The sequence below is a fragment of the Neolamprologus multifasciatus genome, chromosome 14, assembly GCF_963576455.1.
Source record: "Neolamprologus multifasciatus chromosome 14, fNeoMul1.2, whole genome shotgun sequence".
NCBI lineage: Eukaryota > Metazoa > Chordata > Actinopteri > Cichliformes > Cichlidae > Neolamprologus > Neolamprologus multifasciatus.
The window spans coordinates 15,650,616-15,705,684 of NC_140452.1; the positions used below are offsets into that span (position 1 = coordinate 15,650,616).

General features: G+C 40.5%; 4 protein-coding genes and 1 pseudogene across 9 annotated transcripts; 4 read left to right on the forward strand and 1 right to left on the reverse strand.

Annotated features, from left to right (window-relative positions):
* The first annotated feature begins 1,788 nt into the window (after positions 1–1,788).
* On the forward strand, positions 1,789–8,019 carry LOC146503766 (uncharacterized). Its single transcript, XM_085184381.1, has 2 exons — positions 1,789–3,221; positions 3,353–8,019. The coding sequence occupies exon 2, from the start codon at positions 6,625–6,627 to the stop codon at positions 8,017–8,019; it is 1,395 nt and encodes a 464-aa protein (XP_085040507.1). The 5' UTR covers positions 1,789–3,221; positions 3,353–6,624.
* A 5,632-nt stretch (positions 8,020–13,651) lies between these two features.
* On the forward strand, positions 13,652–22,733 carry LOC146503767 (cytochrome P450 2G1-like). Its single transcript, XM_085130897.1, has 9 exons — positions 13,652–13,853; positions 14,023–14,185; positions 14,327–14,476; positions 18,834–18,994; positions 19,832–20,008; positions 20,209–20,350; positions 20,495–20,682; positions 20,806–20,947; positions 21,120–22,733. The coding sequence occupies exons 1-9, from the start codon at positions 13,686–13,688 to the stop codon at positions 21,299–21,301; spliced, it is 1,473 nt and encodes a 490-aa protein (XP_084987023.1). The 5' UTR covers positions 13,652–13,685; the 3' UTR covers positions 21,302–22,733.
* Positions 22,734–22,856: 123 nt separating this feature from the next.
* Positions 22,857–29,428, forward strand: LOC146503768 (cytochrome P450 2F3-like; annotated as a pseudogene). The gene is made up of 9 exons (XR_014877883.1): positions 22,857–25,140; positions 25,489–25,651; positions 25,793–25,942; positions 26,380–26,387; positions 26,819–27,052; positions 27,274–27,407; positions 27,610–27,794; positions 27,885–28,026; positions 28,249–29,428. The product of XR_014877883.1 is annotated as a cytochrome P450 2F3-like (transcript).
* Positions 29,429–29,530: 102 nt separating this feature from the next.
* On the reverse strand, positions 29,531–34,189 carry LOC146503769 (cyclin-dependent kinase-like 1). 5 transcript variants are annotated; one of them, XM_085130902.1, is made up of 12 exons: positions 34,061–34,188; positions 33,873–33,925; positions 33,700–33,788; positions 33,347–33,536; positions 33,010–33,131; positions 32,211–32,283; positions 31,203–31,293; positions 30,684–30,884; positions 30,315–30,397; positions 30,172–30,228; positions 29,757–29,993; positions 29,531–29,667 (listed from the first exon to the last, which is right to left on the reverse strand). In XM_085130902.1, exons 4-12 carry the CDS (start codon positions 33,512–33,514, stop codon positions 29,572–29,574), a joined length of 1,128 nt encoding a protein of 375 aa, XP_084987028.1. In that variant the 5' UTR covers positions 33,515–33,536; positions 33,700–33,788; positions 33,873–33,925; positions 34,061–34,188; the 3' UTR covers positions 29,531–29,571. The 5 variants fall into 5 exon arrangements, with proteins under 5 accessions (XP_084987028.1, XP_084987029.1, XP_084987027.1 ...); XM_085130903.1 differs by lacking the exon at positions 33,700–33,788 and having other exon boundaries at positions 34,061–34,189; XM_085130901.1 differs by having other exon boundaries at positions 33,711–33,788; positions 33,873–34,189.
* A 3,594-nt stretch (positions 34,190–37,783) lies between these two features.
* Positions 37,784–48,434, forward strand: tgfb1a (transforming growth factor, beta 1a). Its single transcript, XM_085130900.1, has 6 exons — positions 37,784–39,811; positions 45,047–45,325; positions 45,460–45,685; positions 46,098–46,248; positions 46,987–47,097; positions 47,199–48,434. The coding sequence occupies exons 1-6, from the start codon at positions 39,487–39,489 to the stop codon at positions 47,244–47,246; spliced, it is 1,140 nt and encodes a 379-aa protein (XP_084987026.1). The 5' UTR covers positions 37,784–39,486; the 3' UTR covers positions 47,247–48,434.
* Positions 48,435–55,069: the final 6,635 nt, after the last annotated feature.

A 55,069-nucleotide genomic window follows, 5' to 3' on the forward strand; every position in this document is an offset into this window, starting at 1 on the left:
AAGGAGATATGACGATTTGAAAATGCCTCTCATTACAGAAATCCAGCGGTGATTTTGAACAAACTCCCCATTGACTTTCTATGGAGAGTTTTCAGACTTTGGGTTGGTCTGAGGAGATTTGCCAAAATTCTGTCAATACCACAACAATGATAGTGACATTTTCTGAAAGCCAGCAAAAATACCTACGTTTTGATGTAGTAGTTTGATGAAGTAGTTAAACAGCAAAAATGTACGGAAGCAACTTGAAGAATAATAATAATAATAATAAAGAATAAAGAGAAACAGGAACTCTATAGTGTGAATGCCTACAGCATTCACACAATAAAGAATAAAGAGAAACAGGAACTCAATAGTGTGGATGCCTTAAAGCATCCACACAATAATAAAGAATAAAGAGAAACAGGAAAACAATAGTGTGGATGCCTTAAAGCATCCACACAATAAAGAGAAACAGGAACTCTATAGTGTGAATGCCTACAGCATTCACACAATAATAATAATAAAGAATTAAGAGAAACAGGAACTCTATAGTGTGAATGCCTACAGCATTCACACAATAAATCCGACGAATAGTAATAAGTGTGCCTCTTGACATAGGCACACTTAATAATAAATCCGACGAATAGTAATAAGTGTGCCTCTTGGCATAGGCACACTTAATTAATGTTAAATAATTAATTTATTATTTATGTTTTTATTGTATGTCTTAAACTTGCTTTTTAAACAATAATTGTATTTCTTTTGGCAGTTATCAAAATGACTGTCTCCTGCTTTTTTATATTTAGATTTTTTTTTAGATTTTTTTTGTTTTTGTTTTAAATTTATTGGACTTAAATCTTTTACAGATGGCATATAACAATAATTCCTAACAGTCCAGACACCCAAACTGTTTGCAGTGCATGGCTAACAGGCAGAAGAGTTAGCAGGACCCCATGAAAAAAATATAACTTTACTTTAATATTGCAAACCATGCCAACCTTGGAAATATAACACTGCACAGCCGTGGATCAGTATTCTGCTTAGATAATATATTTTTCAATTTCATGCAAGATTTATGAGATATGTGGAAGCAATTACATTACATTTTAATATTTTTATGATAACTTTTATTTTATTTTAATTTATTTACATTGATCGGTATCTTACACCAAATACAAATAAAATATATGTTACCTTTGTGAATTTAAATTCTCATCTAGTAAGTATTGGCAAATGTAACTTAAATAATCCTCTGGATATGTTAACAGTGTGTAGAATAAAAATAAATTTCCCAAGGAGCTTCTTGCAATTCCACACATTTTTTGACAAAACAACTCACCTGTGTCATTATATATAAGAAAGGCAGGTTCAGGTTGAGTGGAGTCGGGTATGGGTAGTAGGACCCCTAAGCCTTAGCCAGAGGTTTGATCTTCTTGGTCAGGCACCAGGTTGTCAGATATGTCTATATACAGTGGCTTGCAAAAGTATTCAGCCCCCTTGAACTTTTCCACATTTTGTCGCATTACAGCCATAAACATGAATGAATTTTATTGGAATTCCATGTGCAAGACCAATACAAAGTGGTGTAAACGTGAGAAGTGGAATGAAAATCATACATGATTCCAAACATTTTTTACAAATAAATAACTGAAAAGTGGGGTGTGCGCAATTATTCAGCCCCCTGAGTCAATACTTTGTAGAACCACCTTTTGCTGCAATTACAGCTGCCAGTCTTTTAGGGTATGTCTCTACCAGCTTTGCGCATCTACAGACTGAAATCCTTGCCCATTCTTCTTTGCCAGCTCCAGCTCAGTCAGATTAGATGGACAGCGTTTGTGAAAAGCAGTTTTCAGATCTTGCCACAGACTCTTGATTGGATTTAGATCTGGACTTTGACTGGGCCATTCTAACACATGGATATGTTTTGTTTTAAACCATCCCATTGTTGCCCTGGCTTTATGTTTAGGGTCGTTGTCCTGCTGGAAAGGGAACCTCCGCCCCAGTCTCAAGTCTTTTGCAGACTCCAAGAGGTTTTCTTCCAAGATTGCCCTGTATTTGGCTCCATCCATCTATCCATCAACTCTGACCAGCTTCCCTGTCCCTGCTGAAGAGAATCACCCCCAGAGCATGATGCTGCCACCACCATATTTGACAGTGGGGATGGTGTGTTCAGAGTGATGTGCAGTGTTAGTTTTCCGCCACACATAGAGTTTTGCATTTTGGCCAAAAAGTTCCATTTTGGTCTCATCTGACCAGAGCACCTTCTTCCACATGTTTGCTGTGTCCCCCACATGGCTTGAGGCAAACTGCAAACGGGACTTCTTATGGTTTTCTGTTAACAATGGCTTTCTTCTTGCCACTCTTCCATAAAGGCCAACTTTGTGCAGTGCACGACTAATAGTTGTCCTATGGACAGATTCCCCCACGTGAGCTCGTCCAGAGCCACCATGGGCCTCTTGGCTGCATTTCTGATCAGCGTTCTCCTTGTTCGGCCTGTGAGTTTTGGTGGACGGCCTTGTCTTGGTAGGTTTACAGCTGTGCCATACTCCTTCCATTTCTGAATGATCGCTTGAACAGTGCTCCGTGGGATGTTCAAGTCTTGGGAAATCTTTTTGTAGCCTAAGCCTGCTTTAAATTTCTCAATAACTTTATCTAGTGATGTGACGTTCTGTATCGAGGCTTCGAAGCTTGTGTCGAGTAATTGAGGGGGCGTTTCCGCGATCCGTGTATCGAGGCTTGCTTCATTTATGGGAGGAGCTGAAAATGATGACGTCTGAAGCCTCGCTGCCCGGCTGTACCACGTGACTGGTTCATGAAGTGGTTCAAACTTTGCCGCAAGCTATGACAGCGATATAAACCCCTCAGACTTCATTCAAAAATGTAGGTATTTGATGGAGAGTTGCGGTTAGTGAGAGTTTGGAGACAGTTTGGAGGTTTATGAGAGTGAGGAGAGAAAGTCAGGAGAGAATGGAGCCAGCTAAGAAGAGGAGGATGTCCTCCCCTGTGTAGGAACATTTTGATTTTATTCCTCCTAACAAGGTATGTAAATTTCTACAGAAGATGTATTTTCATAATACTGATGGTGCAATACAATTTATGTTAAGTGGCTTTACTTTTGTACAAGGTGAAGTGTTTGCTATGTGCCAGGGAGCTTGGATATAACAACAACACCTCATCCATGCTTAGGCACTACAGAGCTTTGCATGAGAATAAGGGGAACACTGATTGTGGAGCAAGACCAGGTGAGCCATCAAATGCCATGATAATATAGCATGCAGTAATGTTACTAAATGATATAACAATATTATACAGCTGTAATAAGTTACGTGTGTGATATTTATATTTGTGCTTTGTCTTTATTGTCTTTCCTCAGGAGAACAATCTCAAATAGATGAAGACCTGGTTAGCATGGTGATTGAGGACTCCCAGCCATTTAGCATTGTGGAGGACAAAGGATTTAAAAGATTTGTTAAATCATTAAATCCTAGCTATGTATAAAAAGATCATAAAAGCAGTGAAAATTTAGTTTTTACAGAATAAAATGTGAACAGGCAGGACTGAGGCTCAAAGCCTCAGTGTGTAGCTGTCCATACCTCAACGTTACAAAAGCACAACCACTGTCCACACCCCAACCACACCTCACCTCACAGTAAATGATCATTTCCATTTTAAGCATTTCCAAATAATCATTTTCCATACTGCCAGTATAAATATACACAGTATACAGCCATCACTACAATATACATGTTTTACACACTCCTTTTGTTGTTGACATTTACAGGCTGTGTGCAAAAGGCCACACTCTTCAAATTCATGCCAACTAATATTTTTACGTCCAGTAGGTGTCCTACTAGAGCAAATGAAGCTTCAAGACACTTTGCGCTGGGGTGAACCAATTGGATGAAAAGCTTCAGGGCTTCATGAAGCTTCATCTGCCCATCACTAACTTTATCCGTGACCTGTCTGGTGTGTTCTTTGGACTTCATGTTGTTGTTGCTCCCAATATTCTCTTAGACAACCTCTGAGGCCGTCACAGAGCAGCTGTATTTGTACTGACTTTAGATTACACACAGGTGCACTCTATTTAGTCATTAGCACTCATCAGGCAATGTCTATGGGCAACTGACTGCACTCAGACCAAAGGGGGCTGAGTAATTATGCACACCCCACTTTGCAGTTATTTATCTGTAAAAAATGTTTGGTATCATGTATGATTTTCGTTCCACATCTCACGTGTACACCACTTTGTATTCTATCTATCTATCTATCTATGTATGTATATTTGTTTGTGTTTTGGAGTTTGTAATTGCTTTGTCTCTAGGTGCCACCTTAAATATCCTTTATTTATTCACTCCACATAAAATTTAATAAATAAATTATAAAATTCAAAAAACAATTACTTACATTACTTACATTTTAACTATTTAAATTTTCAGCTTTTTCCTTTTAAACAAATGTAAAGTGAAACAACATAAAACACTGCAAACCACAACACAATCAAATATAAATTAAAATATGCAAAACAAAATGAAGATGCACATTCTCTGTCATTTAGGTTTGGGATGATTTTTTGGGAGTGTTTTCCTGCTTGGAATTGCATAGGATTCACTGCATGAATAAACTTTCTGACTCCTTTATCATCCGCAACTGAAAATAGTTGTGGATGATTACTATACCTTTCTAATGTGATCATGTTGTCTCTTGTTGTCCCTGGCTCTCTTTCTCTCTCTTTCACTCTGTTCCTGTGCTACTGCGAGTGTAACTACCACCCCTCCCCCCTCTGCCCAGCACAAGCACAAGGCTCACGTGTGGAGCAAAGTGAAAAAAAGTGCGAGAAAGCGGGTGAGAGAAAAAAAAAAAAAACACGGCTCCCAATAAGGAGCCAGCTGGCGTCGTTCACTTCAAAGAGCCAGCTCTAAGAGCCATTTCGTTCGCGACCGACACATCACTACTGGCTTCCTCTTTCTGGCACGGAGTGGGCGATAAACAAACAATAGAGAAAAGCCGATCATCAGTTTCATGATTGAAGTACCAACAGGAGAGGGAGGGTCGATCATGACCAATTGGCCAATCCACCACCTTTCATTGTTTATACCGCCACAAAAAGAAACATAAAAACAAAAAATCTTTCCTGCTTGGGTCTGCGTCTTTCTCTAGTCTCGTCTAATTCTGGGCGATGCGATGGGCAAGGTCATGAGTACTCGGACTGTGCTTATTGAACACAATATGGATAAGATCTTGGAGAAGCTCAAGACTCTGTAACAGGGAATCGATAGGTCTGGGGACCAGTGATGGACATTAGATCAGCTGCGAAATTGGATGCAGTTTGTTTGCACTAAACCTAACCCAAAGAACCATTGTCTTCATGTGGCTGCCCGGGGCCAGCCAGAAGGCTCCAAGGGCGAATGGCTCCAAGGCCAAATGGCTGCTGGCACAACAATTTCTCCCAGGTTACAAGACTGTGTTTTGACTCTCTCACCCTATCCTTCAAGGCCTCAAGGCCACCTGCATCGGCTGGAGGACTGTTGACTTTTTGCTTAACCAGGTGAAAGGACGGTCTCTCTCAGTTGAACACGGGACACACACACACATGCATACATATGCATGTGCACTGAAACAGACACACACTCACCCCCCTCCCTGCTTCCAAACACTTGCGATGCTTACTTCCACCCGATGAAGACGATGGGTCTGCGTCCTGCTCTGGAGAATAGCTGCAAGATAGGCTGTTGTATATACAGATTCACGCCATGAAATTAAATTCCTTGCCAGTGCTAGTACATCAACCTTCAGAAAACCGAGAAGCCTATTACATATTACTTGTGAACAAGAGCCCAAGATATTTCAACTCTTCCACTTGGCTGTAATGCATCCCTGACTTGGAGGGATTCCTTCTGAAAGCAATAGTGTTATGGCCCTGTCCATAATCTGTTTTGGTGGCTGTTTTTGTCTGTGTCTTTAAGCCTTTGCAGGCCCCGGATTGGATGAGCTGACGGCTGCCGATTGGTCCGCTGATCATGTGGTCGCCTTCAAAATCCCTCACCAGCAGTTGTCCCGGGGCAGCCACTGACAGCAGCAGCAGACCTGACCCTGGCCTCCAAAACCTGTGACATTTGTGCCTGTGACTTCTGTGACCTTCTCAGTTCTGTATATAGTGTGTACATTAGTTTTCATTGTAAATAGCACATTGTAAATAGCACTGGAACAGAAGGGGTGAGCTGCCTTATTGTTTTCCCTTGCACTGTTTTCTCCTGTTTATTTCAGTTAGGGAGTTAGGTGTAGCGCTTGTCTTTTGTTTGATGTTTGATTTCACATAGGGTTTTAGATAGCACCTCCTCCTGACTTAGCTTGTTTTGTTTGTTATTTTGGCCTTTGTTCACCCCGGAGCTTCATTTTGCAGTGCAGAGTAATAAACCACCGTTCACTAAGAAATTGGTTCTCCCTCTGTGTATGGTTTTGGGGACCAGGGCGGGGCAATCTTTTCAAACTTATGTTGCGTTCCTGTACCCCTAGACTGGGGCGTAACATAAAGTGGGGGCTCGTCCGGGATCTTCTTTTGCCATTCTTTTTGCTCATTGTGTTTTGTGGGTTGTCTGCAGTTTTTGGTTGGCAGTTTCTTGTAGTGTTGGGGGTGATCTAGTCACAATGACTTTTGACGTGGATGATTTTGCACTGCAACCCACCATAGATAAGTTGGATCGATGCACAAAGGCAGATTTGTTGTTGGTGGCAGATTTGTTTAATGTTAGTGTGCCTTTACATGCTAAAAAGGTAGAAATTAAGCAGTGCCTGACAGCACAGCTGGTGGATAAGGGGGTATTTGCAAAGTCGAAACCTCGGCCGGTTGAGGCGACTGGAGGTTTGGTGGTGGATGCGGGAACAGAAGCTGCTGCAACCATCCCACAAGCTGCCAGTGGACGGATGACGCCAGGGGCGGAGGCTCCTGCTGCCATTCAGATCCCAAACGTTAGCCCAGCCGGACAATTAACAGGATTGGTTACAGAGGATCTTAGGCTCGCCCTTCGCCTGAAAGAGGTGGAGCTTGAGGCCAAAGCCAAAGAAGTTGAGCTAATGCATCTCCACATAAGGGCTATGGAGCTGGATCCTTCCCGACAACGCAATGCTACCTCTACCCCAGTGAGTAAAATTGTGAGTAAACCTACTGATTCATTTTCCTCTGACCATTTTAATGCAAGCAAGCAAATTGCTTTAGTGCCACCTTTCAGAGAAAGTAAGGTTGACTCTTACTTTAATGCCTTTGAACGCATCGCAACCACTTTGAAATGGCCCAAGGATGTGTGGAGTTTGTTGCTGCAGTGTAAATTGGTGGGGAAAGCACAGGAAGTGTGTGCGAGCTTATCCATTGATGACAGCCTGGATTATGAAATTGTGAAATCCACTATTTTAAGGGCTTATGAGCTAGTTCTGGAGGCATATCGCCAGAAGTTTCGGTCATGTGAAAAATCTGCCAACCAAACACATGCCAACCAAACACATGTAGAGTTTGCCAGGGAGAAGACGCTCTTGTTTGATAAGTGGTTAGCTGCAAGTAAAGTGAAGGACTTTGCTCAGCTAAGAGAATTGGTCCTGCTGGAAGAATTCAAAACGTGTCTTCCAGAGAATGTTGTTGTATATCTCAATGAGCAAAAGGTGGATTCGTTGTCTAAAGCTGCTGTTCTCGCAGATGAGTTTGTGTTGACCCATCGAGTTACGTTTTCAGCTGTGCGCCGTGAATGTGCCCCATTGTCTAAACCTGCGAGGAGTTTGAGGGTTTCTCCTAAGCGTCAAACGCGCCCTGATCAGGTTCCCATGACTGTCCGAGAATGCTTTTATTGCCATGATACTGGCCATCTCATTGCCAATTGTCCGTCGCTCCGTCGCAAAGAGCAAACTCACACATGGAAAAAGCCAAAAAGTGTTGGTTTTGTTCAGTCCGTTTCTACGCCTAATCCCATCAGTGATGAACCAGGAAATGACAGCCTTGACAGCAGTTACCGACCTTTCATTTCAATTCAATTCAATTCAATTTTATTTATATAGCGCCAAATCACAACAAATGTCGCCTCAAGGCGCTTCATAGATACAGAGAAAAGCCCAACAATCATATGACCCCCTATGAGCAAGCACTTTGGCGACAGTGGGAAGGAAAAACTCCCTTTTAACAGGAAGAAACCTCCGGCAGAACCAGGCTCAGGGAGGGGCGGCCATCTGCTGCGACCGGTTGGGGTGAGAGAAGGAAGACAGGATAAAAGACATGCTGTGGAAGAGAGACAGAGATTAATAACAGGTATGATTCAATACAGAGAGGTCTATTAACACATAGTGAGTGAGAAAGGTGACTGGAAAGGAAAAACTCAATGCATCATGGGTATCCCCCGGCAGCCTACATCTACAAGGGTTTCACATTTCACAAGGGTTCACCTCACTGACTGGAATAGAGGAGGATCGCGTGGTGATTGTAATTTTGCGCGACACTGGGGCTGCCCAGTCTCTCATTTTGGAAAGCGCGTTGCCTTTTTCAAGTAACTCGTTTTGTGGTGCTGATGCTCTCGTGTGGGGAGTGAAAATGAGTATGTTACGAGCTCCGCTGCACAGAGTCTTCCTACAGTCACCTCTCGTTTCGGGCCCAGTAACAGTTGGAGTGCGCGCTCGCTTGCCCGTGCAGGGGGTTACTATGATTCTGGGGAATGATCTAGCCAACGGAAAAGTTTTCCCAATCCCTGAAGTAATTGAAAACTCCGTCGATGATTTTGTTTTTGTTTCTGAGCCTGCTGCTGACAGTCTGCCCTCTGTTTTTCCTGCCTGTATTGTCACACGCGCCCACAGGCGCAAATATGGTGATGTTGAGTTGTCTGACTTTTTTCTATGTTCTGAAGCTGTTCCTGAGACTGCTGAACTGCCTGTGGAGAAAGCTGAAAAATGTGTGTCTGATAAAATGCTACCCGCTACACCTGACCTGTCTTTTGAGGTAAACAAAACAGATTTTATTCATGCGCAACAGAATGACCCGACTTTGGCCAAATGTTTACTCGCCGCAGATTCAAGCAATCAGAATCCCCGTGTCTACAGCATTGAGAATGACGTGTTAATGCGCAAATGGCATCCTCCCTCATCTAGTGATCTTGGCTGGAATGTATTTCAACAAGTGCTTGTACTGCAAAAATTCCGACCCCAAGTACTCAGCCTCGCGCATGACAGTTTCTCTGGACATTTAGGAATTAGGAAAACTTACCATCGTATTCTGCGTCACTTTTTCTGGCCAGGTTTGAAGTCTGATGTGACCAAGTATTGCCGTTCTTGCCACGTTTGCCAGGTCAGTGGAAAACCCAACCAGGTTATTCCTCCCGCTCCATTGCATCCAATCCCAGCTTTAGGCGAACCATTTGAGCACATAATCATTGATTGTGTAGGTCCGCTTCCAAAAACAAAGTCAGGACATCAGTACATCTTGACTTTGATGTGCGCCGCCACACGCTTCCCGAGGCTATTCCGTTATGCACTATCAAAGTCATCGTCAGAGCATTAGTAAACTTTTTCTCCACTTTCGGTTAAATCAGTTCAAACAGACCAAGGGTCTAACTTCATGTCCAAGATTTTCGCTCAGGTCTTAAAATCGCTATCCATCAAGTATCAAAAATCCAGTGCGTATCACCCCGAATCACAGGGTGCGCTTGAGCGTTTCCACCAAACTTTAAAAGCCATGATGAGAAAGTTCTGCTTTGAGTCAGGAAGAGAGTGGGACGAAGGTCTGCCACTTCTCCTTCTAGCGGTGAGAGAGAGAGTGTGCAGGAGTCCACGGGGTTCAGTCCCACAGAGCTGGTGTTTGGACACAGTGCGTGGTCCCCTGCAGCTGCTTAACCTCTTAAGCCCCAACGCCCCCTGATATGGGGGCAAAAAGCAGGAGATCAGGTAGGCTTGGGGCTTAAGAGGTTAAAGAGAAATATCTGTCCGACACAGCTACCCCCGAGCAGAACGTATTAGACTACGTAAGTTGTTTTAGGGAGCGTCTGCATAAAGCATGAGAAATTGCACGCGAGGCTCTTTCCGCATCTCAGGAAAAAAGGAAAAGAAAATTTGATAAAAAGTCCATGCAGAGAAAATTTGAAGTGGGTGACAAAGTGTTGACTCTCCTACCCGTTCCTGGATCCTCTCTCCAGGCAAAGTTCTGTGGGCCCTATACTGTTCAAGAGAAACTGAGTGACACAGATTATGTTATAGGTACCCCAGACCGTAGGAGAAAGCGTAGTGTGTGTCATGTTAATCTGATGAAGCCTTTTTTTGTTCGTGATGCAGGTGTAAACTCCTCCTCATCCCCCGCTAATCTGTTTTGGTGGCTGTTTTTGTCTGTGTCTTTAAGTCTTTGCAGGCCCCGGATTGGATGAGCTGACAGCTGCCGATTGGTCCGCTGATCATGTGGTCGCATTCAAAATCCCTCACCAGCAGTTGTCCCGGGGCAGCCACTGACAGCAGCAGCAGACCTGACCCTGGCTTCCAAAACCTGTGACTTCTGTGACCTTCTCAGTTCTGTATATAGTGTGTACATTAGTGATGGTGAGATGAAGCCTCATGATGAACTGAAGCTTTCCACCCAGTTGGTCGACTCATGATTCGAAGCATTGTGATTATTCATTTGCTCTACTGCGCCATCAAGTGGACAATTCAAGTGAAGCGGGCTCTGTGATTATAATGATGTGTAAACCTCTAAACTGAATAAATAAATTGTTTTCTTGGTTATTTATCCCGAATATTGTCTCAGTATGTCTGATACAAAAGAGAAAGTGGAAACTATCAGGACAGAGTTTTGGTATGATTGTGTAACTGTTAGCCTCAGACAGTCAGTCAATAGTATAATTCAGATCATAGATCAGTACATTTGCATATTTTTATAACTATAAAAAGAAAGCTGACACTTTCGAGACTTTATCTAATGTGTAAGCATCACATCAGATGCCTTAGATTAGAATCAGTGAGCTGTCGGCTTTCAGCCCCGACCGTGTCCATGCTGTCTGGTGAGAAAGGCGACATCTCACTGATTCTGACGCGTCAGCGCTTTGTGTTTACGTCTTTGTGCAGAATCGGTGTACCTGCTCTCATTTACTGTTTTAGCTGTTTGGTGGTGGTTGAAATGTAGTAATATTTATACTAAAAATCGATTCAGGATTTTAATGAATCGATATCACGTTATCCAAGCTAGAATCGATTTTAATCGATAATCAAAACCCGCTAGTACCTGTGTAATCATGCTTATGTACATCTGGATAATGACACAAACTAGTATTTGGCGCTTCACTTTTTAATAAACTAAAAGACAGAAATCAGATTATAGGATCTGTAGTGTTGTTTATTTATATTATGGTGCTTATCATTTGTGATATTTATTACTGTGTGCATACTTCATTAGGAGAGATAAAATGAAATAAAAAATCTCTTCCTTCCTGGTTCCATCGAAGAAGAAATGCTCAAGTAACTATGTAACACGTACGTAATCCAATTCCACAACACAGTGTGATGGGAAATCAGCTGTGTTTTTCTGCCCATTTTATTTCGAATCTGGCGCGAACCGGTGAACCAGTCCCTGAATCAGTCACGTGGTACGGACTGCCCGCGAGGCCTCGAACGTCACTGCATACGTAATCAAAGCAAGCCTCGATACGCGCTTCACAGAAACGCCCCCGAGATTACCCGACACACGATTCGACGCTTCGACACACAGGACACATCACTAGTGTACATTAGTTTTCATTGTAAATAGCACATTGTAAATAGCACTGGAACAGAAGGGGTGAGCTGCCTTATTGTTTTCCCTTGCACTGTTTTCTCCTGTTTATTTCAGTTAGGGAGTTAGGTGTAGCGCTTGTCTTTTGTTTGATGTTTGATTTCACATAGGGTTTTAGATAGCACCTCCTCCTGACTTAGCTTGTTTTGTTTGTTATTTTGGCCTTTGTTCACCCCGGAGCTTCATTTTGCAGTGCAGAGTAATAAATCACCGTTCACTAAGAAATTGGTTCTCCCTCTGTGTATGGTTTTGGGGACCAGGGCGGGGCAATCTTTTCAAACTTATGTTGCGTTCCTGTACCCCTAGACTGGGGCGTAACAAATAGTTTCAAACTTGAAGGTGTTTATTCTCAGGAATTTATAAGGAGTAGAACAAAGACACAAGCTATATATACACAGGGGCCTGGGGAATAGGGAAAAGATGGGAACATGTGGAACTAGTCACTGATAATGACAAAAGGAGGTAAAACAGCCACAAGACACAAAGAACAAAAGACTACCAAAATAAAACAGGAAGTAACATAATGAGGAAAAATAAGAGACAGAGAAAAAGTCTTGACATAATTCAAGAGAACACAGGAGAGGCACAAAACACTGAAAAACAAAGAATTAAATATGAATCGCAGGCAGAAAGTAGATTCCAAAGGGTAACAAAACTATAAGACAAACTGAGAACATAATCATAAAGAAACCAACCAGACGTTTTCTGCTGACTGCAAAGAATACAATACTGTAAATGTGGGCACAGAACACAGTGTCCATGACATAGAATGGTTAAGTTTGCAGAAATCAAGTTCTTTCTAAATATTATTCACTGTTAATAATTATAAATTGCAGTTGCAAGGATTTTATTTAATGATAATTCAGTTATACCTGTCTTTAACAGTCATAATGATTATATAACTTTATATGAATGTTTAAGAATGTTATAATCATTTCCACTTTAAAAAACATATTAAATCATTAATCAGTGTTATCCTTTCATATAAAATAGAACATCAGATTGTGTCATAATTCATATAAATACATTCTCTCTGCTCTCTGAAATTAATGGATCATTAATTAATTATCCATTTACTAAATTCAGGTAACTTGTTACTGGTTTCTAAATGGATACATAGTTCAACATTTAGTATAGACACATTATGAGGGAATATTTTTGACTCGGGTCAAAATTGAAACAAACCAGTAAGCACAAGCATGAAATATAAACAGTATGTGTTCCAGGTATAAGTTAACTAATAGCTAGTACAAATTACTTTAGACGTGTCAACAAAGCATAAAGGTTTTTTGAACATCAAATTGTAATTGCTGTTTAAACTTAACAAAACTACGTTTCTCCTTAGTGCTGAGCAGGTAACCCCAGTTTCATATGAAATGGAAAATAAACAATCCAAATAAAGGCTGAAAAAGACTTGATATTGAATAATTTTGTGAAATGCTGCTTTTAGATCATGAGTATTTGCTACTTTAACAGCATTCACTATTAGTTTATATTTGCCTATGCTGTTACAGACAGCATATAACTGTTCAAACAGGTGTCAGGGCAGTTTGTGGGTCAAATCTTGATTCCAGTAGAGGGCAGTGTAGACTGTCAAATAACTGTCGTTCATGTGAGATTTTATTATAAGTTGTTCTTATCAACAAGGTGTGGTTATATTTTGTGTTAGTTGACATCATTATCAAGTTTGTTGTGTAGTGCAGCAAAGTTTTTATCTTTATTATTCAAATCAAGTATTGCAAAGGATTTTGTCAATGAGAATCATAAATGAGGTAAAAGTGTGCTAAGGTGCACAAGATTACAGCATCATATTGGTCATGTGTGTCCAACCAGCCAAACCCCTGTTAAATATAAACTAGCTACAGGAGCCAATCACAGAGAGAAAGTAGGTATATAAGGAAGGACAAAAATACAAAAATGATACAACATTATGGAGTTTTCTGCCACAGTGATCTTGGCAGGGCTAATCTTAGCTCTGCTGTGGCTGTTTAGTGTAAAAGGAAGGAAGTATCGCCTGCCTCCAGGACCTGCTCCACTTCCTCTTCTAGGAAACCTGCCACAAATAGACAAAAATGTACCTTTTAAAAGCATTCTTAAGGTAAGTTTGGAATTTTTATTTATTTATTTATTAATTTTTAGCATTTTTCATATTGTTAAATTGTTCAATAAGAATAAACAAGAGCACCCTCCATTACTGTTTTGGATTTTTATTTTAGCTGCATGCTGACGTTGCATAAATACAAACAAGGTTTTTTACTTTGTCTTAGTTCAGTGAAACCTATGGTCCTGTGATGACACTGTACATGGGCTGGCAGCGGACAGTGGTTCTGGTGGGGTATGATGCTGTGAAAGAAGCCTTGGTGGATCAGGCAGATGACTTCACAGGCAGAATGCCCGTACCATTTCTGTTCAAAGCTACCAAGGGCTATGGTAACAAGACACCATATATCAGTTTTCAAGACCAGTGATTTCTTTGGCATGACTCTAAGTCAACTTTACATGAAAATAAAGAAATTTCAAATAACAGTTTGTGTAAAAGTTTTTCCAAATCTTGACATTTCATCTTCTCAGGTTTAGCAATCAGTAATGGGGAGCGCTGGCGCCAACTGCGACGCTTCACACTCACAACCCTGAGAGACTTTGGGATGGGACGCAAGGGGATGGAAGAATGGATCCAAGAAGTCAGCGAACACTTGAGGGCTCACATACGTACATTTAAAGGTGCGTTCTCAGCTATTGTGTGAGCACGTATTACATACAGGGTGGATTTGAAAAATCATTCATTGCTCAATCATTGCTTAAGTTTCTCACTCTTTTTTTCCAGTACAGTAACTTGACTATGACAAAAAAGATTTCAATTCAATATTTACCTCAGAATTGACTGACAGTTTAAGAAATAAAACATAATAACAAGAACATTTCTTGCAAAAATTGCAAAACTCTTAATTTTGCCTGCACAAGAAATAGGCTGTAGTAAGACGAAAAAATAAATGTGTAACAAAATAAACCAAATACACATAAAAATGTTGATAAAATGTGTCAAATAGTTCAGTAACATTTGAAGTCTATCAGATTTTGCAATTAACATACAAATCCTGCTTTGTCTGAACTCTTTAACGTTTGAGCAGAAGACATGGAATATTGCATAACATGCTAAAACACTAAAGTATCATTTATAGCGTCTGCTTGCTGTGACATGAGTGATGCACTTGGAAAGGATAAACTTATCCATGCCAATTTACAGTTATATGTTTTAATGTCTGTGAAGGTTCTCAGTCATCCAGGTCATTGTAGTCAAAGGAGCTTGCAAAGAAAAGCGTCTGGACTTCTTTAAGTTGCTTGAAGACGTTTCACCTCTCATCCGAGAAGATTCTTCAGTTCTAAGGTCAAATGGTGGAGAGTCCCAGATATAAACCTAGTGGGAGTATCCCCCCCACAGAGGGATAAAAGGACCCCCTGATGATTCTCTAAACGCCTGAGCCAAGGTGTGAAACTGGGTGTGGGTCCCAATCAGCCAGAGTTTCGGGTGAGTTCATTGTGAAACCTGGCCCCACCATATCATGCGAATTCCTGAGGTCAGATGGCCCAGGATGTGAGTGGGCGTTAAGGCGTCTGGGGAGGGAACTCAAAACTGGATTATAGATGGCAGAGAGTTGGTGTCGTAAACAACCGCCTCTGTTCAAAGATGGTCGCTCACAGTGGACATAGATGGCTTCTTTCACTCCTCTTTCAAACCATCTGTCCTCTCTGTCCAAAATGTGAACATTGGCATCCTCGAAAGAGTGTCCTTTATCCTTAAGATGCGTGTTGCTGGGTCTGAAATGCACCGGGATGTCATGCTTGGAGAAAACCCTCCTGAGTTTCTCTGATACACCGGCTACATAGGGGATGACAATGTTGTTGGGATGTTGACGCAACAACATTGTCATCCCCTATGTAGCCGGTGTATCAGAGAAACTCAAGAGGGTTTTCTCCAAGCATGACATCCCGGTGCATTTCAGACCTAGCAACACGCTCAGACAAAAACTGGTTCACCCGAAAGACAAAACTCCAAAACACAGACATACAGTAACAATGTGGTGTATGCTGTACAGTGCAGCGAGGAATGCCCAGACCTCTACATCGGAGAGACCAAACAGCCACTTCACAAGCGCATGGCACAACACAGAAGAGCCACCTCCACAGGACAAGACTCAGCTGTCCATCTGCATCTTAAGGATAAAGGATACTCTTTCGAGGATGCCAATGTTCACATTTTGGACAGAGAGAACAGATGGTTTGAAAGAGGAGTGAAAGAAGCCATCTATGTCCACTGTGAGCGACCATCTTTGAACAGAGGCGGTGGTTTACGACACCAACTCTCTGCCATCTATAATCCAGTTTTGAGTTCCCTCCCCAGACGCCTTAACGCCCACTCACATCCTGGGCCATCTGACCTCAGGAATTCGCATGATAAGGTGGGGCCAGGTTTCACAATGAACTCACCCGAAACTCTGGCTGATTGGGACCCACACCCAGTTTCACACCTTGGCTCAGGTGATTAGAGGATCATCAGGGGGTCCTTTTGTCCCTCTGTGGGGGGATACTCCCACTAGGTTTATATCTGGGACTCCCCACCATTTGACCTTAGAACTGAAGAATCTTCTCGGATGAGAGGTGAAACGTCTTCAAGCAACTTATAGAAGTCCAGACGCTTTTCTTTGCAAGCTCCTTTGACTATATGTTTTAAGAAAATTATGTACTTTAAATTTTCATATCCACCTGAAAACTGAGGAAAAATGGATCTTTCAGTCAAACTTTTTTTGTAATTTGTGTGTCAGCTGCAGAGGAGCTAACTGAATAGGCTAGGTCTCAGGAGAATATTATCAATAAAAGTTAATGATCTAACCACAAGTTTGGAGCAAAAGCAGTTTATACAGAGTTGCCTATATAACAGAGAGTAAGTAGGCGTGAACACACAGATAACTTTGTGCCATGCCTAGGAATTATGCTGCTGTTAATGCTTAAAGTGTAATTGCACTATAATGGAGTAATGCTGCTCTCTGGTCAGTCTGGGCCTTTATGTGAAGAGTTTTCAGCCTCAGAGTCCTCTCACAGTACAAACAAATGGGTTTCAGTGTATTTGTTAATCCTAAACTGGCTGTAGGTGTGTGTTTGTCTTCCTCTTTGTGTTAGCTTTGTATTAACCTTGTGACTACTGGGGTACATGCTAGAAACAAATAATCCAAAAAAATACTTAAGTATTTACTCCATAGCAGACAGTGAAGTACAACAAAGTATTTGGCAAGTAGATTCCAAAGAAGCAACATAGAAGGGTGGAAATTCAGCAATGGCAGGAAATAGTACAATACATATGGGCCTAGATGCTGGTGGTAATAATAACACAACTGGAGACTTGGATGAGCAACAATGATAAAATGGACATGGCTGAGGGAGATTTTGAAAGGTAGAATGACAGAAAAACACTGAGATTTAAAGCACACAGAGCAGAGATTTTTTTGTTATGAAAATCAAATCAAATTAGAGAATCAGCGTGATGATGAAAGAATTCGATTTAAAAAGAGGAAAGCAGAAGTGAGAAAAAGAAAAGAATTGCAATCCAAAAGCCCAAAAATCCAGACAGATGATTTCATTATTGAACTTCATGTTATCATCATATGATAATTAACCTCAGTGGACTTCAGTTGATTAATGTGAGGAACTTTTTTTGTTTATCATAATGCTCTCTTTTGTTGGTTGTTGTGAAAGTGTAAACAGCCGAATGGCCAGTATATTTGTGGAGCAGACAAAGAAGCAGAATAACAAGAAACAAGACTGGAGTACAACAAAAAGCGAGTTGTTTATTCTGGCTGATGAAAACACAAAAGCAAAAGGCAAAGGCAAAAACTAAACTATAACCTAAACTGGACAAGAAAAACATTAACATGAAAAGGAGCATGCAAAAACTGAGACTAAAGACAACATTAAATCCATGGATCATAAGGCGAGGAAAATAGACGACCTGACAGTGAACAAAGGGAGACTGAGGAGTTAAATACACAGAAGGGTAATGTGGGAAGTGGAAACATATGGGGAACACAGCTGACACAAATCAACATGACACCAAAGGGCAAGCAAAACTAATACTGAACATGGAACACAAGACTGTCAAAATAAAGCAGGAAACGTGGAGAGATGTAAACTGGGAAGCACAAGCTTGACACAAGGTTCAAGAGAAAGCAAACATGAGAGACAGACAGAGGGATTGAGGGAGAAGAAGAGTGAGGGAGCACTAGAGAGAGAGGGAGACTTAAACAAGGGGCACTTGAGAAAGAGGAAACGAGACATGACAGAAAGGACAAACATGGGACAGGAAGGGGAGACGAGACACCTGGACCAGACAACATGGAAGCAAATGTAACTAAGCATACTGCCAATGCTAAGAATAAGTTAATACTAAATAATAGAAAACTACATCCATGTAGTATTTAGTGCCAACCACCCATCCATGGTGCAGCACAGTTGCACGGTGGTCAGCTGTTGCCACACAGCAGGAAGGTCAATTCCATCATCAGGCCGGGATCTTTCTGTGTGCAGTTTGCATGTTCTTGCATGTGTTTGTGTGGGTTCCCTCCGGGTACTCCGGCTTCCTCTCACCGTCCAAAGACATGCAGTTTGTGGGGATAGGTTAATTGATTAATCCAAATTGCCCATAGGTGTGAATGCTGGAGTGAATGTGAGCGCGAATGGTTGCCTGTCTCTGTGTGTTAGCCCTGCGACAGACTGGTGACCTGTCCAGGGTGTACCCTGCCTCTCGCCCTATGACAGCTGGGATAGGCTCCTGCGACCCTGAAAAGGATAAGCGGAAGCGAATGGATGGATGCATCATTCCAAACAAAAAATTCACAAATAGACCATAAACTCAAAAATGCTGGGCCACAGACCCAGCCCACTGACAGAAAGTTTCTTACAGTCAAATATTTCTTCAAAAGAAACTAAACTAAATGAGATGATTTATTTAAATAAAAACCTAACATTTGCATTTTTAATTTGGAACTTTGATAGCCATTTTCAGCTGTCTTTTTCCTTTTTTCTTCAGGTAAACCATTTGACCCCCAATTTTTGTTAAGCAGCACTGTTTCTAATGTGATCTGCTGCCTGGTTTTTGGGGAACGCTTCAGTTTTGAAGACAAGCAGTTCCTGCACCTTCTGAACATCATATCTAAGGTCTTAAGATTCCTCAGTACTCCTCTTGGTCAGGTCAGTGGACATGATTACAAAAAAATTAACATATAAAACAAATACAACAAACATACTGATCAGATAGTTCTGCATTTTTTACCTCCAAACCAACAAAGCTGAAGTGTCACAGTTAGCACTGGCCAACCGTGGGGATGTGAGGAAGGAGAACCCAAATGCTAGACTCTTTATGATAAACAGTGCCTTTATTTACAGTGGTGTAAATAATACACAGAACAATAAATCCCAGTGTGTTCCCTTGACTCCCATGTCGTGTCTTCCACCCACAAGTCCGTGCTCTTCTGCTCCTGTGTGTCCGAGCACCCAGTGCTCGCTGCTCTTGTCTTCCATGCTCCTTCCTGCAGAAAATAACAAAGAAGCAACCGTCAGGACACTCAACCACTGCAGGCATGCACTCACTTAACTCGGCTCACAAAGCCCACTAACGTGGAGTCTCACACAACAATCCCACACCAAAACGCGCTCAGCCACACTCTTAAGTAGCTCCCCGACTAGGCTTCATTAGCTGCAGGTGTGTGTGATCATCTGCTTTAGGTGTGGCCAGTCTCCAGACAGGACACACCCAACCGGGCCTGCCTGAAACCCAGTGCTCACTCACAGACACATCCACTTGCCTATACATACAAGCATGGAGAACACAAGAACAACAGCACAGTGCAGCCAACATACATAATATATTATATCAGTCCATAGCTGCTCATGGACCGGTCTGGGTCGCTCAGATCCAGGTCCCTGACATGAAGTGTGTTGTCTAAAGAATTAATACTCAGTAATACTGATTGCATATTTTCATATGTCTTTAGAGAAATAAAGCTGCTGTGTTTTTCCCTCCTGAAGATGTACAACATCTTTCCCTGGCTCATGGAGCATCTTCCTGGCTACCACCAAACTGTTTTTGGGTATGCAGAGGAGGCCAGAGATTTTATCGAGAGGAAAATCCAAGAGCACAAACAGACACTGGACCCCAGCTCCTCCAGAGACTACATTGACTGCTTCCTCATCAGAATTAATCAGGTTGGAAAGAACTGAAGGATCAGTTGCTTTGTTTAGGGCACTTTGCATTGTGTCATTCTTTTTTCCGTATTTGCATTAAACAGGTTGGAATTATTTAAACTATATTTCGAGCTGGTCTGTTATGTGCTGCTAAAAAGGCATTTGAGTATTTTAAATTTGGTTTCTGTTGAGACAACAACATTCCTAATTTGTCTCCTTAGGAAAAGGACAATCCCTCAAGTGAGTTCAATTATGACAACTTGGTTTCTACTGTACTGAATCTGTTTATTGCTGGAACAGAGACCACCAGCTCCACCCTGAGATATGCTCTCACTGTGCTGATTAAATACCCCAAAATACAGGGTAGGTGTACAGAAAAAAGTATTACCAACTTGCTTTTAGCCCTAAATATATTATAGTTAGAGATAAGTCTGTTTGTGAATCTAAAACTTAGCAGTCATTACAAACAGATTATAGTGGTTATAGTTTTTGTTTTGCTTTGTCCAGAGAAAATGCAGCAAGAGATTGACACTGTAATTGGAAAAGATCGTTGTCCCAGGATGGACGACAGGAAGTCCCTCCCATTTTCAGATGCTGTCATCCATGAGGTCCAACGTTTTCTTGACATTGTGCCCTTCAGCGTACCTCACTACGCACTGAATGACATATCCTTCAGGGGTTATACAATCCCAAAGGTATTCTTAATTCCAAGACATTATACGTATTACAGTCAGTATTCAGTCCATTGTGCATCATGTCAGGGGTTAATGTCAAAAGTATTAAAAGCATCAATAGACTAACAACATTGTTCTGAACAGGACACTGTAATTATTCCTTTCTTGCACTCTGTGCTGAAAGAGGAAAAGCAATGGGCCACTCCCAGGTTCTTCAATCCCCAGCACTTCCTGGACCATAACGGCAACTTCAAGAAAAATCCTGCATTCATGCCATTCTCTGCAGGTACATAAAGTCCTGACACAGTTGATAAATTATACAATTTTCAGCTGTAGCTCTATATAAATCAGCTAACCTGGCCTCAAGGCACTTATTATTGTAAGGTAGAAACCCTAAAATAATAAGAACAAGCAATTTGGTTTACCATAGAGTGATTTGTGATTGTGTGTCTTTACAGGGAAGAGAGCGTGTGTTGGCGAGTCTCTTGCTCGTATGGAGCTTTTTATCTTCTTAGTCTCACTGCTGCAGGATTTCACCTTTTCCTGTGAAGGAGGCCCTGACAGTGTAGACCTCGATCCAGAGTACAGCAGCTTTGCCAATTTACCTCGAAGTCATCAAATCATAGCTACAGCATGTTAAAATGAGAGCCACTCAGTCTGTCATCATTTGCAGCACTATGATTGACATGGATCTCTACAACATGCTGCATTGTGCTAATGTGGTGCTATCACTTGGTATAGCTACATCTATCTTTACAGTTGTCATATTTCTGCCTGTCCACCACTACTATGACTGATTGGTTGATTGGCACCACCAGTTTGTCCATCTTTATCTAGAATTATCTGAGTTTGGTCATTCTCAACCACCCTAGTGAACGTATCCTATTGTGACCTCTGGACTTTCAGGCCAGACCCTCTAGTGGGTAAACAATAAGTGAGATGTGGGGTTTTAGCTGGGAAGGCATCATTTCAAATAATGTGCTGAATCTTTATGATTAAAAAAAATAATTCTAAATTTTAAAAAAATAAGAGTATCTTTCAAGAGTGAGAGTATCTTTTCATATGTGAAGTAATAAGACCTACAGAGCTTGGAAAGAAAAGTTCTTAAATTTGCTTGAAGGCGTTTCACCTGAGAAGCTTCTTCAGTTCTTCGAGCCAAGGTGTTAAAACAGATGTAGGTCACCCAGTGTATTGTGACCTACAGCCGTTTTCACACCTTGGCTTGTGTGATTAGGTAGAGGATCATTAGGGGGTCCTTCGTCCCTCTGGGGGGATAGTCCCATAGGGCTTAAATCTGGGACTCTCCACCATTTGACCTTAGAACTGAAGAAGCTTGTTGGATGAGAGGTGAAATATCGTGAGGCAACTTAAAGAAGTCCAGACGCTTTTCTTTCCAAGCTCCTTAGACTACGATGACCTGGATGACTGAGAACATTTACAGACATAAAAATTCCTACAATTTATCACATACTGGAATGTAATGCATTCAGGTTCTAAGAGTTTTTGTAGTGTTTTAAACGAAATAGTGAATTTACTGACAAATTGTTGTTGTTGTTTTTTGTTTTTTTTGTTTCTTTCTTTTTTTTTTGTCAAACACAAACACAGAAACACAATAAAGTTAATCACAGGTTTTATATAATAATTTCAACAAGTCTTCCAGAGTTGATGATAAAGAATATCCCCGCCCTTAGTCATTCCTGTGAATCATTAACCTGCAATCTTGGTGAAGAGGACGGAGCTGTTTTACATGTTTTGATTATAGAAATCAGGTCAAATGTTGTAATAGCTGTTTGGCAATGAAATGAGAAATAGGTGTACTAAGGTGAACAGGAAGATCACATGGCTCACCTGTGCTCTAATGCGGTGCTCCTGCCAACTCTCTGTCAAACATAAACTAACTAGCAACGAGTATAAACAAGTAACAGAATAGAAAGGTTATCTAATAGATAGCAGTTGGAATTTTGCTGTATTGCATAGCTCATGTATGCAACCTGCTTTGCCTGTACTCTTTATTCCTTATGTATATCTGGATGCAGTGGATTCAAAATAAAGATACTACATAACCTGCAAAAGCATTACAGCTTCATGCATACCCTTGCTTTTCTAAGAAATCAAAAAAGATCTTTAAAACAAAATTTTAACTGTAACAAATAGCAGTTAATTGTTGCACCAGGGTGGATCAATATATTCATTGTAACCACACTATTACAACACCAACAGTCACAATATCAATAAATGTTAATGATTGAGGAGCTTTAAAAAGGTTACACTGAGTGACCTTTGTGCCAGACAGCCAGTGGATGTCCAAGTAAACACATAGGCAACATTATGTCATGTCAGACAAAGCTAAAGACTATACTGTAAATACTGACAGCATTTACAAGTACTGACATGGTAGACCTAAAGTTAATAATTTGAAAACCCAATATGATTTTTGGGTTTTTCCATGTATATATTATTGCTGGGTCTGCCTTAAAATATAAAGCGTCTTGAGGTGATTGTTGTTGTGATTTGGGGCTGTATAAATAAAATTGAATTGAAAATTGAATTGAATTGAAAATGGTCAAAGCACACCATCAGAGCAGCCTGTTATTACTACTTGTAGCGTGCTCCGATAGAATCCCCATTAACTTAAGAAAAACTAGTCATCCTCTAGTATAGAATTGAAGGATATCCGTCTTCTTCCAGAAGCACATTGCTTTATTCTTTGAAGTCAACCTTCATGTCTTCATGTGGGACGATCGTGGCTCAAGAGTTGGGAGTTCGCCTTGTCGATCGGAAGGTTGCCGGTTCAAGCCCCAGCTTGGACAGTCTCGGTCGTTGTGTCCTTGGGCAAGACACTTCACCCGTTGCCTATTGGTGGTGGTCAGAGGGCCCGGTGGCGCCAGTGTTCGGCAGCCTCGCCTGTCTGTCAGTGCGCCCCAGCGTGGCTGTGGCTACAATGTATCTTGCCATCACCAGTGTGTGTGAATGGGTGGATGACTGGATGTGTAAAGTGCTTTGGGGTCCTTAGGGGCTAGTAAAAGCGCTATACAAATACAGGCCATTTACCATGTCTGCTTGTTTTTGCATTGTCATCATGATGCTGAAGCACCATGTCTTTATCTAAGGGCTTTCTGTTAATATACAACCGTTTTCTATCAATAATTACAAATGCCATGCTCATTGTTTGCAGTATGACATGACTAGTGGGTTTAATTTTTGTCAAAATAAATGATGTAAATTCTAAAAAATATATTATCTCTGTTTATGGTGTTGAAATTAATAAAAAAATATGAATAGTGTTTTTACTAATTTCAGGTAACTTGTTGCTGCTTTCTAAATTGATACATAGTTCAAAATTTGGTATAGATACATTATGAGAGATTTCTTGACTCGGTTCAAAATGGAACCAAACCAAATGCAAAAGCAATATAAACAGTATGTGTTGCACTTATAAGTTAACTAATAGCTAGTACAAATTACTTTAGGCCTGTCAACAAAGCATAGGTTTTTATGTAAACACCTAGTCTTGAACATTAAATTGTAATCACTGTTTCTCCTTAGTGCTGAGCAGGTAAACCCAGTTTCATATGAAAAAGAAAATAAACAATCCAAATAAAGTCTGACAAAGATTTGATAATGAATAACTTTGTGAAATGTTCCTTTCAAATTTAGATCATAAGTATTTGCTACTTTAACAGCATTCACTGTAAACATATTTTATGTTTCTACAAGTGAAGCACAGTATTGGATTGCTTGGATTCATTTCACAGAGTTGATTGGTTTGGTAGGAGAGCAGATTTGTATTAGAAACTGAACCTATTTTATAATAGTTACATATGCTGTTGCAGACAGCATGTAAATGTTCAAACTGGTGCCAGAGCAGTGTGTGGGTCAAATCTTGATTCCAGTAGAGGGCAGTGTAGACTGTCAAATGAGGATATCTTTGGCTTTATTTCTGTGTTCATGTGAGATTTTATTATCAGTTGTCTTTATCCACAAGGTTTGGTTATATTTTGGTTTGACTGACATCGCTATCAAGTTTGTAGTGAAATCATTGAGTTTGTAAAATTCAAGAAAAGCTTAGGATGAGCGATGGTTTACATGTTTTGACTTTATTATTCAAATCAAATGTTGCAACAGCTTTTTGTCAATGAGCATCATTAACGAGGTAAAAGTGTGCTAAGGTCCACAAGATTAAAATATCACATTGGTCATGTGTGTCCAACCAGTCAAACCCCTGTTAAACATAAACTAGCTACAGAAGCCAATCACAGAGAGAAAGTAGGTATATAAGGAAGGACAAAAATACAAAAATGATACAACATTATGGAGTTTTCTGCCACAGTGATCTTGGCAGGGCTAATCTTAGCTCTGCTGTGGCTGTTTAGTGTAAAAAGAAGGAAATATCGCCTGCCTCCAGGACCTGCTCCACTTCCTCTTCTAGGAAACCTGCCACAAATAGACAAAAATGCACCTTTTAAAAGCATTCTTAAGGTGAGTTTGGAAATATATATATATATATTTTTTAGCATTTTTCATATTGTTAACCTCTTAAGCCTCAACGCCCCCTGATACGGGGGCAAAAGGCAGGAGATCAGTTAGGCTTGGGGCTTAAGGGGTTAAATTGTTCAGTAACTTAAGAATAAACAAGGGCACACTCCCCAAAAGTTGATTCTGTTCATCTGGACGTAGCGTTTTGTGGGAGAAACGTTTCGTCACTCATCCAAGTGACTTCTTCAGTCTCAAGGGCACACTCCATTACTGTTTTGGATTTTTATTTTAGCTGCGTGCTGACGTTGCATGAATACAAAAAAGTTTTTTTTCTTCTTAACTTTGTCTTAGTTCAGTGAAACCTATGGTCCTGTGATGACACTGTACATGGGCTGGCAGCGGACAGTGGTTCTGGTGGGGTATGATGCTGTGAAAGAAGCCTTGGTGGATCAGGCAGATGACTTCACAGGCAGAATGCCCGTACCATTTCTGTTCAAAGCTACCAAGGGCTATGGTAACAAGACACCATATATCAGTTTTCAAGACCAGTGATTTCTTTGGCATGACTCTAAGTCAACTTTACATGAAAATAAAGAAATTTCAAATAACAGTTTGTGTAAAAGTTTTTCCTAATCTTGACATTTCATCTTCTCAGGTTTAGGAATCAGTAATGGGGAGCGCTGGCGCCAGCTGCGACGCTTCACACTCACAACCCTGAGAGACTTTGGGATGGGACGCAAGGGGATGGAAGAATGGATCCAAGAAGTCAGCGAACACTTGACGGTTCATATACGTACATTTAAAGGTGCGTTTTCAACATGTTGAGGGTGGATTTGAAAAAGGGCTGCTGCACAATATCTCAAGTTTTCTTTTTCCCTCAATCACTGCTCGAGTCTTTCACTCCTTTTCAAGTACAGTAGCTTGAATATGACCAAAAAATGTTCAATTCAATATTTACCTGAGAAGTTACTGTCACTTTGACAAAAAGGAAACTTAATAACAAGAACATTTCTTGGAAACACTACAAAACTCTTCATTTGTGCCTGCACATGAAATAGGCTGTAGTAGTAAGAGAGGTTAGGGAAACAAAACTAAATATGTAACAAAATGCACCAAACACGCATTAACATTTTGATAAAATACATCAAATCATTTAGTAACATATGGCGAAGTCTACAACTATCAGATTTTGTAATTCATGTACAAATCCTGTTTTGTCTGAACTCTTTAATCTTTGCATAGAAAACAAAGTATTGCATATCCTGCTAAAACACTAAAGTATCATTTATAACGTCAGCTTGCTGTGACATGACTGATGCACTTGGAAAAGATTAAATTACCCATGCTGATTTACAGTTATATACTTTATGTGAAGAGTTTGCAGCCTCAGAGTCCCCTCACACTAAAGTAACAATAACATGAAACTGGCATGGCGGGTGAGTGACACGTAGACGGGTGCTCGGCTTAGACCTTAAGTGTTTGAAAAAAGTCGCTCAAAACAGAGCTGACTGTGCACACCAGCTGCTCTGCAGTCATTGTAACAATAACTTATTAAAAAACAGCTTATCTATGTGTCATAAGTGAATGTTTAAGTGACATAGGACACAGCAACAGGGAATTACAATATAATGTGTCTGTTTATGATTCAATTAAAAACCAAATGTGCCCAAATAATAGCTAGAGTTCAGCAACATTGCAACACAGCAACCGAGTCTTTTTTTTTTTTCTCTCATCACAGCTCTATAATATCTTCCCACGGTTGATGGAGTGGTTGCCAGGTTCACATCACAATGTGTTTGCCAAACTTGAGGAGATGAGAGCATTTGTTATGAATAAAATCCAAGAACATTAGGACACACTGGACGCAAGTTCACCCAGAGATTACATTGACTGCTTCCTCCTACGACTCAATAAGGTGTGACAGAACTAAATTTAATAACCAGACTAGATCTTTGTGAATTACCTCACTTAGGCTTCTTTTATTTACTGCTGATAATTGTTCTTTCACAAATGTGCATGCCCCCTATTATAAGACAGTTCCTTTGCATTGGTATTCCCCTGCAAGTGCATTTTAAAGTCTTTAATTTTAATCTTAAGGTTGTATTGTTAAACTGATAAAATTGTTTTTACTTTCAGGAAAAGCACATTCCTACAAGCCAGTTCCACTATGACACTATGAGTGTTGAATCTTTATCTGGCAGGAACTGAAACCACCAGCTCAACTATCAGATATGCATCAAAAGTTCTGATCAAATACCCCCAAATACAAGGTAGAAACAGAAAGCAAATTAAATTCTGCACACTTGCTCTGATGATTTTCTTCTCTTAAAAAAACTTCAGACTGAATGATATTATAATTGGTAATTCATGTTAATTGTTCACTCCAGAGATCTATGTAAAGCAGCACTAAAATATTTGAAAGTCTAGAGCTCTCTCCACTAATTATGTTGCAATTTTCTTCTCATTCCAAAGAGACCATTCAGCAGAAAATTGACACTGTAGTTGGACAGCGTTGCCCTTGTATGGAAGACAAGAAGTCCCTTCCATATACAGACGCAGTCCTCCATGAAATTCAACGTTTTCTAGATATTATCCCCTTGAGCATCCCTCACTATGCACTACATGACATTTCTTTCAGGGGTTACACAATTCCCAAGGTATTTTGATGTAATCTATTTTAGTGCTGTTTATGCAGAATGTTCCCAGATAAGAAATGTCCCATCTGATTGAACATCTTTTCTCAACAGGATACACTAATTATTCCCTTGTTGCACTCTGTGCTAAAAGATGAAAAACGGTGGGCAACTCCACGGTCTTTTAACCCCCAGCACTTTCTGGACAACAATGGGAACTTTAAGAAAAACCCTGCATTTCTGCCCTTCTCTGCAGGTAATGATGCACATTTCCTTCTATCCTCCACGCCTTTAGAAAATGTGCTCCTCATTGGATCTACTTTATTAACACATTTTTGTGGTATTATGCCCTTTCCTGGAATAACTATTTCTAAGATTTTTTTCTGTGAACAGAAGAATCATAAAACAATCTTTTTTTTGCCATCACAGTTAGATGTATATTGTTTTTCTCATTGGCTTATTTATGCTCTTCTTCCAGGAAAGAGATCTTGCGTTGGAGAGTCTCTCGCTCGCATGGAGATTTTCCTCTTCCTGGTGTCACTGCTGCAACATTTCACTTTCTCTTGCCCTGGCGAACCTGACAGCATAGACCTCAGCCCTGAGTACAGTGGCTTTGCCAATGTGCCTCGCAGATACAGAATTATTGCAACACCCCGGTAGTAATGCTGATTTAAACTATAGTCTGGGTTTTCAATCTTCTAAACTTTTAAGACTGATATCACTGGCTGTTACGATCAATTTTCATGCCCCGTGCTTCAGTGTGTCTTTCTGTCTATATAAATTCTATCATCTTATTTACAGCATATCCAATGTTGTTCGGTGTGGTATATTTTCTTTTCCCACCTATCTTTCCATGAAATTTCTTGTTTTTAAAGAAAGCATCCTAATCATACAATAAACCCCGAGAAGAGATCCATATTAAGTAATTTCATTGATGAATGGGAAATTTTATTAATCATTATGTGAAAAGTTGCTTTGACGAGGAAAAAAATAGTAGGGCTGTTTATAGTGTATGGTAAACCCTGTCTGTCTACAGCACAGATCACTGAACTATATAACAAGGAGTTAAATCTGTAATTTGATAAGTTTGAGGTCAGGTGAGGAATCAAGCCATGTTTCAGGATGCTGGTGTGCCGATGCGTACTCCAGTGGATGGCTGAGTAACAGAGTGGATGCCTGCATCCAACCTTGGGTATCGCCATTGAGACGGTGGCTGGAGTACATTAAGAACCCATCAAATTACTTAAAGTATTGGCTTTCGTGGTGGGTTTTTATTAAACCTTAAGACTGTGTGAGGAAGTTGAACATCAAGTATACAGGCTAATATCCAGTACTAAATGCTCTTTTTTCAGTTTACATTAACAACATTAACAATGTTTACAGAATCTGAAGACAGATGCATTTGTTTCTCTTATATATGGTAAAATGCTCAAATATTTTAACATATTATTAGTAATTACTGGATGTATCAGAAAACCGGTATAGTCTTGTAGCCAATTTGCAATGGCACAGTGGTGACTACAAGACATTTGTTTCAATCTTGTAGATGTATCTTTAGCTATGATACGAACAGATTGTGCATTCTTTGCCTTAATCTCAGCTCATAATATATAAACTATTGGTTTTTGTATGAAGAATATCGTTTATATCTATAAGTGATCACAGAATTAAAATCGTATTTTACTTACCACAACATTAACGTATGTTCCTTCAAATCAGCTTATTTAAATGACTGAGCAAAGCAGAACTTTACTCCATCGTTTACACATTTCAGCCACTAAACACTAGATGAATTTATTTATTATATGTTGGGCAGGTGATATTTTTGCTTCACTTGTTTCTTGACTTCTGGTGCAGGTGAGATGTTACTGTTTAGTAACTGAGGGAGGTACTGAGCCTAGAGAGTGAAAGAGAGAAGGAAACAATGTATTAGGATAATGCCTTGTCAGCCTGTGTAGAGTTACATTCACTGGTTTAAGGACGGACATTTGTAGCTGTAGCAGTGTGGACAATCTCTTTGGGTTTTGGATCATTTTCTTGCACGATTAAACCCCCGTGTGTCACACTGACCCCAGCCTGTCTGCGGCGGGAGCCTCTGTCATGTCGTCTTCCTAGGCGCTCCCCCTCACGGCCATAGTTGAGTCCTCCTTCCTCCTGGAAGTAAGGCAGCTCTAGCAGCTCTTCACAGGACAGGCGCAAAGAAGGATCCATCACCAGGGATGACTGTTAACGCAGAGACTTAGCATGAAGCAAAGGCTTTTCAAAATATGTGGACAAACACTGACTCGCTTATACTGGCTGGGCCTGGAGGACTGATTTGGTTAAAAACTGTCTTTGACAAATTGTCCAGTAGCATTAATCATGATGCTGTATCAGCCAGTCTGTATTACACTAAATATACCTTCATAACCTGAAGGGCATGGGGAGACACTCCATGGAAGCGCTTTTCCAAAGGTTCCTATAGCAAAAAAAAATAAAAAATATATAACCCCATTCATTAGGACTTCGTTATGAACACAGATTTGGTTTTAATAGTTTTCATACCATTGTATCAGGCTCAGGAATGCTAACTCCACTGAAGAAAACATTGGAGCGGAAGACCTGCTGGTGATGGGGGATCAGGTCACCTACGGTCAGAAATTTGATTATTAACCCAGCCTGTCTGTGAAAAGTTTCTTGTTGTCTGAGGGTGTGTGCATGCAATGGGTGCAATGAGCTAACAATACTGTGAAAAAATTTCAAGCAACTAAATTAAGAGGAAACCGCTCCTAGTTTGAGCAACTAGTTCAGTTTCTCTAGTTAAAAAAAGCTAGCAGACTGTTTGACAGAAGACAGTTCTCCTGATTGTAGATGTAAATTTATGCTGATGTTACATGCAGTGTCATTAGTGTTTCAAACAGCTCTTCAGTCTACCCAGAGTTTTCCTGATGAGGTAGAGCTGGTCAACGTCAGACTTCCCGGGCCAAAGTGGGTTCCCATTGAGGAGCTCGGCAAAGACACAGCCCAAAGCCCACACGTCAACAGGAGGCCCGTACTGAGTATCCCCGACCAGCAGCTCAGGAGCCCGGTACCAGCGGGTTGCTACATAGTCTGTATAGTCATCCTCTGGTCCCGCTAGTATACCAACACAAATACACATGGTGACAACTTATACACATAAACATTAATATACTGAATAATGCACACTAAATAACACATGCATAATTGAGGGAGGGATTACAAGACATGGTGAAAGATTACATGTTAATGTATGGTAACATGACACTGAAACGTTACGCAGCAGGGGTAAAGAGAGACTGACAGTGAAATGACACTGTACAATGCATTCACTGGAACTCTAAAAGTGAGGTGGCCATGAGCAGGGCTGACATATAGGATCTGTGTTGAATAAGTCATTACAGACAAATTAACACTCTTCCTTGAATGACCTACTCAGAATACGGGCGAAGCCAAAGTCACAAAGCTTGATGACTCCGGTTTTAGTGAGGAGGATGTTCTCTGGCTTTACATCACGGTGAATGCACTGTGAGACAAACAGTCATTATCAGGGATTTAGGCAACATGATATACAGTCTCTTTGTGTCAGAGCCACAAGCTTATGTTAAGGCTGGCAAATTAAAAATGAATGGGGAAGAACAAGAGCAAGAGATTAGAAACCTTCACACTTTTAACTTAATACTGTATGGCTAGGAGTTTATTTTATTTTTTTATTTACCAGATAGATAGATAGATAGATAGATAGACTGCCTATGCTTATCTATCTATCTATCTATATATGTGTGTGTGTGTGTGTGTAGGGGGGAGCAATAAGGCGAACTGCTCCCCCTACAGGCACCAACTAGTTTTACAGACTGACATTTCAGAAGGGAACCTATTATGACGTGTAACAAACATTGCAATAAAAGCTTTGAGAGCATTCAAGATGACTATGAAATAGTATATTTGCTACAATGATGCACAAAAAGGTGCTTATATAGTCAGTAGTTAGATTTAGATACAAAATTAAGCAGAACTGTGTATCATAAAGAGCAATATATAACATTTAAAAACAGATATAAATGTTTGGCAAATAACAATCACTGAAAAAATATATTTAAAAAATGAATATGTTACGGATATCAGATAATTTAACTTATAAAATAACTATATACGTGAGATTTTGCTGAATAAAAAACAAAAAACACAAACAAAAAAACCCCAACAAAACAGCATTTTTATATTAATCAAATCAATAAGGACTTGGTTTGATTAATATAAAAAGGAATGCGTCAAACATCCTCCACAGTAAGTCATTTGCCACTAAGTCAAATGCCAGTACAGAGGAAAGGAAGTATTACAGCAATGAGCAATTTAACAAAAATAAGGCATGTGCTCACCTGCATCAGATAAATATATGCAAATCATTTAGATGAAGTGCAACATATAATAAAATATACTGACATTGTGTTTGTGGCAGAAGCTGACAGCCTGCAGAGTCTGCCATACTATACTTTTCAGCTGAGCCTCAGGTACCCTAGAGACAACAAGAGACAAAGGAAGGAAAAACAGACAAACTATTTACAAATTACAATGTCCTCATATGTCATTCCAGCCATTTCAATAAAAGAAGTGGTGTTTTACTCGGCCCTGCGGTCACCCGGGTAATCCTAGGCCTGTCTTTTAAAGCAGCAGCGCCTTTGTTTTCAAGACCAGCTAGAGTTTCTGCTGCACAGTCTCGTGGGAAAAAGAAAAATGGTAAGACAACAGATAGCCATTGTGGTTTACGTGAGTTCACGTGACAAAAGCTAAACTGAAATCTTGGCTTGTGACCATACATTGCTCAAAGTGCAGAGAAAAGACAAGAGCTATTTTTTGATCCTTCATGTTAAGACGGCCTATTACGCCCTCATTCTACTGCCAGCATTTTCTGTCACCAGAATTTCTTAGCTACAGTCTTGCTCACTCTTTCTAATTCACCCTGTTCCTTTCTTCTGTCATTCTCCTGTTAGAAATACCAAATACTTCTTTGGCAAACTATTTGCCAAATAGATGACTCCTTAAACCTAATTCCTTAGTTATAATGTTACTTTATCAACACATCTGGAGGTTGAAGTGAATGATTATTTTAATTTCCAAGTATGTTACCCCTCAGTAGCTCTACTACAACAAACATAATCACTAATCCCAAACTGGCAAAGAGTGAACAGATATTTTAAAAAGTTAATTTGTCACATGCTGTTCCTGTGCTGCTTTGACTTACCCTCGGGGATGTTTGTCAAGCTCATTTAGGACTGTCTGTTCACAGAACTCAAACACCAAGTGGAGCCGCCTTTTCCTCCTGAACACCTCGAGCAGGTTGACCAAATTCACGTGTTTGAGTTGCTAAAAGACGAGCACACGTCACAGACACTTCAGTGTCAGTGCTTCACTGCCTGACAAGTTTGAAAAAGGGATTTTTTTTATTTTTGTTAAACTCTTTCATCAATTCATGTAGCATGGAGTTGTACCTTGCGCAACAGCATGCACGTGTGTTTGTGTGCAAGTGTACACGTGTGGTGTGACATGTGGAAAACTTGATACCAGAACTGTCTTCTCACCTTCAGCATACGTATTTCTCGCAATGCAATCTTCTTAATAACTGGATCATCTTCAGACTCCACAAACTTCTTGATGGCGACTATTTGGCCAGTATCTCTGTGCCTGCATTTGAACACCACACCGTAGGAACCCTCACCAATTTTGGACAGCTTTTCGTATTTCTCCATTATGGCAGCTGAAAACTGTCACCTGTCAAAAAATAAATGTTCCCCATTTTATTTAAAATCGCTATCGGTGCTATACTTCACCAGTTTTCACTGCAATCTTTCATTACTGGGGATATTTTTTAAAGGTGGGCTCAAATAAAAGTCACAGGGCAAGATATGTGTGTTTGAGGACAAGATTAACTCACGGATACGTAACCGTTTTCAACGTCTGAGAGGCACACAGGTCCAGAATCTGTCTTTAAGTCAGTAGTGAGTCCATCAAACGTCCGCAAAGCTACAAAGAATAGCCATATCTGGTATTACCTGTCAGGCTCCTTGGTCTTGAATTTACTGATTTCACACTAAAGAGGACTCTCACCTTCTCGCTTTCACTGCTATTTGCTGTTTCCTCTCCCGATGCGTCGTCACCACCTTGGTAACCCCACAGGTATTATTTCCAATCGGCACAGTCCACTAACTCAGTGCGAGTCATTTTGAACGCAGTGTCCCTTTAAAACGACGCCTCGGAAACGTGTCGACACAGAAATAATACTTCTATAAACTCACCTTTTACCTTACTTGTGGCAAAATGCACAAAAAGGGCAGAAATGCGTCCCAAACACAGAACATCAATTCACAAAGCCGCCTGCGTAAGACACGCACGTATACACTTTCGTTGTAACCATGGAGACAGGTGACACTAGCCTAAGAGAAGAAGAAGCACGTTGAGGTAGTAGCAAAAAGTTAATGAGTAGTTTAAATATGTATTATACGGCACATTTCTGGTGCATATTGAAGATACAAAAAGGAACTTAACAAAAAAAAAAAAACCCAACAAAACTTATTATTAGGCACACTTGTTCAGGTGCTTGCTAAAGTTTTAATGTGATTAGCAGCAATCCATTGCATTTAGGCATGGAGACATAAGTAAAATCTGATATGTTGAAGTTCAAATTGGGGATCAGAATGGAGAAGAAACGTTATTTAAGTGCCTTTGAACATAGCATGGTTGCTGGTGGCAGATGGCCTGATTTCAAAAAGTGATAATTTGCTGGGATATTCCTACAAAACCATCCCCTGAGTTTACAAAGACTGGTCCAAAAAAAAGAATGTATCCAACAGACTACAGTTCTCTGGGAAAGGCAACAGTAACTCAAACAACCACTTGTCACAACCAAGGTATGCATAAGAGCAAATCTGAATGCACAATGCCTTGAACCTTGAAGCAGATGGGCTGCAGAAAATGAGGGTACAATTTTCTGCAATTGGAAAGTTATAAAAAACATTGCCTGTTCTCACCAGTCTTGATTTCTGCTGGAACATGCAGGTGAGAGGGTCTGCATATATAACATGAAAGCATGGTTCCATCCTGCCTTGTATCAGTGGGTCAGGCTGCTGATGTAAAAGTGTGTGGGGATTATTTCTTGTGAAACTTTATGCCCCTTAGAAGAATTGAGCCTAATTTAAACACCACATCCTACTTCACAATTGTTGCTTCAAGTAAGAACCTTCACCATGTCCATCCATCTATACCAGGGGTGGGCAACTTTAGATCTCACCATGGGTCAACACACCTGAATCAAGTGATTAGTTCATTACCAGGCCTCTGGAGAACTTCTAGACATGTTGAGGAGGTCATTTAGCCATTTAAATCAGCTGTGTTGGATCAAGGACACATCTAAAACCTGCAGGACACTTGCCCTCGAGGCCTGGAGTTGCCCACCCCTGATCTATACCCACGTCCCAATCCAACAGTGCAGGTTTGGGATGTGATGGAACAGGAGATTTGCATCATGGATGTGCAGCCAACAAAGCTGCAGCAACTGTGTGACGTTATCATGTAAATATGGGCCAAAACCTCTAACGAATGCTTCCAGTACCTCGTTGAATCTGCGCAACAAAGAATTAAGGCAATTCAGAAAGCAAATGAGGTCCAACCCAGTGCTAGAAAAGTGTACAAGAATAACCCCAAGACTTGTGACAGCTAAAATTAATTTCCTCTAATTAAGCTTTAGATCACACAATCAACAACACCCAGTCAGCATCTACAATATGATTTATTATAAAACGTTTAGCATAAAAACGAATGACCTCAGCTTTGAGAGTAAAAGCTGTTATCCAAACCAAATCCCAGAGCAAATTTCATGCCAGTTCTCAATACTGTCATCAGTTGGAAAGACCTTGGTAAGACCTTACAACATCTGATGTGGTGATATGATTCATATACTATCTGTTCTCTCTGTTGACTGTGAATCTCACTTCTTTCAGAGACTTCAGTGTTTACCACAGCTGTGTGGGATCTTTAGCAGAATGACACAGAGAATCATTTAGCTCTTCAATGGGAATGATGGGAAAGCAGTCCAAGTTGCACTCTTGTGCTCAGAGACACACAGACACCTTGAGGTACTGCCATGCGGGCTATGTGGTGACAGGTATGAAATGCCCCATGGCAGACTGGTCAGACAGGATGGCTGTGCAGTGTCAGTAAGAGATGGATGCCATCTTCTTAAGCACTTATGTAACTGAGATTTCTTGCTACAGCAAACTTTCACACAACTTCTGTTCAGGGGTTTCCCAAAATACTCTATCCACTGTGACACTCTTAATTCTATTACAGAATACACATCCAGTTAAAAGCATGATGACATAAAAGGTCTTTTTTTAGCCATTATAAAACAGTCTGTCTCGTTTGTCTTCAACCGCACTTCATCTGGATTTGCGTGTTTATTAGGTCTACTTCTTAAGGCTGTGTGTAAGATTTTTTTCCTCTTGTAATTTTCAATGGTTACTCTTGTCTATCTTGTTTTCCTGTTGCTAAAACAGCAGTATACATTTGTAATGGATATTTTTTGTAGGGGAAATAATTTGAAATATCCACACCAAATATCCATAGCACCAAACTTATTATTGACAAGAAAGTCACTTCTCTAACCGTTATACCATATTTTCCCACCAGATGGCAGTGTATGCCAATCAAAGTTTAGGTGTCACAACACAAACGACATAGATCAGCAACAACATTAAAAACAGATACACAGGTAACAGTAAAAGCATAATCTGTTTACAGTGCTGGGAAACCTTGGGACCTAGGATTCATATGACTTTTACTTTGATATATACCACCTACCTAAATTCCAATGTAGATCCCCCAATGTCATAGGGACTCCATGATGGCAGGGGCCTCCCCCAGCAGGACAACACACTGCCACACTGCAAAAACCTGCTCAGAAATGGATCAACAACACAGCCAAGATCCACAGGCTTTGGCTTTGTTTTCCATACTCCCAGTCAGACTGAGCGACCGCAGGATTCCATAGAACAAGCCCAGTTCATGAAGGCCCAATGGACCCAAAGACTCTACTTGTGCCAGGCATCGGCGGACAGCCCCAGAGGTCCTGTCTCCATGCCCAGACAGTGTATGGAGGATTTAACAACACTAAATAAGATGCTGTTGATGTTGTGGCTGACTGGTTTACAGTAATGACTGCTGACATTTGATCACCCTTTTTTGTTTTTTTCTCACTATCTTATCATTAAGGGTAATCAGAGCCATGGAAAAGCTGACACTTAAACAGCCTTTAGGTTCCTTGTTTGACTGACAACTGTTGTTATGTTACTGCTGAAATACAAGGGGATTTTTGCCCTGACTTTCCCCAATGCTGAATGTTACTATTTATTCTCAGTTTGTAATGAACAGCTTATTCATGAGCACATTTGGCTAAACCTTAAAAAATTCCAAGAGTCTCCACTGTGCAACGATAGTTTGCTATCTTTACTTCTCTGTTGAATCATCCATCAGAACGAGACAAAAAGATTGAAATAATCAACAGTTTGTTTTAGTCTAGCCCTTCTTTTGAAAATATACAATCTAACCTCTAAAAAGCACCCAGACGCAGAACAGTGCACCACACAGCCCTGCCCTGTTGGCTCCCAATGCTTTGAAATTCACCTTTCTATTTTTAAACCAGCTTGTCTCAAGTGGCTCAGTTCTTTGACATGGTTTGGCTTACACCTTTTTATCCACCAGGTAAATGTGGTGGGCATTCGATGAAAAAAAAACCTTTATTGACATATCATCACTGCCTCGGTTGCAGACATCGCGGTGTGACAGAGGTAATGCTTCCAAAGTCAGTTATTAAGCATGTTCAGTTCCTGGCTTCCTGATGTGGACAGAAGTCAGCTCTGTTAAACAGCAGATGTTTTACACTGCGGCCGTTACCCTCATTTCCTGGGCGGAGAGCTGCTCGCTCTAATAGAGTAACAGGAACAAGAGAAAGAGAAGAGCTAGAGGGGGGGGGGGGAGAGAAATAGGCAGAGCAAGGCAAAAGAAGTTATCTAAGCTCAGAGCTCCCACAAATCACTTTGTCACCAGCAAGCTCTGACAAGCAGGAGGAGAGAGAAAGAGTACGAGCAGAGACTCCGAGTTAAACAGAGGTGCGAATAGGGAGTCTTGTTGGTGGAACCTCGAAGGAAGAAGGTGTGAAGAAACTGTAGAGGAAAATAATGAGGTGATACTGCTGGATGGACAGAGGGAAGATAGAAGAGAGACGAGACTAAAATCCAGCTCCCAAAACAGCATAAGTTAAGAGGGACGGCTACTGCTGTTGTTACTGCCGCTGTGTCTGGATGGTACATCACCATTTAAAGAAGGTGTGTCAAACTTAAAATCTGTTACCAGAGGACACTGTTTCATTGAGACTGACATTTTAATCTTCTGATAACAAACGCGCTTGAGACATTTAATCTCACAAGTGGAACCCAGAGAGCATACACTATCGTATTATCATGTTTGAGAGAGAAGAGAGGGATAGAGAGACAGCTGCTCTGTCTGTGAAGTAGGCATGAGACAGAGGCGTTGAAAGCAAATTCTGGTGTAGTGCAGCTGTACACAGATCACATGTTGTTACTAGTAAAAAGAGGTAGTTAGAGCCAAGAGCAGTACATGTTTGTGAAATGTTTTTCTATAGGGGCATGCGCAGGTTTGTGACTGGTATTGAATAAGTTGATGAAAGTAACTTCTTTGAGAACAATTTCTTTCTTTTAACCATTGATATTTGATTAGCTCCAGACTGACTAAAAGCACCTGAGACTTTTATCTGGACTGTAAAGGCTGAGGTCATCTCACCAAACCTAAAAAAAATAGGAAGATCATTTTCAAACTTTTTAAGCAGAGACTATTATTAATATTTTCTCTTTATTACAGAACATTACAGGGGAAATATTTGTCATTAGCACTAAGAAAGAAATAAGAAATTGTGCCAATTTAAACGTCTTAGTCTTAGAGAACAAGTAACTTAGGTTCTGTAAACACCTGTCTTCATTTTGCTGAGTGCCATACTACTCTTTTCACATTCACTTAGGTTGCCTCTGTAAGAAAGACTGTGGTGACATGTAGAGGATGATATGCTAGCTCTAAAATAGACAGGATTCAGTTTATATAATAACATAATATAATCTTGCATTTGGAGGTTTGAAAACATATCAATCAAACATTGGTCTATGAGCACAGAAACAAATCTGCTGAATCCTTGATGGGTAGTAGTTTGTTTTGGACCTAGAGGTGTTGTAGAAACTTACAAAAGGCCACTGACTGTGTGCATGGGCTCTTTTAGCATTTGACAGCTCTGTTCTGGACTTGCTTCATCCTGTGGGACGTAACTGGGTTACCTGTTTGGCTGAGTCAGAGGCTGGGTCATCACTGGATGTCTGTCTGCTCACTGGGATTCTTTCCACCTGTTTCTATGCAAATAAGACAGATGTGTTAGGTACTTTTTACAGCAGCAGTGACAGCCGTGGTGGTGAATTTTCAGGACTCTCCACACTGCTGTAATTGTTTTGTCGTGTGTAAACACTTTGCGTCAGTGACACCTCTCCACTGAGTGATTCACTGTTCCCAAAGGATCCCCGATTGGACGAAAGCATTGAAAGGGAAGTTGGAGGAGCTTTTACTAAGAACCAAAGAACACAAGTGACTGCACAGACAGGCTATCAACATGAAATTGTGGTTCTTGATATTGATGGTCGTGTACATGGTGGGCAGTGTACACAATCTGTCTACATGTAACACTGTGGACTTGGAGATGGTGAAGAAAAAACGCATTGAGGCCATTAGGAGCCAGATCCTCACCAAACTGCGTTTGCAAAAGGCGCCAGAAGAGGCTGGGGAGAAGGAAGAGATCCCTGCCAACTTGCTATCACTCTACAACAGCACCAGTGAGATTCTGAAGGAGCAGCAGGTTCAGGAACAGGAAAACATCCCCACAGAACAAAAGGAGGAGGAATACTTTTCCAAGGTGGTTAACAGGTTCATCATGAAAGGTGAGTATAAAATTACCCTTAGCAGCAATATATAAATATTGAATCTGTGAATCCTGATTGAATATTAAGAAAGGGGGCAATTCCCGATGGCTTAACTATAGTTGAATGTCAAGTAATGACTGTTATTTATGCTACTACATTTACAAGCTGAGACATAATTCAAGGTGAACACTAGCATTGCACTGACACTTTCCACTCTGAAAAAATAGTTATTGTCCAGATGTCACATGAAGTGCTGCTGTTAATCCCTCCACTACGGCAATACTGCGGTAATAATGTTGTTATTACTAGCAGAAACATAACAATAGCATTGTTTACAGTCCCCCTGTACAGTCCGTACTGCTCTTTGTCTGGTTGATCAACACTAATATTAAATATAGTGCACACAGTGCTGTCCAGAAGTTTCAAGCTGCACTCCCAAGTATTCACTGTATGCCTTATGGCTGGTGTCAGTTCCAATCTTGACCATAAATTCCCTCAACACGTGTAACCCTTATGATCCCCACCAAAGATCCTAAGGCAGTTTCAGAGGTTCAGAGATCACAGGCATTACAAGTTAGCAGAACTCTGTGCAGCATCTGGTCTGATGCTGTGTTGCTTACATGATATCCATGGCATTTTTACTGCTTTATTACTGCTCTTTGTCTGGCAAGGCTGCATATGATGTTTGTTCAGCCAAATGGTTTCTGGCTGTAATTGCCTAATGATTCCCAAACTATTACGATAAACATATTTTCTAGCTTTGCTTCTATGCTCCATTGTTCTCTGCATGTCTATACTCATCACCATATCAGGCAGCCATCCACACTATCCCCCTTTTATCCACCACTTCAAACAGCACACTTTAGTGGATGGACCATGCTCAGGAGTGTGTAGACCAAAGAGAGAACAAAGCAACCTTCAAAATGAAGAGCACAATTTTGTTCTGCTTAGGTAACAACCAAAGAACAGGATGAAAAGTAGAAAAGCAATAGGAAGAGACATGAAATGAACTCCTTCACCCATGCTTGCTCTTTTTCTCTTTCATTTTCTCTTTTTTCTTTCTCTCTGACTTTGATCCTCAGGGATTGGGGTTTTCCTGTAACTTGAGCATTGAGTTCTCCCTCGCTTAACCTGTCACTTGTTCTCCATCACTTTTGCTTCTCTTTGTCACTGACTAGTTTCAGTGTGTCCCTTGAACCATGATTATCCATATTGCGCTCTCTCTGTCTCTCACTTCTTTCCTTTGCACTCCTCTATCTGCGGGTTTCCTGAGCTTATTATATCAATGTGTTTGCAGTGTGTTTGTGACAGGGCAGCTTGACAGGAAGGAAGACAGGCTGATGGCCACTGAGATCTTGAATGACTCAGGTCCGGTGCAAGCAGTGCCCATGGGGAGCATGTGTTTCCTATAGCTCTGGAATGCCACAGAACACCCATCCACTGCCTTAACTATCCGCTGCCTTGTTTTGAATCAGCTAATAGGGGAACAGCTGAAAGTAGCTGCCCCCTTACTCACAAGGGGTCACAACAGCATGTAGCACCACATATTTGATTTGGCAGGTTTTTATGTCGGATGCCTTTCTGGGAGGAGACACAAGGGATTTGTCTCCTCCTGGGATCAAGCTAGGGATTTTGCTGTTTCAATCCTGGGAGGTTCGCTTGCTAGGGGAATGTGTAAACCATTACACTATGGAGCCACTGTTGAGTCAACCTCTGCACACTGAAAAAGGAGAATGACAAATGTATGAGGATAAATGTTAAGGCCATCAAGTACTGCTTTGCAATTGTGAATTTAAAAAAAGCCACATATACACACACACAAGGATTTTATCCAGCTTCTGCTTTTCTGTAATAAGTTGTTTGAACGAAACAACAGAAATAGAATACAGGGGAAAATTTTTTATTTTTATTTCCATTAACAATTCTTTTCTACATCTCATTTTTATTGGGCAGCAGACACTTTCCTGACTCTCAAAATCATTCTATGGGGGAAACATATTTGTGTGCAGAGCATTTAGAACATAATAGGTTTGGTCTTCATCGTGGTAATTGTGTGGTAGATTAAGCTGAATTCCTTTTGCTGTTTAGCACTCATATATCTCCCTTGAAGCCCACACAAGTTCTCCTCCTATTAAAAGGAGTTTTGGTCCAATTTACACGAGGGAACGCTTTTCTCATTTGGAAGCTAACCACTTTGTGCTATTCTGGGATGAAATTAGTTCACTTCTCTGAAGTAATTATTGTAGTTACAAGTAAATGAACTTAAAGCTGTATTGTAGAAAGGAGCAGCAACAAGGGACCAAAGTCAAGTGAAAATAGGGTGAAGTGGGGAAACAAGACATTGATGAGGGGGCTGTGGGAAGGTGGAGCTGAGAGGGAAGAAGGCCAATATTTAGTCAGTTGCTGGAATCTGGTTCCTCCTACTGGTAATTATAGAGCTGTTACTCAACCTGTCACAACAGCTGTCCCCGGCTTACCTGTGGATAGGCCTTGATTCAACACACAAATCCCCCCACACCCACATTTATATGCAGGCTAGGATGCTATCTCTACCCCGTCTAGCAGAGAGAGATTTTTTTTAGCTGAGCATGGAGCTCATTTCTTACACTTTCTACGCTAAATGTTGATTAATTTTGATCACAGAGCCATTTCAGCGAAAGGACCCTAGAGACAATGCAAACTCTGTTAATTAGAAAGTAGAAGTGAAGATAAAGCGTCAACGTAATTATGGTGCAGCAGCCAATATGCTTCTTAGGGGAAGTGACTTAATTTCCTGTTTTGCAAACACTTCTCTAACCCTTAACACATTTATCTCACTTTTCTCAAACTAGATGGAGACTCTGACTTTCCATGCATGCGTTTGCCTGGCACACCAATTCCACTTGACATACTGTACGTTGTTGTGACCGTCTGTGTTTCCATTCATACGCTTCAAACCAAATATTTGACTGCTCTGGGTGGTACCAGTAAACTGTCATCTCATTTCCCGTTACACTTCACATCAGTTCTTTTTGGTTTCAGTTCGGCCTCACTACAAGGGGTGAAACACTACCTCATCCACTATGGTAGATGATATACAAGCAGCCGTGACATGGAGTATCCTGGTACAGCCTGGGCTGAATATGTAGCACAAGTATGCAAGGCTGGGTTGCAATTCCTATCAGTGAGTAATTCCTGGACTTGAGAGCAGAGAACCCTTGCTTTGGCAGGCTGAGACAGAGTAGAGGGTTTGGGTCCCGGCCAGTACTTGCGCTCCATTGATACACATCTCCAATTTCTCCACACCCCCACTCACACCCTCTCACCCCTCACAACTGTGAGTTATATTCAAGAGTGCATTCTTCCCTGTGCTGTTTCCTTACCATTGTGTTTAACAGTTACGTTGCCCCTCTCTGAGCCTCTCACTCGCTTTCTATAGTGTTTCACTCTTGATCTTCTGCCTTCCTGTGCTTATCTTTGCATGTCACTGTTCGACTTAATCTTTTCAATCGTAACACTCATACATTTATGGTGTTAAAGCCTCCAGTAGCTTGTCTCTGTTTTTTATCAAGCCCTCTAGGCATCTTCATGCTATGATTAAACTGTAAAAGAACAAAATATTCATGTTGGTCAACTTTAGCAACAGCTGGAAGAGATGAACACTTGGCTGCAGTTATGATCATTGAGTAACACTGAGCTCAGCCATTTTATTTGATTAATGTGTAATCCTGACAAGCACTTATGAAAGAAGCCTTTCATTTACTTTATTCATAAAAAACATTGATATACATCTAAGTGTTGTAATGTTTACTAAATATCAGTGTTGTTAACAGTTTAGAAGTTAAAAGTTGTAATTAACTTGGCTTTATTTGGAAAATCTGAACCCGCTAATTCCAGAGACCCGATGTTTTTGAGCCATATGTCCATTAATTCTAACCTTACAATGCCCAGTCATCCCTTTAAAAATCATAGTTCTTTTCTTTGTGTTTACAGATATTACACTAAAGACCATTTACATTAAATACCATTTACAAAATACAGTAACGATAGGATGATTTACCAAATAAGCTCTAGGAGAGGTCTCACAAAAAAAAAAAAACAAGTAAAGATTCATGATTAAAAATAACCAAAATGTGTAACGAAAAATGAGTAAATCCTAAACACAAATAGAAAGTTTTAATGCCAAAACTTGTTGCCTTTGCCTAATGTTAATGAATTCAGAGGAAAATGGCAAAATGAGGGAGAGCAGAGAAACAGCAGAGGTGTAGAGTGAAGTTTTTTGGGACTAGCTCACATCTAAGCATTTAAATATGCTAGTGCAGTGCCTTTTAAAGTAGGTCATAAATCATCATAACATTACTGTATTAAAAAGAGATCAGCTATAAGGTTCGATGTGGTAGACAGGCTGATTGTGGGTTGCAGCTTTCTTGAGAACTGCACATTTAAGTACCAAGAAGTTGTCTGTCACAGGAAACCACAGACAATAACCATCATATAAAGTTAAATTGAAAATTGAAAAAAGGTATTTTGTGAGAGCCTTTTTAGTTTTAAACTAGGAGTGATGACATTTAGTAACATTGTGGCTTATTCTTATTTTATCACATCCCATGAAAAGGCAGTTTGAGGGTTCATTCCTGGCTTTATGCTTAAAGTTATAATTAAGTTCATGTTAGGGTAAACTTGGCCTAGTTGGTATGGTTCAATGGAGAGGTCAAAGGGTTGGCAAAGGTAGCCAAAGAAACATGCCTTTTTTGTACATATGTGCCCCTCCCCCTAAATACAGAGTGGAGCAGCAGTCACTGTAGGAGAAAGACTGTTAGCAGAGAGCAAAGCACAGAGAAGCCCTCATCTGAACAACATCAAGTTTAACACTGCACCCACTTGGGTCTGCAGCAATACAAATGCCATGTTTAGAGCAAGTTTGATATGGAGTTATTGAGACAGTCAAAGAAAAGATTTCTTGGAAGTTCTATGTTGTGCTGACTGACATTTGGTCCTGGTCCAACATTTAAACTGTTCCACATTAGCTTTCTTTACATTTTTCAATATAATAATAACTTCTAATAGACTAAAAACACATTACAACTAGCTTTTAATAAAAGACAGTTTAAAGTACATCTACCATGAAAGTTGGTTCCCTTCTTGATGGATGAAGTTCTTTTGAAATATTGTACCACAAGATATACATGAGATGTACATCTTCCCATTAAATGCACTTAGATGGGTTGTTTGTCAAAATATCAAAACATAATTTCCTCTTCTTACATCATACAGAAAAAAACGACACCAACTACAAGCCCACGGTCATCTCAATGAGCTTCAACATCGCCGAGATACGGAGTAACGTCGGGGGCAATCTGCTACTCACCAGAGCAGAGCTACGGATGCTCATCAAGGAGCCCATGATTTTGTCTGAGGAGAGAGTGGAGCTATACTATAGCCAGGAGACCTCGACTCGTTACCATGCATCTCGCTTTGTCACAAACTCGCTGAAGGACAAATGGCTGTCCTTTGATGTCACTGAACCTCTGCGGACCTGGCTCCAAGGGAATGGTGAGATAAGCATTTATTTTTACTTGATCATCATGTATTTGTCGATCTTTCCATTTATTTAGTTCAGCCCATGTGTGATATCATATAATTTCTAGGGATTATTTCCCTCCTCCATGATTTTTTTCTGTTACTAGAGAATGAACAGAAGTTTGAACTCCGGCGGTACTGTGAATGCGGCAGTAAAGATGATACTTTAAGTTTTAGCATCTCTGGGACTATGAGCAGGAGGGGAGACACTAAAGAATTACAGAAGCTGAACCAGCAGCTACCCTACATCTTTACCATGTCCATCCCTAAAAACAACCACTCTAAGAGTTTACGCGCAAAACGTTCCACTGACACGACGGACAGCTGCAGCACGTAAGCAATTCTGACCTTAATGATTTATTCCACTCCGTTTCTGCTTTAAAACTGCAATAGTAACCTACTAAACCACGAGCAGCTTCAAAATACAGACCACTGAAACAACAAACATCAACTATCCCTGTTTATCCATGCTGTAATTCTGTGGTCGTTTTAGTGGCTGTATAATAAATGGACTGTAGCTTTAAAATGTTTTATAATCTTAGACAGATTACAGTGTGCCTCTCATTTACCCCCACACATATACACAAGATGGAGTATACCTCCAAGGCCCAGCCATAGGGTTAAATGGAGTGTAATGTTGTCTCCCAACATAACATGTATCCTCTTACAGCTTTAAAACTGACTTGATTTTAACACTCTTTGCACCATCTCATCACACATCTTCACACTGTTTTCTCTTTTGCAGCCAATCACACAACTGCTGTTTGAAGAAACTGTACATTGACTTCAGGAAAGATCTAGGATGGAAGTGGATCCATAAGCCAACGGGTTACTATGCCAACTACTGCATGGGGTCCTGCACCTATATCTGGGATGCAGAAAACAAATATTCCCAGGTAATGTGTGCATTTTCATGAGTGTTATTTCTTCCGAACCCCAGGAGGCAATTTCTTAAAGTCTGGAAAAAATGTTAATGGCAATGTTGTATTTATATGTTGCCATAATAATTCTTGATGATTCAAATAAACCAAAATGAGAAGACTATTTGCATTATTTTAGCTCTAAGCACTACGGCACTAGGACTATCTGAATTTAACCAGTTATATAAAATTCTGGTAGAGGCAAATCCCACTCAGAAGGAACACCAATGATTTTATGAGAAAAACAAAAACACAAATCCCTTGCAGGTTGCAGGAAGGAGATGTGGTGTGAAAAATCTGCCAAAAATCAGTATACACAGAGCTACCTCATGCGGTGCCCCCTCATCAGTAAAGGAGCAGGAGCTTTGTTTTTGCCAAACCTGATTAGGTTAGGGCTGAAATGATGACAAAAACTTTGTCTCACTGATGTCTGACAAAGTAACAGGTATTTGTCTCTGGTTGTCTTTACTCTTTTAAAAAGCTAAATATCCGTTTTATGACCCTTAATACTTTTAACACTTTCCACTCATTGAGGAAACTCTGGCTCTTTCAAAAATTTGTGCAAAAATGTCTTTAAAAAGTAAAGTATTGTAGTTTTCATTAAGATTTTTCTAAAATCACACTGAAAATTCTTAGAAATGTTGTGCTTATGTATTACATTTGCTTCGGACCATGTTGTCTTGGCGAGTAAATTCTCATAAATCTTGCCTACAGATTCTGGCACTGTACAAACATCATAACCCAGGAGCTTCTGCCCAGCCCTGCTGTGCGCCACAGACACTAGAGCCACTGCCAATCATCTACTATGTGGGGAGGCAACACAAGGTATCTATACTGCAGTCACTTTCAGGTCAAATGTTTGCAAAACATTTTTTATGTGAAAACAATATATAATTGATCACATCACTGTTACTTTCTACTTGCAGGTGGAGCAGCTGTCCAATATGATCGTGAAGTCCTGCAAGTGTAGCTAAAAACATAGTATGGCACACAGCACTGCCTCCTCCTCTCAAAACACAGAGGGAAAGAAGATGTTGTGTTGGAGACTACAGATAAGAGCAAGTGACAGAGAATTTGAGATAATGTGGACATGGGGAAAAAAATATTTTAAAGCTTTTCTCCCGCAATCCTTCAGTTGTCACATTTGATGCACATTAAGCCATGGACCTCTTTTTTTTTTCTTCTACATATTAACAATTATAGTTTTTATACGTACATTTACATTGCAGTAGTAAAATTGTCTGTCTTGAAATGAATTAATTTATTTGTTGCACTGACAGGTGTCTAAAGAATAATAATGTACATAAAAGAAGTGTGTGAGACAATAAAATTTGGACAAAAAAGCACGAGGACAATAATGAACGTTCATGGAAGAATATCCATATTCAGGGATGAAAACGTGGGACATTTCAGATGGCCACATCATCGTCCAAAACAGGTCCTGGTGAAAGGTGCTAAATTACAGGTGGAAAACCAGGGATGTTGGGCTTTTCCTCAAAGATAAGGCTGTAGGTGTTTTTTGCATGGCTACATCATAAAGGACAGAAAAAGACACAGAGAGAGTCCAACCTGGGGAAAATCCCTTTTGACTGAAAGGCTGGACTTTCATTTTACAAGAACCGTCCATTAGTTTTATTTTCTTTTTTCAACCCACGTGACTTCTAATATGCATTTTATCAGTATGTTTCTGTTCATAATGTTCATAACTGAATGTCAGACTGTCCTTTAGCCCCACTGGGTTTTCAGCCAGAGGCACTATCAGCTGTGTAAGAGTGATGACATCATGTTTTTAATCCCTCTGGGGACTTACCGCCGTACGTGTTCTCTATTAATGGACACATGGTGGTAGTGCTGATATGAGTAAGGCTATTAATACTTATTGTTTTATTTTATTTTGTTTTAAAATCATGGTAAATTATTTTAATTTTAGGACGTTTCACAAGGAAGTTTTTTCTTTCGAACTCAAGAACTGGTCTGGCTTCTATGACATGCATTAGGAATAAAACCAACACATGATTTCAGCTTTCTATGTTTTTCTGGTGCACCTACTTTTGAAATGTCTATTTGTAAATATTCAAAAAAAAAAAAGAAATAAACATGTTAAATTATGTTGTGATGGTGGAAGATTTTATGAGCAAAATAAACCACAGGAGATGTATCCACTTGGCAGAGAGTTGCCTTGACTAGGTGTGTGCGTGTGTGGGTTTGTGTTGCACTTGTCAGTGCATGTATGCGTCTGTTTTAACTGTAAGCCGACTTGACGAAAGCATAAACCGAAACACACCTAAAGTGATGTAGACGTGCATTTCATCATCTTGTCTTTGTCATCACAAAAACAGTTCAAAAGAGTCGTGTTGTTAGACGTGGTTTTCCTCAGAAAACTGTAACTAAAACATTTTTAGAGTACAGTCATGTTAGGTAAAAATAAGATGAAAATGTAACGCTAGTTGAGATAAAACTGTGACTTCAATTTGAAACTAAGAGTGATTTGAAGTTCAGGGCCGTTGCCGTACTTGACAGACTGGGACCCCACCCCTTGCACCTCCTTTTCCTTCTACACTTCAGTGTGTGACTACTTCTCTTTCTTGATGTCTTTCACAATCAGTTTTTTTAAAACACTACTTGTACTTGTACAATGACTTTCCAGTGTCGGGGAACAGATTGTCCGATGGAAAAGCTTGACTTATGGCACCATGTGGACTATTTCAGGCCAAGTGCAGGGCAATTATGGGATGACTGAAGAACAGTAGCAACAAGTCCTATTTGTTTTCACCAGTGGCAAAGAATGCTCGGACGTACAGTTTCTTTAGTTGCACTGTCTTAACCTGAAGGGATGGATGCCTTTCCAGTTTTTATGCTATCTCTGTACACCACACCCCCACCGTCCCAACCCCACCCCTCTCACTCTGTACTCAAGGGATTATTGTCAGCCCATGAGGCTGAATTGGGAATGAGGAGAGCAGGTCTAGACCCGTCGGTAAGTCCCAGACTTAAGGGCAGTGACTACATGGAAAATTAAACACACATACTGTGCACATGCATATGAAAACACTGAACCCACTGACACACAGACGCAGCTCAAGCACACCAACATCAAATGCCTTACATAAGCTTTGTGCTAGTGACTGGTGTGGGGGATGCTTGTGCTGTTAACAAAGTGACAGTGATCAGTGCTATCTTGTTCCAAGGCTGGTCATGTTACCCAGAAAGCACAGCAATTTCCCCCCAATGAAAGAACACACAAAGCGCCTGTTTGGAAAGGCAGCTAAACAAAGTATAATGAAACATCATCAAAATAATTGAATGCTCTTCAGTCTCACCTCTCAAAATGATTCTGAGTGATCTGTTGCCAGGTCATAATCTTGCCAAAGTACAATGTGTACCGTGTTATCGTGACAGGGGAAATGTAATTGGAATGTTAATGGGGCTTTTTTTCACCAAGAAAACAGGATCATTGCCCAACCTAAACAAGGAAAACCCAAGTTCTGATGCAGGAGACAAGATCATTAACATTAGACACTAAAGGTGCTTGAACTTGAATTTTGCTTTTTTCACTTTCCCTCCTAAAGATGAAACAAAGAGTAAGAATGTCAAGAGACTCATAAATCTATCTGTGGTGCTAATGGAACAGCCCTATGGGGGAAGTAAAACTTAAGTAGCCTTGTTCCTCCAAGTGATGTTCATTTCTTAGCAGCTGCTTCCTCTCAAGCCCTCTGGCTTTTCATGGGACTGAATTAAACTGCTGACACCTCCTGCTAAACATGAAGCACATCGCAGAATATGGCCCACCCGAAGAAAAATAAAGGATTGAACTGAACACAATTCAACCCAACGGAGAAGATTTAAGACAGATGGCGACAGCTTTTGAAGGTCAAGCAGGTGTTCTTTTACAGCTAAGTCCATGTGCTGAGTTTATACAACTGCATGAGTAACAAGAAAATTGTTCTGTTGTTGCTATTCATCAATTTTGACACAACTGGTCCTGTAATTACATCCATGTGCAGTGTTTAACCCTTTTATATCTGTTGATGTAATGACTTTCGAAGCATTCTACCTGTATGCTACTTATCTAGGTTCATAATGCAGTCATGCTAAATGTGAGCTCATGCCGCTGGTCTTGAAATGTTATTTTGGGTTCACGTCTTATTACAACATCCATGAAATGTGCGATTATACGTCCACCAGTCTTCCAGCACAACTGTTCATTAAAAGTGGATCAGGAAAGCGACCTGGTATAATTCCTGTGAACTCAGATGGAGCTGACTGCGACCTTAATAACAGACGCTGATGTCCTGCTGCAGCTCAGCTCTGCCTTGCAAACACACAGCTGTGCAAATCCATTGTTGCTCCAGGTGCTGAATCTGTGTGCAAACACACACAAATACACAAACATCAACAAACATGCCTTTCTGTTTAAAGACGCAGTTTTGCAGTGTAAGATTTTGGTTTTATTTTCGCATCAGTTTTACACAAGTCTAATTAAATCAGAGATTTCTTTCTTAAAATAACACAGGCTAATTATGTTACCATACCTACTGATATAAGGGGTCAGCCTGAACAAACTTACCACAGTACTGACTTTAATTTTGTACATGTTTAACTTACTTTTATGCCTAACTTATTTTTTGCTTCGCTGTACAGGCAGGATTTGAAATAACTTTAGTGTAGATATACATGTTACTGCTCTACCTGCATTTTTATTAAATAAAATGTTTCTGATACATATAAATTAAACTTTGATTTATAAGTCCCCAGAATACCTGGGTGTACAGATCAACAGATTATTGACAAGTTTTACTGGAACATGTTAGACATGAGCTGACAGCGATTTCCTTCTCCACCTGTCAGGCTTTTATTGCCATCTTTTTCCTTCACACCTGCAGTAGATGTTTATCACAGTCTGAGTCAGCCGCCCATATCGCTCGCTTCGCCTCCTCTTTTCTCTCTGATCTTTTTTGTTAGCCGCTGCCAGCTCTTTGAAGATTCCCTGAAAGTTTTGTGTTATCACCTGCACGACACAAAGCAAGTGATAGGGGATGAAAAAAGACGAGCGACTAAATGAGGGACAGAGACAGAATAAAATACCACACACGTTTTTCTTTCTAGCTTTTTTTCCCCTACAAGCTAAAAAGAAACTAGGGTAGAACAAACTTTTTTAAAAGAGAGTAGTTAATTTCCACTTCACCAGATGGCCGCTGTGCTCCTTTGTCATGTAAATAACCAGTAGCTAGCGTCATAGCTTAAAATTCTAAGGATCAAAGACTGAGGGAAAACAAAAAAAGCCTCTTCAAAGTGAAGCCCACAAAGGGAAAGTATGATAAACCATATGACAGTGAGTGTGGTTATAAAGCACGCTGGGCCCTGACTCATTTGCTGGACCTCTGTAAGTAAGAAATGTTTTCTAAAAAAGGAAAGGTACCAATTACATCTCTGGACTGGCTCCTTCTCGTGGCACCGCCCCTCCGTTTCCTTCCTTCCTCCTCTCTCTCTCTCTCTCTCTCCCTCTGTGTGTGTGTGTGTGTCCCTGGACACACAGGGACAGATATGCCGCTATAAACAGCTACCATGTCCCTGGGTAATAAACAGAGGAGAGGACCTGGCTCATGGCTCTGAAAAAACAACAATGTCCGAGCAGGATCTACACCCAGAGGAGAGGCAGTCTCTAAATAGCAGTTTAATCGTACAATCCCAACTGAAGAACATAGCCCAGTGGGTGATGGTGACGGCAATGGGGAAGACGAATTGGTGAGGGGTGGTGTTTGAGGGAACCTTAATTCCCCTGGTGAATCACTATCAAGCATTTATTGCAATAGCATCTGTTGCTCAATGACTTTATAATTGAAAAACTCTAAACATCATTCTGGGCTCTATAAAAACTAAACACTTCTAATCTAGATCTAGATATCCTGCTGTATTGGGCTGGCTTGTAAAGTCCGAACACAGCAGTAATTTTAATTGTATATCAGTTGTTGTTGTTGCTGTTGTTTTGGTTGCTTGGGAAAAGAATAATTCTCAAACAAGCTGTTGACCAGATGGCCTTGATATAGTCTAAATGTTTATTTCTAACACTAATTTAGGTCTAACGCTCAGTCTTCTGCTAGCTCTGTATTGTTCACCACCATCTGCTGTATAAAAATCTAGCTTTTGCAAGACGTTTGACTTACAAGTCTAGCGGCAAAAGTACTGCAATCTTTTTATTTTGGTAAACAGCTGCTTGCTGTTGTTGGACATAAGGTTGATTGAAAGCAAAGCAATGTTTTGGCCACTATTTTCAGGGGATTTTCCACTCTGAATGACACTTTTCCCATGAACCACTAGTTTAGTTCATTCACTGAATAGCTCAACTGTCCTGATATAGTTTTTAAATAAAAAGACTTGTCCCAGTTTTTTTTTTTTTAAACCATTTTGCCTTATGACCACCTTTTAGTTGGACAAAACAGTCACTATGAAAACACACCTGTGTAAAGTAAAAAGTTAATGATTTTAGGCAGATGCAGCCATGCTGGGAAAGCGTACAAGGCATAATCTCTTTACAGACCCCATAGTAAGCTTGGCTGAACCAAGGCTGTGATCCATACCTTGGGCGTAAAAGCTCATTCACACACTATTACTCATCCTACTACTTCACTTCATCCACGCACCCTCACGTCCACATAGACACACACACACACTAAAACACGGGCAAGGCTGCTGACTCCTATTAAGTGAGGTGTGACTGAACTCACAAATCACACATTGGTGTTAAACTGACATGGTGGACAGAAAGAAATATCATGCCGAGAACATGCACACACAAATTTGGGTTAAATCACACAGTAATATGACTCTTCTTATTGGATAAATGGGAGGTTAGGGAGGTGTGAGGTTTTCAAGGTTAGCTCTGCACAGGGTCTGTTTTAGATTAGTCTGCCATGGTCTGTGGCCTACTGTGTCAGTGGACCTCTCAGCTGTATTGATGGGTGCAAGGGTTATGACAGCAGAGAGAAATACTTGGCAGCCTGTTCCTCCATTGCCTTCCCTCAGAGGGATACTGGTCAGCACGCTCCCACCCCTCCTTTCTCTCCCCACTAGCTCTGAATTCCCCAATGAACAACACATTCCTCCTTCCCAGTACCACTGTTTATGACACGCTATCCTTTGAAGCAACATGTGAGTGTTTGTCTACGTGTAAGTAGATGGGTGCACAAGTGTGTGTGTGTGTGTGTGTGTGTGTGTGTGTGTGCGCGTGCACAGCCTTGAGCAACTGAGTCTTGGTAAATACATAAATGTTCCAGGATGACAATAACAAAGTTGGACTGTGAGTTTAATAAAGGTCTAAGAGTTCTGTGAAACACCTGAGCAGGTATGATAAGGGCATACATCTGTGTGACAGCTGTTTCCTTGCATCCCTCAAGTGATGGCAAAATCTAGAATCTAGGCCAATTGAATTACACATTGAGATGGAGAGTCCGTGAGAGCAATGGGTGGAGGAAAAATCTGTGAGTCATCACCAAACTTGGGATGCGCTCATTTTAAAAGGCAGAGAGAGAGAGGGGGGAAAACTGGGTGTTGAGACAAAGAAAAACAAACGAGTTGCTTTTCTAATTAAAGCAGCCCTAAAGGAGAGGGTGGGGGTGTTAGGGAGCTCGGGGGTGGGGGGTGGGGGAGGCAGAGGTCAAAGCTAGCTGAGTCATTTCTAAAAACACCCATTTCCTGTGATTGGGCCACTTCAGGAGCGGGCAGAAATTACTTGTGGTTTATGCAAACCCTCCTCACATTTCCTCCCAATCAATGCACTCTGACACGCAGCGGTAATACACATTTACCATGTTTTATTCAGGCACACATTGATGAGTAGACCTGGAAAATGTATAGAAGGTGCATCTGAAAATGCATAAAAATGCCTTTTTTTCTTTTCTTTTTTTATATCTTTGCACTTTTTTATAACAAGTCTTCTTCATAAAAGTTTTATTCCACTATTTTATAGGCAGCTTTGTAATCTGTTTCATACAGGATAGTATTGTTATATAGAGTTCTAACCTTACAAAGTATCAGTCAAAAGTTTGTCCCAAACTTTGATATATGTTTGAATATGTGTATTGTTACAGCCCAAGCGGGGCCTACTCCTGAAGGTGCCTGTGTGGGCGTGTCCCACCACCTCTTCTGCCTGAGGTGCCACCTTTCCCTTTTACACACCTGACTCACATCAGAAATTAAAAGTATTTAACCCTTTTGCCTCCTTGACTCCTTTTCCTGACCCGGACACTTTTTGTTACTTTTTGTTACACCTCACCGCCTAACCCCTTTCAGTGGAACGTAACAGTATAAAATAGTAAATGTTATTAGCTGCATGATTAAGCATAACTAAAAAAAAGTCAGTGTTTCTGGAAAATCAGCAATGGAACAGATATATAAAAAAACAAACCAATTTTTTATAGATTTTATTTGTTTTTTTTTATATTTTTATTAATAACAACATTCCACATCTTAAAGCATGGCAAAACCTTTTGTATATTAATAGTTTTATAGAGTTCGACTTAAATATGTCATTATAACTAAACAAGATTCTGAACTTGGATTACATTTTTGTTCTTGATATGGTAAATGGTAAATGGCCTGTATTTGTATAGCGCTTTTACTAGCCCCCCCAAAGCACTTTACACACCCAGTCATCCACACACACACACACACACACACACACACACACACACACACACAGGTGGAAGCAGCTACAGTTGTAGCCACAGCTGCCCTGGGGCAGACTGACAGAAGCGAGGCTGCCATATCGCACCATCGGCCCTTCTGGCCAACACCAGTA

Coding starts and splice junctions, on each gene's coding strand:
- LOC146503767 (XM_085130897.1), top strand. CDS start 13,686: ATGGAGTTTTCTGCCACAGTGATCTTGGCAGGGCTAATCTTAGCTCTG. Junction 20,351..20,494: donor TAAATACCCCAAAATACAGG/GTAGGTGTACAG, acceptor TGCTTTGTCCAG/AGAAAATGCAGCAAGAGATT. Junction 20,683..20,805: donor GGGGTTATACAATCCCAAAG/GTATTCTTAATT, acceptor TGTTCTGAACAG/GACACTGTAATTATTCCTTT.
- LOC146503769 (XM_085130903.1), bottom strand. CDS start 33,514: ATGGAGAAATACGAAAAGCTGTCCAAAATTGGTGAGGGTTCCTACGGT. Junction 32,284..33,009: donor CTTGACAAACATCCCCGAGG/GTAAGTCAAAGC, acceptor TGTTGTCTCTAG/GGTACCTGAGGCTCAGCTGA. Junction 29,668..29,756: donor ACACTGCTACAGCTACAAAT/GTCCGTCCTTAA, acceptor TTCACTCTCTAG/GCTCAGTACCTCCCTCAGTT.
- LOC146503766 (XM_085184381.1), top strand. CDS start 6,625: ATGACTTTTGACGTGGATGATTTTGCACTGCAACCCACCATAGATAAG.
- tgfb1a (XM_085130900.1), top strand. CDS start 39,487: ATGAAATTGTGGTTCTTGATATTGATGGTCGTGTACATGGTGGGCAGT. Junction 45,686..46,097: donor ACGACGGACAGCTGCAGCAC/GTAAGCAATTCT, acceptor TCTCTTTTGCAG/CCAATCACACAACTGCTGTT. Junction 47,098..47,198: donor ATGTGGGGAGGCAACACAAG/GTATCTATACTG, acceptor TTCTACTTGCAG/GTGGAGCAGCTGTCCAATAT.